This window comes from Anomaloglossus baeobatrachus, chromosome 1 (genome assembly GCF_048569485.1).
Source record: "Anomaloglossus baeobatrachus isolate aAnoBae1 chromosome 1, aAnoBae1.hap1, whole genome shotgun sequence".
NCBI classification, from domain to species: Eukaryota; Metazoa; Chordata; class Amphibia; order Anura; family Aromobatidae; genus Anomaloglossus; species Anomaloglossus baeobatrachus.
The window spans coordinates 493,894,757-493,966,845 of NC_134353.1; positions in this window are offsets into that span (position 1 = coordinate 493,894,757).

Genomic DNA, 72,089 nt, shown 5'->3' on the forward strand with positions numbered 1-72,089 from the left:
ATCGCTCTCACATGTGGCACTTGCCTTAGTGTCAGTTGCAGGCGCTCATATATATTTTTTTTTTTCTACTGACGTCTGTATTTTTTATTTTGCCAAACTAATATTTCTTTGCATGGGGGGGGGGGTCTAGTTTCCAACATGGGGTCACATGTGGGGGAGCTCCACTGTTTGGGCACATCAGGGGAATCTCCAAACGCAACATGGTGCGGCTAACGATTCCAGCTAATTTTCCATTTAAAAAGTCAAATGACGCTCCTTCCCTCTGGAGCTCTGCCGTGCGCCCAAACAGTGGTTTTATGCCACATATGAGGTATCAGCGTACTCAGAACAAATTGCCCAACAAATTTTGTGGTCCATTTTATCCTGTTACCCCTGTACAAATTAAAAAATTGAGCCTAAAATAACATTTTTGTGGAAAAAAAAAAAGTACTTTTTTGTTTTTATGCCTCAATGTATGAAGCACGTGAGGGTTCAAAGTGCTCATTACCCATGTAGATTTATGCCATGGGGGTCTAGTTTCCAAAATGAGGTCACTTGTGGGGGAGCTCCATTGTTTAGGCACCTCAGGGGTCTCCAAACGCAACATGGTGTACGCTAATAATTCCAACCAATTTTGCTGTGAAATGGCGTTCCTTCTCTTCTGAGCCCCGCCGTGTGCCCAGACAATTACTTTCCACCACATATGAGGTATCTGTGTACTCAGGAGAAATTGCACACTACATTTTATGGTGCATTTTTTCCTGATACCCTTGTGGGAAAAAAAGCTACCTGGTTGAAATAACAATTTCATGGTAAAAAATATATATATTTTCACGGCTGAACATTCTAAACTTTTTTGAAGCCTCCAGGGGTTCAAAGTGTTCAGTAAACATCTAGATAAATTCAATGAGGGGTCTAGTTTCCAAAATGGGGTCACTTGTGGGGGAGCTCCATTGTTTAGGCACCTCAGGGGGTCTCCAAACACAACATGGCATCCACTAACGATTCCAGACAATTTTGCGTTTGAAAATTCAAATGTCGCTCCTTGCCTTCCGAGCCTTGCTGTGTGCCCAAACATTTGATTTCCACCACATATGAGGTATCTGTGTACTCAGGAGAAAATGCACAATACATTTTATTTTGCAATTTTTCCTGATACCCTTGTGGAAAAAAAAAGCTACCTGGTTGAAGTAACAATTTCGTGGTCTTTTTTTTTTTTTTATTTTCACGGCTCAAAGTTATTAACTTTTGTGAAGCCCCCAGAGGTTCAAAGTGCTCAATAAACATCTAGATAAATTCCATGAGGGGTATAGTTTCCAAAATGGGGTCACTTGTGGGGGAGCTCCATTGTTTAGGCACCTCAGGGGGTCTCCAAACGCAACATCGCATCTGCTAATTATTCCAGACAATTTTGCTTTCAAAAATTCAAATGATGCTCCTTCTCTTCCGAGCCTTGCCGTGCGCCCAAACAATTGATTTCCCCCACATAGGAGATATCGGTGTACTCAGGAGAAATTGCACAATTAATTTTATGGTGCATTTTTCCTGATACCCTTGTGAAAATGCTAATTTTTATGGCTAAAGTAACATTTTTGTGTAAAAAAAGTAAAATTTTCATTTTTTCCTTCCACATTGCTTTGGTTGCTGTAAAGCTCCTAAAGGGTTAATAAACTTTTTGGATGTAGTTTTGAGCAGTGTGAGGGGTGCAGATTTTAGAATGGGGTCACTTTTGGGTATTTTCTGCCACCTAGGCCTCTCAAAGTCACTTCAAATGTGATGTGGTACCTAAAAAATTTTTTTTGTAAATTTTGTTGGAAAAATGAAAAATTGCTGATGAACTTTGAACCCTTCTAACTTCCTAACGGAAAAAAAAAATTGTTTCGAAAATTGCGCTGGTGTGAAGTAGACAAGTGGGAAATGTTATATAGTTACTATTTTGTGTGACATATCTCTCAGATTTATGGGCATAAAATTTCAAATTTTGAAAATTGCGAAATTTTCAAAATTTTCGCCAAATTTCCAAAATTTTCACACATAAACGCAAAAAATATCGGCCTAAATTTACCATTGACATGAAGTACAATATGTCACGAAAAAACAATCTCAGAATCGCCAGGATCCGTTGAAGCGTTCCAGAGTTATAACCTGTCAAAGTGACACTGGTCAGAAATGTAAAAAATGGCTGGGTCTTTAAGGTGAAAACAGGCTGGGGGCTGAAGGGGTTAAACACATCCAATTTTGGAAATTGTTATTATTCCAAGAGCTATTGATTAAAATCAACGTTAAAATTTAACTTTGTTCGTGGGAAACCCCTTTAACATTAGCAAATGAGCGAGAACTGTCGTTGCTTAGAGGGTTCTTTGTGACCTTCCTCTTGCAGTGATCTTTGGTCGACCACTCCTGGAGAGCGTAATAATAGTCTTGAATTTCTTCCATTTGTACACAATCTGATTGTAGATTGATAATCCAAACACTTTTTTGCAACCTTTTCTAAGGTGATGAGTATCATCAAGTCTTTTTCTGTGGTCCTCAAAAATATCGTTTATTTATGCCATGCTAAACGTATTGTGAAGATCAGACTTTGATAGATCCCTGTTCTTTACATAAAACAGGTCACTAACTCAGACTTGATTGTTACCCCATTTGATTGAATAAACCATACCATAATTTAATCTTCAAATTATCTTCTAATTCTAAAGGTACGCATACTTTTACACTTATAGTAATGTGATAGTGGATCATTTTCCCCATTTAAAAAAAAATGACTGTCTAATCTTTTTACTCATTTGTTTGATTTGGTTCTCTTCATCTACGTTTAAGACTTGTGTTAAAATCGTATGTGGTTTTAGGTCAAATTTATGCAGAAATATGGAAAGTTCTAAATGGTTCACAAACTTTCAAGCACTGTATGCTCTTCAGATTACTTCTAGTAATGTGTTTCTGATTCCTTAACAATAATTACATCACCTATGCAATACTAAGGCTATCCTGACATGACCTGCTGGGCGTACTTGATGACTGGAGTTGAAAAATATGTCACAAGGATGCCATGATCGAGAGTGGTCCCTATTTTTGGTATCAGGAGATTGCTGCACAGGGCTACATACACACTTGCTCAGGTTACTACTCCTGGCCGTGCAGATTCTCCTTTTATCCGGTGCTGCTAGGGTTAAGTAGTTCCTCTGGTTTCTATGATCTGAATGAAAGCTGGTAGCAGTGCTGTGTTTGTAATTACCTCTGCTGTAAAGACTGCCCTCCCAGCCCACGTAAATGCTGGTGATTACTTCTGCTTATCTTGCCTCTAGAGGGAACCTGCGAGCTGTGGACAGGAAGTCATTCGGAGACCATGTGCAGTGTCAAGCTGTGTCATGTTTTTCCCTTCCTTATTCCTCTGGTTTTGCACCTCTGGTCCGTTCCTCATTACTTCCTCCTGTTGTTTTGAGTGCTTTGTATGTTTGCTGTTTATTTTACCCCTGTATGTGTCTTCAACCTAGAGCGAGACTAGCGTTCCCCCTGCACTGCTCACTAGACAGGGCTGAGTCCAGGGAAAGATGGATATAGGCACGTGATTGGTGACTGAGTGAAATAACCTGTATAGGGACATTAGGGTGTGCAGGGATCAGCCTCAGGGGAATTTAGGAGGTGACCCTGCTCCCCTTTCTCTAGCATCGGGGCCCACCATTTTATCATGTGCCCTGTATCTTGTGGTGCTCGCGGGGGTTCCCTTGTACTTGGCGGAACCCTGGTAGTCACTGCGTGACAAAATACTGTACTTATATGCCCTAAGAAGACTTCTGAACATTTTTTCAAGGAAAACAAAGCTTATCTAGCAATATCAGTGCGCAAGCAGAAGGAAAATAAGACACAGGCCTGAGCATTGAGGATACGTGCACACAATCAGTGTTAGCAGTGATATATTTTTGCTGCATTCAAAATACTGCATTGTACAGTACAAGCATAGTGAATGGGATTTATAGACATCTCATGCTCACTGTGCTTCTTTTTATCTCTGTGAAAACTGAACAGCGGCGCTGGTTTCTAAGCCACAGCTTGTCAACTTATTCTTTTGGAGAGGTTAGTGTTCTGAGAGGGAGAACATTGCAAAAATACTCTTCGTAATCCTGTGCACATACTGTGGGTTCTCCCTCACAAGACCCTATCCTCTCCCCAAATGATTTTATGCTGTGTCCAGGAAGTGAGGAATCCTGATTGTGGGCACTCACCCTGAGAGAATGGAGGGGGGACCACGCATTCTTCACTGAAAATCCCAACCAAGATACATATTTCAAAACAACATGTCAGAGAAGTATTCTATAAGTGTCAAAAGTGATCTGGCGGTTGCAGGTTAGTGATACACTATGTTGTAGCTTTTAATTTATTTAGTATGCTTGCTTATATCATATTCCACAGTGCTTTACGGACGTCATCATCACTGTCCCCATTGGGACTCACAATCTAAAGTCTCTATCAGTATGTCTTTGGAATGTGAGAGGATACCCGAGAATCTGGAGGAAACCCACGCAAACATGAGGAGAGCTTACAAACTCCTTGTAGCTATTGTCCTTGGTGGGTTGTGCTGAGTGCAAAACTAACATGACTCGCTCAGGTAATTTAGACAGCTGCAGTTGGTGGCTTCTCCCTGAAAATAGCATCAGCACATCTAGCGGTTTTTGATATGGCCCAATACCTTGAAGCTGCTGTTGAACCAGTGTCTTTCCAGGAGGACAGTTGTTGTCAAGCAATGGCGGGTGTACAGACACACAGTTAATATAATATAAAACCTTTTATCAATGTATACATTCCCTATGTGTTTCAGGGCTGGACCAGCTCCTTCATCAGGTACCCACAAGACTGTGTGCACACGGTGCATTTTTTTAATGTGTTTTCTGGTGCAGTTTTGTAACAAAAACATTTCTATCCTTATGTCAGCAATGTCAATGAGAATTCTGAAGTGCTGTGCGCATGTTACTTATTTACTTGCATATGGGGTACAGAAAATAATCTGCAGCATGTCATTTGTTGGTGCGTCTTTTCCTGCATTGTTTTTTTAGTTCATCCACCCATTGACTTCATTCAAAAACTCATGGCACAAAAAACGCATGTGATTTTTGGTTTGTTTTTCTACCAGAAGGTGTAGATTGTATGCAGAAAATTTCTGCAGAATGCACACATAGCCTAAAAATATTATTAGGCCACGTTCACTTGTTGAGTATTTGGTGAATTTTTTACCTCAGTATCTCGTAAGCAAAAATCAGGAATGGAAGAATCAGAGGAAAAGTATAATAGAAACACGGCACCACTTCTGTATTTATTACCCACTCCTGTCAGGGCCCCCCATTAGCTGTATAGCTTGGGGACACATGGTCGCACAGACGCCCTCATTTAATTTTAATTTTACTTAATTTCTTTTTTTTTTTAAACCAGAACTTTTTATTAGTAATTAATGTCAGATACTACATCATACATAATATTGTCATCACGTTATCAACAAAAATCACAATAATATGGGTATTAAACAAGGGAGAGGGGGGAGGGGGAGAAGGGGATGGTGATTAGAGTTGAGCGCGGTTCGTGGTTCGTGGTTCTCCAGTTCGCGGCTCGAGTGATTTTGGGGCATGTTCTAGATCGAACTAGAACTCGAGCTTTTTGCAAAAGCTCGGTAGTTCTAGAAACGTTCGAGAACGGTTCTAGCAGCCAAAAAACAGCTAAATCATAGCTTGGTTTCTGCTGTAATAGTGTAAGTCACTCTGTGAATCAAACTATTATCACATTTCAGTGTATAGTGTGCGTGAACAGCGCCTTCAGATCACTGCTGTTTCTATAATGGCGATCGCCATTTTTTTTTTTTTTTTTTCTTGTCTTCCTTCCCTAAGTGCGCGCGTCTTGTGGGGCGGGCCAGCATGTCAGCCAATCCCAGACACACACACAGCTAAGTGGACTTTGAGCCAGAGAAGCAACGGCATGTGTGATAGGATCTGCATGTCACATGTCCCTGCATTATAAAACCGGACATTTTCTTCACGGACGCCATTATCTGCCTTCTGCGTCTTTGGTGTCAGACATCACTGTCGCAGCTCCGTCTTCCTGAGTCCTATAGCCGATACAGCTGTATGCGCTGCATACACAGCGTTAGACAGCTTAGGGAGAGCACTTTATAGCAGTCCTTTTAAGGGCTCCAACCGGCAGGGTCAGAGAGCCATAGGTGACAGGTCCTGCAAACAGCAACAGCGTCTGTGTAGCCCAGGTCAGGGATTTCCTACCTGCATTTCACCATTAGGAGGGAATAGAAAGGCAGGCTTCCATTCCTCTACCCAGAGCACCACAATCCTGCCACTGTACCCTCTTGTCCTCTGCACACTCCAACTGATAACTAAGCCATTATACTAGCAAACACTCAGTGTACCTAGTGGCATCCTATACGTGGCTATTGGACTTTGCTATAGTCCCACTAGTGCAAAGACATTTGCAGAGCGCGTCTGCCTGCATTGCACACTACAACTCATTCTAAACAAGCCATTATACTAGCAAACACTCAGTGTACCTAGTGGCATCCTATACGTGGCTATTGGACTTTGCTATAGTCCCACTAGTGCAAAGACATTAGCAGAGCACATCTGCCTGCATTGCACACTACAACTCATTCTAACCAAGCCATTATACTAGCAAACACTCAGTGTACCTAGTGGCATCCTATACGTGGCTATTGGACTTTGCTATAGTCCCACTAGTGCAAAGACATTTGCAGAGCGCGTCTGCCTGCATTGCACACTACAACTCATTCTAAACAAGCCATTATACTAGCAAACACTCAGTGTACCTAGTGGCATCCTATACGTGGCTATTGGACTTTGCTATAGTCCCACTAGTGCAAAGACATTAGCAGAGCACATCTGCCTGCATTGCACACTACAACTCATTCTAACCAAGCCATTATACTAGCAAACACTCAGTGTACCTAGTGGCATCCTATACGTGGCTATTGGACTTTGCTATAGTCCCACTAGTGCAAAGACATTAGCAGAGCACATCTGCCTGCATTGCACACTACAACTCATTCTAACCAAGCCATTATACTAGCAAACACTCAGTGTACCTAGTGGCATCCTATACGTGGCTATTGGACTTTGCTATAGTCCCACTAGTGCAAAGACATTTGCAGAGCGCGTCTGCCTGCGTTGCACACTACAACTCATTCTAACCAAGCCATTATACTAGCAAACACTCAGTGTACCTAGTGGCATCCTATACGTGGCTATTGGACTTTGCTATAGTCCCACTAGTGCAAAGACATTTGCAGAGCGCGTCTGCCTGCGTTGCACACTACAACTCATTCTAACCAAGCCATTATACTAGCAAACACTCAGTGTACCTAGTGGCATCCTATACGTGGCTATTGGACTTTGCTATAGTCCCACTAGTGCAAAGACATTTGCAGAGCGCGTCTGCCTGCGTTGCACACTACAACTCATTCTAACCAAGCCATTATACTAGCAAACACTCAGTGTACCTAGTGGCATCCTATACGTGGCTATTGGACTTTGCTATAGTCCCACTAGTGCAAAGACATTTGCAGAGCGCGTCTGCCTGCGTTGCACACTACAACTCATTCTAACCAAGCCATTATACTAGCAAACACTCAGTGTACCTAGTGGCATCCTATACGTGGCTATTGGACTTTGCTATAGTCCCACTAGTGCAAAGACATTTGCAGAGCGCGTCTGCCTGCGTTGCACACTACAACTCATTCTAACCAAGCCATTATACTAGCAAACACTCAGTGTACCTAGTGGCATCCTATACGTGGCTATTGGACTTTGCTATAGTCCCACTAGTGCAAAGACATTTGCAGAGCGCGTCTGCCTGCGTTGCACACTACAACTCATTCTAAACAAGCCATTATACTAGCAAACACTCAGTGTACCTAGTGGCATCCTATACGTGGCTATTGGACTTTGCTATAGTCCCACTAGTGCAAAGACATTAGCAGAGCACATCTGCCTGCATTGCACACTACAACTCATTCTAACCAAGCCATTATACTAGCAAACACTCAGTGTACCTAGTGGCATCCTATACGTGGCTATTGGACTTTGCTATAGTCCCACTAGTGCAAAGACATTAGCAGAGCACATCTGCCTGCATTGCACACTACAACTCATTCTAACCAAGCCATTATACTAGCAAACACTCAGTGTACCTAGTGGCATCCTATACGTGGCTATTGGACTTTGCTATAGTCCCACTAGTGCAAAGACATTTGCAGAGCGCGTCTGCCTGCGTTGCACACTACAACTCATTCTAACCAAGCCATTATACTAGCAAACACTCAGTGTACCTAGTGGCATCCTATACGTGGCTATTGGACTTTGCTATAGTCCCACTAGTGCAAAGACATTTGCAGAGTGCGTCTGCCTGCGTTGCACACTACAACTCATTCTAACCAAGCCATTATACTAGCAAACACTCAGTGTACCTAGTGGCATCCTATACGTGGCTATTGGACTTTGCTATAGTCCCACTAGTGCAAAGACATTTGCAGAGCGCGTCTGCCTGCGTTGCACACTACAACTCATTCTAACCAAGCCATTATACTAGCAAACACTCAGTGTACCTAGTGGCATCCTATACGTGGCTATTGGACTTTGCTATAGTCCCACTAGTGCAAAGACATTTGCAGAGCGCGTCTGCCTGCGTTGCACACTACAACTCATTCTAACCAAGCCATTATACTAGCAAACACTCAGTGTACCTAGTGGCATCCTATACGTGGCTATTGGACTTTGCTATAGTCCCACTAGTGCAAAGACATTTGCAGAGCGCGTCTGCCTGCGTTGCACACTACAACTCATTCTAACCAAGCCATTATACTAGCAAACACTCAGTGTACCTAGTGGCATCCTATACGTGGCTATTGGACTTTGCTATAGTCCCACTAGTGCAAAGACATTTGCAGAGCGCGTCTGCCTGCGTTGCACACTACAACTCATTGTAACCAAGCCATTATACTAGCAAACACTCAGTGTACCTAGTGGCATCCTATACGTGGCTATTGGACTTTGCTATAGTCCCACTAGTGCAAAGACATTTGCAGAGCGCGTCTGCCTGCGTTGCACACTACAACTCATTCTAACCAAGCCATTATACTAGCAAACACTCAGTGTACCTAGTGGCATCCTATACGTGGCTATTGGACTTTGCTATAGTCCCACTAGTGCAAAGACATTTGCAGAGCGCGTCTGCCTGCGTTGCACACTACAACTCATTCTAACCAAGCCATTATACTAGCAAACACTCAGTGTACCTAGTGGCATCCTATACGTGGCTATTGGACTTTGCTATAGTCCCACTAGTGCAAAGACATTTGCAGAGCGCGTCTGCCTGCGTTGCACACTACAACTCATTCTAACCAAGCCATTATACTAGCAAACACTCAGTGTACCTAGTGGCATCCTATACGTGGCTATTGGACTTTGCTATAGTCCCACTAGTGCAAAGACATTTGCAGAGCGCGTCTGCCTGCGTTGCACACTACAACTCATTCTAACCAAGCCATTATACTAGCAAACACTCAGTGTACCTAGTGGCATCCTATACGTGGCTATTGGACTTTGCTATAGTCCCACTAGTGCAAAGACATTTGCAGAGCGCGTCTGCCTGCGTTGCACACTACAACTCATTCTAACCAAGCCATTATACTAGCAAACACTCAGTGTACCTAGTGGCATCCTATACGTGGCTATTGGACTTTGCTATAGTCCCACTAGTGCAAAGACATTTGCAGAGCGCGTCTGCCTGCGTTGCACACTACAACTCATTCTAACCAAGCCATTATACTAGCAAACACTCAGTGTACCTAGTGGCATCCTATACGTGGCTATTGGACTTTGCTATAGTCCCACTAGTGCAAAGACATTTGCAGAGCGCGTCTGCCTGCGTTGCACACTACAACTCATTCTAACCAAGCCATTATACTAGCAAACACTCAGTGTACCTAGTGGCATCCTATACGTGGCTATTGGACTTTGCTATAGTCCCACTAGTGCAAAGACATTTGCAGAGCGCGTCTGCCTGCGTTGCACACTACAACTCATTCTAACCAAGCCATTATACTAGCAAACACTCAGTGTACCTAGTGGCATCCTATACGTGGCTATTGGACTTTGCTATAGTCCCACTAGTGCAAAGACATTTGCAGAGCGCGTCTGCCTGCGTTGCACACTACAACTCATTCTAACCAAGCCATTATACTAGCAAACACTCAGTGTACCTAGTGGCATCCTATACGTGGCTATTGGACTTTGCTATAGTCCCACTAGTGCAAAGACATTTGCAGAGCGCGTCTGCCTGCGTTGCACACTACAACTCATTCTAACCAAGCCATTATACTAGCAAACACTCAGTGTACCTAGTGGCATCCTATACGTGGCTATTGGACTTTGCTATAGTCCCACTAGTGCAAAGACATTTGCAGAGCGCGTCTGCCTGCGTTGCACACTACAACTCATTCTAACCAAGCCATTATACTAGCAAACACTCAGTGTACCTAGTGGCATCCTATACGTGGCTATTGGACTTTGCTATAGTCCCACTAGTGCAAAGACATTTGCAGAGCGCGTCTGCCTGCGTTGCACACTACAACTCATTCTAACCAAGCCATTATACTAGCAAACACTCAGTGTACCTAGTGGCATCCTATACGTGGCTATTGGACTTTGCTATAGTCCCACTAGTGCAAAGACATTTGCAGAGCGCGTCTGCCTGCGTTGCACACTACAACTCATTCTAACCAAGCCATTATACTAGCAAACACTCAGTGTACCTAGTGGCATCCTATACGTGGCTATTGGACTTTGCTATAGTCCCACTAGTGCAAAGACATTTGCAGCACGTCTGCCTGCGTTGCACACTCCAACTAATTATAACTAAGTTGCATTGTCAGGGATATTTATTCTTTATTATTCTGCTGTTAATAAAGCTAGACCACCACTGCAATCTTCACCACCTCTCAATTTTTACTACCACATTTTCAGTCCACAATCTTGTCGCAATCAACATGAGTGGCAAAATGACAGATGCTGGTGGAAAGGGGAAGAGGCGTGGTGTAAAAGGCAAAAAAGGTTTTGTCCGTGGGGAAGGTGGCAAAGCTCCATTATCATCTGCTGAAGATAGACCATCTACCAGCAAAAGTAAGATGTCTACTACTTACCGTGGACAATCCGATGTGCTCCCTTTGTTACGGACACGAACAACAGGAACAAAGGTAGATGATGGGCAAAAAAGGAAAATGCTTGAATGGATCTCAAGTGGTCCAACAAGTGCCCTCTCTGCCACTTCAAGTACCGCATCCAAAAAACACCAGTCCTCTGAGTTGTCATCCCAATCAAACTTGCTTTCTCCCAGCTCTGAAGTCTCCATCAGCCCTGCACAGTATGGTGGAACTGAGATGGCTGAGTCTGCAGAGCTGTTCAGTCACACTATAGCCTGGGAATCAGAGGTCTGCTCCCAAGCTACAGTGAGTACAGAACAGGAAATGGTCTGCAGTGATGCCCAGAACCTTTGTGACTCAGATTCAGGCCGTGAGGACCAAGTTTCTGAGCATAATGTTGACCCTTTGTCACAAACTGTAACACCTGTGGTTATAGACAATGAGGAACATACTGATGAAGATGAGACGCAGATACCCGATTGGGATGACAACTTAAATATTCGTTCAGGGCAAGAAGAGGCTCGGTCTGAGGGGGAGGGGAGTGCAAACACAACAATTGATGATGACGTTCTAGATCCCACCTACTGTCAACCCCCAGTCAGGCACTCGAGGAGGTCAACAGAGGCGGTGGAGGAGGATGCAACCGACGACGAAGTTACCTTGCGCCTTCCTGGACAGAGTCGGAGAACTGGTAGCACGTCTACAACTGCATCCTCAGCCACCACTCTGCCTATGAGCATTATTCGTGGTGGATCAACAGGTCGCATGGCCTCTAAGCCTTGCCTAGCCTGGTCCTTTTTTCACATCGAAAAAGATCGCCCAACTCATGTGATATGTAACATTTGTCATGATTCTGTTAGTAGAGGTCAAAACCTCAGCAGTTTGACAACTTCTTCCATGAATCGTCACATGACTAAATATCATAAGTCCCGGTGGGAAGCTCACCGTGCTGCAATGCGGCCTAGTGGAGCGAACCATCCACCGCCCGCCCCTTCCACTGCATCCGCGCGCTCTTCATCTTCTAGGACTGTGGGGACAGCTGCCACACCTGTTTTTCCACGCAAAACTTCCACCACTGTAACCGCAACAGGCAGTTTGCTTGTAAGGTCGTCAGTTGGTTTGGAAGGGGAAACAAGTGAGTGTGTACAGCTCTCTCAGACATCGATAGCACCAACGTTGGATGAAGGCAACATCATGTCTCCGCCTGCACTTTCCTCACAAACCTGCATTTTTCCAGGGACACCCTACTCAACACCGTCTACACACAGCAGCCAGATCTCTGTCCCTCAGATGTGGTCAAATAAAAGGCCACTTCCTCCGACCCATGACAAAGCTAAGAGGTTGACTCTATCCCTCTGTAAGCTGTTGGCTACCGAAATGCTGCCTTTCCGCCTAGTGGACACACAGGATTTTAGAGACCTTATGTCTGTCGCTGTGCCCCAGTACCAGATGCCTAGTCGCCACTACTTCTCTAAGAAAGGTGTGCCCGCGCTACACCAGCATGTCGCACACAACATCACCGCTTCCTTGAGAAACTCTGTGTGTGAACGGGTGCATTTCACCACCGATACTTGGACCAGTAAGCATGGACAGGGACGTTACATGTCGCTGACTGGGCACTGGGTAACTATGGTGATAGATGGTGAAGGGTCTGCTGCACAAGTCTTGCCGTCCCCACGACTTGTGTGTCAATCCTCTGTCTGTCCAAGTTCCGCCACTGCTTCTGCATCCTCCACCTCATCTGGGTCCTCCACCTCCGCCCCAAGCCTGCCTGGTCAGGCCACCAGCGTTCTCACTGCGCAGAAGGAATCACGCACCCCTCATTACTATGCTGGCAGCAGAGCGCAACGGCATCAGGCGGTCTTTAGCTTGACATGTCTTGGTAATAAGAGTCACACAGCTGAGGAGTTGTGGTCAGCTTTGCGGTCCGAGTTTAATAAATGGTTGTCTCCACTCAAACTGCAGCCTGGTAAGGCCGTGTGCGACAATGCTGCAAACCTGGGTGCGGCACTTCGCCTGGGCAAGGTGACACACGTACCTTGTATGGCTCACGTGTTGAACCTTGTCGTGCAGCAATTTTTAACACACTATCCCGGCCTAGATGGCCTTCTGAACAGGGCACGAAAACTGTCAGCTCACTTCCGCCGTTCAAGCGCCGCAGCAGAGCGACTTGCATCGCTCCAGAAGTCTTTCGGCCTGCCGGTTCATCGCCTGAAATGCGATGTGGCGACACGCTGGAATTCAACTCTCCACATGTTACAGCGACTGTGGCAGCACCGCAGAGCCCTGGTGCAATACGTCATGACGTATAGCCTGGGCCAACGAGATGCAGAGGTGGGGCAGATCACCCTGATGGAGTGGTCTCAGATCAAGGACCTATGCACCCTTCTGCACAGTTTCGACATGGCGACGAATATGTTTAGCTCTGACAATGCCATTATCAGCATGACGATTCCAGTCATTTACATGCTGGAGCACACGCTAAACACTATTCGGAGTCAGGGGGTGGGACAACATGAAGGGGAGGAACTACAGGAGGATTCATATGCGCAAGGGACAACAACATCACGAAGGTCCAGACGTTCATCATCACCAACGCAGCAGGCATGGGACCATGGGGGACAGGGATCGACAAGGGCGCATAGTAGCAGGCGAAATGTTGAGCAAGGTGCAGGAGAACATGAAGAAATGGAGGACGAACTGTCCATGGACATGGAAGACTCAGCGGATGAGGGAGACCTTGGTCAAATTTCAGTTGAAAGAGGTTGGGGTCAGATGTCAGAGGAAGAAAGAACGGGTAGCACCTCTATGCCACAAACACAGCATGGACTTGGTCCGCATGGCTGCGCAAGACACATGAGTGCCTTTTTGTTGCACTACCTCCAACATGACAGTCGTATTGTCAAAATTAGAAGTGATGATGACTACTGGATTGCCACACTATTAGATCCCCGGTACAAGTCCAAATTTTGTGACATAATTCCAGCCATAGAAAGGGACGCACGTATGCAGGGATATCAGCAGAAGCTGTTACTAGATCTTAGCTCGGCTTTTCCACCAAACAACCGTGCAGGTGCAGGGAGTGAATCTCCCAGTTGTAACTTGACAAACATGGGACGGTCTCGTCATCTTCAACAGTCTACCCGTACCAGTAGGACCTTTTCTGGTGCCGGTAACAGCAATTTTATGGAATCTTTTCATAATTTTTTTAGACCCTCTTTTGCAAGGCCACCAGAGACAACAAGTCTGACACATACTCAACGGCTGGAGAGGATGATACAGGAGTATCTCCAAATGAACATCGATGCCATGACTGTGCAACTGGAGCCTTGCTCCTTTTGGGCTTCAAACATAGAAAAATGGCCAGAGCTCTCCAGTTACGCCTTGGAGATTTTGTCGTGTCCAGCTGCCAGCGTTGTCTCTGAACGTGTATTCAGTGCTGCTGGGTGTGTGCTGACAGATAAGCGCACGCGTCTGTCCAGTGACAATGTGGACAGACTGACGTTCATCAAAATGAACAAGTCATGGATCCAGAAGGAATTTACTACCCCTGTGTCATCCTGGGGAGAGTAAATGCTTGTGGATTTGGAATGTGCTTGATGCAAATCAAAACATCCTGTTTGCAACTAGGGCCCAAGTGCTGCCACTGAATGGGTGGGTGTCTGTGTGGCCCAATTTTTGGAAAAAAGGGAGACTCCGCTTGGAGTAACCCTTGCTTGCTGTGTTTTTAAAAGAAGCCAAGATGAACAGAGCTGGGATCAGGAAAGACTTTGCTACCTACCCCGGTGTCATCCTGGGGACGGATAAGAATGGCGTATTTTTGAATGTGCTTGATGCAAATCTAGCTGTGAAGTGTACAACTGGGGCACAACTGCTGCCACTGAATGGGTGGGTGTGTGTGGGGCCCAATTTTTGGAAAAAAGGGGAGACTCCGCTTGGAGTAACCCTTGCTTACATTGTTTTTAAAAGAAGCCAAGATGAACAAGTCATGGGTCAGCAAAGACTTTGCTACCTACCCCAGTGTCATCCTGGGGACGGCTAAGAATAGCGTATTTTTGAATGTGCTTGATGCAAATCAAAACATCCTGTTTGCAACTAGGGCCGAAGTGCTGCCACTGATGGGGTGGGTGTCTGTGTGGCCCAATTTTTGGAAAAAAGGGAGACTCCGCTTGGAGTAACCCTTGCTTGCTGTGTTTTTAAAAGAAGCCAAGATGAACAGAGCTGGGATCAGGAAAGACTTTGCTACCTACCCCGGTGTCATCCTGGGGACGGATAAGAATGGCGTATTTTTGAATGTGCTTGATGCAAATCTAGCTGTGAAGTGTACAACTGGGGCACAACTGCTGCCACTGAATGGGTGGGTGTCTGTGTGGCCCAATTTTTGGAAAAAAGGGAGACTCCGCTTGGAGTAACCCTTGCTTGCTGTGTTTTTAAAAGAAGCCAAGATGAACAGAGCTGGGATCAGGAAAGACTTTGCTACCTACCCCGGTGTCATCCTGGGGACGGATAAGAATAGCGTATTTTTGAATGTGCTTGATGCAAATCAAAACATCCTGTTTGCAACTAGGGCCCAAGTGCTGCCACTGAATGGGTGGGTGTGTGTGGGGCCCAATTTTTGGAAAAAAGGGGAGACTCCGCTTGGAGTAACCCTTGCTTACATTGTTTTTAAAAGAAGCCAAGATGAACAAGTCATGGGTCAGCAAAGACTTTGCTACCTACCCCAGTGTCATCCTGGGGACGGCTAAGAATAGCGTATTTTTGAATGTGCTTGATGCAAATCAAAACATCCTGTTTGCAACTAGGGCCCAAGTGCTGCCACTGATGGGGTGGGTGTCTGTGTGGCCCAATTTTTGGAAAAAAGGGAGACTCCGCTTGGAGTAACCCTTGCTTGCTGTGTTTTTAAAAGAAGCCAAGATGAACAGAGCTGGGATCAGGAAAGACTTTGCTACCTACCCCGGTGTCATCCTGGGGACGGCTAAGAATAGCGTATTTTTGAATGTGCTTGATGCAAATCAAAACATCCTGTTTGCAACTAGGGCCGAAGTGCTGCCACTGATGGGGTGGGTGTCTGTGTGGCCCAATTTTTGGAAAAAAGGGAGACTCCGCTTGGAGTAACCCTTGCTTGCTGTGTTTTTAAAAGAAGCCAAGATGAACAGAGCTGGGATCAGGAAAGACTTTGCTACCTACCCCGGTGTCATCCTGGGGACGGATAAGAATGGCGTATTTTTGAATGTGCTTGATGCAAATCTAGCTGTGAAGTGTACAACTGGGGCACAACTGCTGCCACTGAATGGGTGGGTGTCTGTGTGGCCCAATTTTTGGAAAAAAGGGAGACTCCGCTTGGAGTAACCCTTGCTTGCTGTGTTTTTAAAAGAAGCCAAGATGAACAGAGCTGGGATCAGGAAAGACTTTGCTACCTACCCCGGTGTCATCCTGGGGACGGCTAAGAATAGCGTATTTTTGAATGTGCTTGATGCAAATCAAAACATCCTGTTTGCAACTAGGGCCGAAGTGCTGCCACTGATGGGGTGGGTGTCTGTGTGGCCCAATTTTTGGAAAAAAGGGAGACTCCGCTTGGAGTAACCCTTGCTTGCTGTGTTTTTAAAAGAAGCCAAGATGAACAGAGCTGGGATCAGGAAAGACTTTGCTACCTACCCCGGTGTCATCCTGGGGACGGCTAAGAAGAGCGTATTTTTGAATGTGCTTGATGCAAATCAAAACATCCTGTTTGCAACTAGGGCCCAAGTGCTGCCACTGATGGGGTGGGTGTCTGTGTGGCCCAATTTTTGGAAAAAAGGGAGACTCCGCTTGGAGTAACCCTTGCTTGCTGTGTTTTTAAAAGAAGCCAAGATGAACAGAGCTGGGATCAGGAAAGACTTTGCTACCTACCCCGGTGTCATCCTGGGGACGGCTAAGAAGAGCGTATTTTTGAATGTGCTTGATGCAAATCAAAACATCCTGTTTGCAACTAGGGCCCAAGTGCTGCCACTGATGGGGTGGGTGTCTGTGTGGCCCAATTTTTGGAAAAAAGGGAGACTCCGCTTGGAGTAACCCTTGCTTGCTGTGTTTTTAAAAGAAGCCAAGATGAACAGAGCTGGGATCAGGAAAGACTTTGCTACCTACCCCGGTGTCATCCTGGGGACGGCTAAGAATAGCGTATTTTTGAATGTGCTTGATGCAAATCTAGCTGTGAAGTGTACAACTGGGGCACAACTGCTGCCACTGAATGGGTGGGTGTCTGTGTGGCCCAATTTTTGGAAAAAAGGGAGACTCCGCTTGGAGTAACCCTTGCTTGCTGTGTTTTTAAAAGAAGCCAAGATGAACAGAGCTGGGATCAGGAAAGACTTTGCTACCTACCCCGGTGTCATCCTGGGGACGGATAAGAATGGCGTATTTTTGAATGTGCTTGATGCAAATCTAGCTGTGAAGTGTACAACTGGGGCACAACTGCTGCCACTGAAGGGGTGGGTGTGTGGGGCCCAATTTTTGGAAAAAAGGGAGACTCCGCTTGGAGTCACCTTGCGGTGTTTTACATGACTTTAGAAGGGCGTGCCATGCCTATATCTGTGTGTCCTCCTCTTTTTCCTTGTCCAGCTGTTTTGTTTTCGCATGAGTACATGTCCTTGTCACTTTCCCATGTGTTTGTGTTGTGTTGTGAGTTGTTTGTCACCTTTTGGACACCTTTGAGGGTGTTTTCTAGGTGTTTTACTGTGTTTGTGATTGCCTGCCATTGTTTCCTATGGGCTCGAGTTCGGTTCGTCGAACGTTCGACGAGCCGAACTCGAGCCAGACCCCCCGTTCGGCGAACCGCCTCGAGCCGAACCGGGACCGGTTCGCTCATCTCTAATGGTGATATCACATCAATTTCCGGGTCACATTCTCCATATATACTCTCTGTAGATTCATTTGATAACAGTATTTAATCAGAAGGATAACCAGTAGTTCCATTTCTTATAGAATAGCGCTATGTTATTGTTGGATGAAGCGAGTATCTTCTCGCATAGGCAGTTCTCATTGATCAGGGAGATGACTTCGGTTAGTGCGGGGCATTGGGGGGTTTTCCAGTAACTTGCGATTTTGAGTCTTGTGGCCACAATGATATGTACAATCACTGTGCGGATCTCGTAGGGGAGTGAGTCCAGATCGATGGCGAGCAGCGCCTGCTGTGCGGATAGCGTTATTCCTACACCACAAATCTGAAATATTAAATGATTTATTGCTTCCCACAGACGTCTGACATTACTACATTTCCACCATATGTGTAACATGTCTGCGCTGGGGTCTCCACATCTCCAGCACGTGTCCGGGGAATTGTGGAACATCTTAGATAGTCTATAGGGGGTGAGATACCACCTATATAATAGTTTCCTTGCATTTTCTATGTGGTTAGTGCATTTAGATTGGCTTCCAATAATTAGGAAGGATGCTCGCCATTGATTCGGTGTGAAGGTACAATGTAAGTCTCTTTCCCATTTTTGTAGGTATGTGGTTAGCGAGGGCAGGGTATTCTCTAGCATACAATCATAGCTTATAGACAATGCTTTAATCTGTGCGGTGGGGGTCAGTAGCATAGAGTACAGCTTAGATGGCGGTGCAGTCATCTGCTCCTTCCTTCCATAGAGGAAGTGTCGGATCTGCAGATATTTGTAGAAGTCCCTTTGTGGTATATTGTATCTCTCTCGCAATGATGAGAAGGGGATTAGTTCCTCCCCATCATACAGATTCCCAATACATGGGATTTGGCATAGTTTCCAGTTTTTAAGCTTTAGGTCAGGGATACAATGCTCCAGTGTCTCTATGGGGGCCTTAAGGAGTGTGATTTGTATAAGGCCTAATTTATTAGTTAACATCTTCCATAGCTCCAGGGTCGCGTCTATGGTTGGGGATATGTTACAATTCCTACCAGGGATTAAAGTGTGGTGTGCATGGAAGAAGGCGGAGACACTGCTGGCTCCAATCAGATATTTCTCAATGGCTATCCAGTGCCGGTCATCCTCATCGTTCCACATGAACCGTAGCTGCTCGAATAGTGCGGCTCTGTAGTAGCGGACCACTGAGGGGTATCCCAGGCCCCCCTTACTTATAGGGGTGTAGAGTGTGTCTGCCTGGACTCGGGGCTGTTTTCCCTGCCATATATGTTTGGAGGGGATGGCTTGTATCTCTTTTAGTATTTTCATTGGGAATATGATGGGGAGATTGCGGAACAGATACAATATCTGTGGGAGAATGAACATCTTCACTGATGCGATCCTGCCCATCCACGATAGCTCGTGTTTCTTCATTCTTAATATGTCAGCTTGGATTTTCTTCCTCAGGGACTCATAATTCAGAGATAACATTTTATCTGCCGAGAGTGTTAGCTGGATGCCTAGATACTCAATACTATCGTTATTCCAATTGAAGGGGTACTTGTTCTGGAATTTTTTGGGGTACGTTGTGGATGGGGTTAGGTTTAATACCTGACATTTAGACGTGTTTAGTTTATAATATGAGATTTTAGAGATCAGATCAATGATTTGCATTGCTGCCGGTAATGACTCTGTGGGGTTTGATATCGCTAGAATGATGTCGTCCGCAAACAGACCTATTTTGTGTTCTGTCCTGTCCACCTGGATTCCTGATATTACTGGGTGAGATCGGATTTTTTCCGCTAAAGGTTCAATCGCCAAGGCGAATATGAGGGGCGATAGCGGACACCCTTGTCTCGTCCCATTTGTGACAGGGAACTTGTCCGACATCATTCCAGAGACAAAAACTGACGCTGATGGATGAGAGTATAATAAAGTAATTGCATTAGAAATGCTGCCAGTAAATCTGAATCTGGATAAAACCTCAAATAGATAGCCCCAATGCACCCGATCGAAGGCCTTCTCCGCGTCCAGTGCTAGGAGCAGAGCAGGCGTCCGGCCTTTCCCCGCCACACTGATGAGGTCAATCATCCGTCTGGTGCCATCCAGCGTCTGTCTGGATTTAATAAACCCAACCTGGTCTCTGTGCACCAGGGAGGGGATTACACCGGAGATCCGACCTGCCAGGATTTTGGAGTATAGCTTGGTATTCAGTAGGGATATCGGCCTGAAGCTATTGGTTTGGTCGGGGGTTTTACCTGGTTTGGGGAGGGGGACTATGGTCGCCTGGAGCATCTCATCTCGTATTTGGCCTGTTTCATATATATTCTGGAAGACTAGTAATAGGTGTGGGGACAATATTTGATGAAATGTCTTGAAGTATTCGTTCGTTATCCCGTCCAGTCCTGGGGATTTGTTATTCTTAGATGTTTGGATGGCTTGTTGGATTTCTATTTGGCTTATGGGTTGGTTTATTGCTGTCAGTTTGTTTAGGAATTTATTAATGAGTTCAGCGCTGGGTTGTGGGGTGAGATTGTCATCTTTGAGGTTGTAGAGTGAGGAGTAGTATTTGGCGAAGGTGTTGGCGATGTCTTTAGGGTTTTATATTTTGTTCTTTTGGGCGTCTTGTATATGAGCTATCCTTTGCTTTGTTAGTCTGGCTTTGATTTTATTGGCTAGTATTTTGCTCGCCTTGTTTCCCTGCCAGTAATATTTGGCTTTGCTTCGCCTCATGTTGTGCTCGTGTTTATATTGGAGTAGTTGGTATAGATCATATCTTGCCTTTTGTAGGTCTTTGTATATAGCGGGTGAGGAGCTGTTTTTATGGGCATCCTCTAATGATGATATACTTTTGTGAAGTTCCTCTATCTGTCGCATTCTTAGCTTTTTGTGTTGTGCTGCTATCTGTATTAGCCGCCCTCTTATGTACGCCTTGTGGGCGCACCACACTGTGGTCGGGGACATGTCTGGGGTGCTATTAATATCAAAATATTCCTGTAACAGGTCTTTGATTTGGGATTTGATACTATCTGAGGATATTAAGTGGTTATTAATTCTCCATGGGGAATATGTTGGGTTATTATATGTCTCTCTTATTTGGCATGACATAGGGGCATGGTCCGACCAAGTTATGTTCCCTATTTGGGCCGATTGTATATTTTGCAGGAGCCACTTATCCACCACTATTAGGTCAATTCTGGAGTATATTTTATGTGGATGTGAGTAAAATGTGTAGTCCCGTTCGGAGGCGTGAAGGACCCTCCATGTGTCGTACAATTCTTCTGACAGGAGGCATTGGGACAGCGCATGGGACTGGGATGTTTTCTTGGAGCACCAGGATTTGTCTATATTGGGGATCGGGACGATATTGAAGTCTCCGCAGATTAGTAGCAATCCTTGTTTTATTTTGGATAATTTGGTCATAAGTTCTCTACTAAAGGTGATTTGTCCTGAATTAGGTGCGTATATAGATGCGATTGTGTATGTCTTATTATTGATATTGCATATAAGTATCACATATCTGCCCTCGTCATCTAGGATTTTATCAATGAGCTGGAACGCTATAGTGTTCTTTATCGCAATCGTTACGCCTCTTTTCTTTTTCACTGCGTGTGAGGCATAGATGTGGGGGTAATGCTGGTGTTTTAGTCTATGTGCGTCCTCGCTGTTTAGATGAGTCTCTTGGACACATATGTCCGCTTTAAGCGTCTGGGCCTCTTTCCACAATAATGATCTCTTAAAGGGGCTGTTCAAACCTTTCACATTAATAGTTGAAATTTTAAATACCATCAGATATAGTAATAAAAGAAGAAAAAACAGAAATCAATATGTCACCAAGTACAAGGTAATGGTAAGGGAAGCAAAGGGTTAGGGTGCAAACAGTACTTACAACAGGTTACAATTCAGAGTCCGGTTCTACGTGAACCAACTGGATATTCGTCCCTATCCAGTATCAATGGGGGGTGAGAATGAAACGAGAAAAAAACTAAACGTTATTCTCGTGGCCCTCCAACCTGCCAATCAAAACAAAGAGTGGCATCAAAAAGGAAAGTGGCATCAAAATAGAGAATGGGATGAAGGTGTCCCTGTTCAGGACCATTCCTTGTTCAGCCTCGGGGGTCTCTTCTTTAGCGGGGAGCTGGTATCTTCGTCAACAGATGTTAGGGACCAGTCTTGGAGCAGGGTCATAGCCTCTCTGGGGGACACAAGGACGTGTGTGACTCCATTTTTCATCACGATGAGCTTTACCGGGTATCCCCATTTGTAGGTGATGTTATTGTCACGCAGGATCTTGGTTGCGGATGAGAATTCCCTCCTTCTATTCAGAGTGTCCGCAGACAGGTCGGTGAACACCAGGATGTTCTGGAATCTTTCTGGACGTTCTTGCTTGTTTGCTGCCGCCGCCTTGGTTACTGCCTCTTTAAAATGATAGAAGTGCAGTCTGGCGATCACATCCCGTGGTGTGGAGCTGGTAACGGATTTGGGTTTGGGGATCCGGTGCGCCCTATCAATCAGTAGATCCCTCTGCTCTGCTGACGGCACTAGTGCTGTAAAAAAGTCCGTTAAGAACTCTGTCAGTGCGTCCGCAGGCACGTTCTCAGGAATCCCTCTGAAACGTAAGTTATTTCGTCTGGATCGGTCTTCGAGATCCGCGATTTTCAGTTTTAGGGCTATAATCTCATCGTCCGCCTCATTATGCGCATCTACTAGCTGGTTGTGCGCAGTGGTGTACTCCTTCAGTTTCCCCTCTATATGTGAGGTTCTGTCACCAATCTGCGTGATTTCCTTATTAAGCATGGTAACTACTGAGGTTATATCTGCGTGGATGGCTTGCTTCAGCTCTGTCATCACAGACCTCAGTATATCCTCAGTGACAGGGGCTGAGTTGTAGCTTTTGTTAGGGGAGCATGAAGGGTTAACCAGGGCTGTGCTTGGTGCCTGTGAATCTGTAGGCCCGAGGCTGCTAACACCTCCAGCAGGAGAGAAGGTCAGAGACTGCAGGGCTGACTGATAACACTGTGTGTTTAATGATAAAGGGGCTCCATTAAGAGTGTGAGAATCACTCTGTGACCTGCTCCTCAGTCCTGGACTCTGATGGGCACTATCACTATTATCAGTGCTGCTATCTCCTCCATGTGTCAAACAACGGGGGCCATCTTGGATTGTATTACCAGCAACTTCAAAGACAGAAACTTTGCCTGGCTTCTGCCCCTTCTTCCTCCCCCGCACCATGTCTATACTGATCTGTTCCCCTGCACTTCAGCTGCACTTATCTGTGATTTACAGCCTCCTCTGGTCTGATTGCCTTGCTTTGAGCCGCTTTAAAGGTTGGTGGTCAGGGAGCACAAGTCTCAGACGTCTGTTCAGTTCAGCATCCGGTCACGCCCCCCTACTTAATTTCATTTTGATATAGGTTAATGTATTACAATGGTGGACAGTGGTTAATTAAGGGTTCATGAATTTTTTAGTCAGCTGTAGTAATTCTGCCACGAGCAGGTTTTGGAACCAGTTTTGGACAGTTTGTATTTGAGCGGGCTTTTTGGGACATTTCATTGGCTGTCAGTAAAAAGTGCGGGAAAGAAGATACTATTTAAAAACCTGGATTGCTGCGTAAGCTGTTAGTCGCCGCAAGATCAAGAAGAAAGAAGCACCCACCCTCCCGCCCTTTGGATGGAACTGCTAGGTTTTGTTTATTAGTGAGATAATCGTCCAGCTAGTTGCTGGGTGAATTTGGTCATCATTTATGGTTATGGTCATTGTATTTATATGGAATTATTTATTGTATTTATATTTATTGCAATTTGTAGTAATCCCTTAATAAACATCACGGCCTATTTCTTCCAAATTTAGTTTGTCTGTATTTATTACCCACTCCTGGTTTTGTTAGTTTTTAACCTCAGTATTTGTAAGCCAAAACCAGGAGTGGGTAATAAATACTGAAGTGGTGCCCGTGTTTCTATTATACATTTCCTCTGATTGTTTCACTGCTAATTTTAGCTTACAAATTCTGAGGTAAAAACCTCACCAAATAGTCCACGTGTGCATGTGAGCTTACACTTAGGTTTTAATAGTTACTATACTATTTCTATGCATGTGAGCTTACACTTAGGTTTTAATAGTTACTATACTATTTCTATGGGTGCATTCATGAATTACAAGTGAGTGGGAAAGAATGTGGATGTGATAACACTAGAACTACTGGACTCGTGACACCTATATAGAAATACATGGTGCAAAGTAGTCAAAATTACTACCTCACTTGTTCTAGTGTTAAAGGGTTGGTCCAAAGGTCAACATAAATTTTATTTAAATCCCTTGAATCTGACAAAAGTGATAATAAATACAAAAATCTATGAAAATGAAAAAATGAAAGTCAGACATTGCTTTTCAACCATGCTTCCACAGAAATGTTTAATAAATAAAACTCATGAAACAGGCCTGGACAGATATGATGGTACCCCTGATAATAATGTGACAAAAGGGACATGTTAAATCAAGGTGTGCCCACTAATAAGCATCACAGGTGTCTACAATCTTGTAATCATCAGTAGGCCTCTATATAGGGCTACAGATACTCACTGTGCTGTTTGGTGACATGGTGTGTACTGCACTCAACATGGACCAGAGGAAGCGAAGGAAAGAGTTGTCTCAGGAGATTCAAAAGAAAATTATAGACAAGCATGTTACAGGTAAAGGTTATATGACCCTCTCCAAGCAGCTTGATGTTCCTGTCACTATAGTTGCATATATTATTCAGAAATTTAAGATCCATGGGACTGTAGCCAACCTCCCTGGACGTGACTGCAGGAGGAAAATGGGTAACAAATCAAAGAGACGGATAATACGAATGGTAACAAAAGAGCCCAGAAAAAACTCTAAAGAGATTAAAGGTGAACTTCAAGCTCAAGGAACATCAGTGTCAGATCGCATCACCCATTGTTTGAGCCAAAGTGGCTTCATGTGAGATGACCAAGGAGGACACCATTGTTGAAAAAAAATCCTAAAGCCTGACTGGATTTTGCCAAACTACATATTGACAAGCCACAAAGCTTCTTGGAGAATTTCCTATGGACAGATGAGACACAAATGCAGCTTTTTGGCAAGGCACATTAGCTCACGATGCTGAAGTTGGTTTCTTATTCGTCCAGTTTCTTATTCGGGGCTGAAGTTGGTTTCTTATTCGTCAGTTTCTTATTCGGCAATTTAGTTTTTTCAGTTTTTTATGCATTTAACAACAAAAATAACACATCACAATAATAAAATACAATGCACTGATGAGCCCTAATATAAATACACTCAAAACCAGCTGCGAAAATTATAAAACTGGCAAAAAAATGGGCATCAAAATGGGCACCGAAGTATGTTAGTGAAAGGATTAAATGGCTTTGGGCCACTGATCTAACACCACAATTGCATATCTAGTGATGCCTCTAATCAAACTCAAGTGTCTCCAGCCTGGCCCAAAGGGGTTCTGGGCATCAGAACTGGCATCAAAGTGGGCACACAGCCAATTTTCACAGATTTGAATAAATAACTGGTGTTTTTAAGGGGTTAAATGGCTTTGGGCCACTGATCTCACACCATATTTACATACCTAGTGGTGCCACATAACAAATTCAGATCACTCCAGCCTGGCCCAAACAGGTTCTGGGCATCAGAACTGGCATCAAAGTGGGCAAAACCCCAGTTTTCACAGATTTGAATAAGTAACTGGTGTTTTTGAGGGGTTAAATGGCTTTGGGCCACTGATCTCACACCACATTTACATACCTAGTGATGTCGCACATCAAACTCAGATCACTCCAGCCTGGCCCAAACAGGTTCTGGGCATCAGAACTGGCATCGAAGTTGGCAAAATCGCAGTTTTCACAGATTTGAATAAGTAACTGGTGTTTTTGAGGGGTTAAATGGCTTTCGGCCACTGATCTCACACCATATTTACATACCTAGTGATGCCACACATGAAATTCAGATCACTCCAGCCTGGCCCAAACAGGTTCTGGGCATCAGAACTGGCATCAAAGTGGGCACACAGCCAATTTTCACAGATTTGAATAAGTAACTGGTGTTTTTGAGGGGTTAAATGGCTTTGGGACACTGATCTCACACCACATTTACATACCTAGTGATGCCACACATCAAATTCAGATCACTCCAGCGTGGCCCAAACAGGTTCTGGGCATCAGAACTGGCATCAAAGTGGGCAAAAACCCAGTTTTCACAGATTTGAATAAGTAACTAGTGTTTTTGAGGGGTTAATTGGCTTTGGGCCACTGATCTCACACCACATTTACATACCTAGTGATGCCACACATCAAATTCAGATCACTCCAGCCTGGCCCAAACAGGTTCTGGGCATCAGAACTGGCATCAAAGTGGGCAAAACCCCAGTTTTCATAGATTTGAATAAGTAACTGGTGTTTTTGAGGGGTTAAATGGCTTTGGGCCACTGATTTCACACCATATTTACATACCTAGTGATGCCACACATCAAATTCAGATCACTCCAGCCTGGCCCAAACAGGTTCTGGGCATCAAAACTGGCATCAAAGTGGGCAAAACCCCAGTTTTCACAGATTTGAATAAGTAACTGGTGTTTTTGAGGGGTTAAATGGCTTTGGGCCACTGATCTCACACCACATTTACATACCTAGTGATGTCGCACATCAAATTCAGATCACTCCAGCCTGGCCCAAACAGGTTCTCGGCATCAGAACTGGCATCAAAGTGGTCAAAACCCCAGTTTTCACAGATTTGAATAAGTAACTGGTGTTTTTGAGGGGTTAAATGGCTTTGGGCCACTGATTTCACACCATATTTACATACCTAGTGATGCCACACATCAAATTCAGATCACTCCAGCCTGGCCCAAACAGGTTCTGGGCATCAAAACTGGCATCAAAGTGGGCACACAGCCAATTTTCACAGATTTGAATAAGTAACTGGTGTTTTTGAGGGGTTAAATTGCTTTGGGCCACTGATCTAACACCACATTTACATACCTAGTGTTGCCACACATCAAATTCAGATCACTCCAGCCTGGCCCAAACAGGTTCTGGGCATCAGAACTGGCATCAAAGTTGGCAAAATCTCAGATTTCACAGATTTGAATAAGTAACTGGTGTTTTTGAGGGGTTAAATGGCTTTGGGCCACTGATCTCACACCACATTTACATACCTAGTGATGCCACACATCAAATTCAGATCACTCTAGCCTGGCCCAAACAGGTTCTGGACATCAGAACTGGCATCAAAGTGGGCAAAACCCCAGTTTTCATAGATTTGAATAAGTAACTGGTGTTTTTGAGGGGTTAAATGGCTTTGGGCCACTGATCTCACACCACATTTACATACCTAGTGATGCCGCACATCAAATTCAGATCACTCCAGCCTGGCCCAAACAGGTTCTGGGCATCAAAACTGGCATCAAAGTGGGCAAAACCCCAGTTTTCACAGATTTGAATAAGTAACTGGTGTTTGAGGGGTTAAATGGCTTTGGGCCACTGATCTCACACCACATTTACATACCTAGTGATGCCGCACATCAAATTCAGATCACTCCAGCCTGGCCCAAACAGGTTCTGGGCATCAAAACTGGCATCAAAGTTGGCAAAATCGCAGTTTTCACAGATTTGAATAAGTAACTGGTGTTTTTGAGGGGTTAATTGGCTTTGGGCAACTGATCTCACACCACATTTACATACCTAGTGATGCCACACACATCAAATTCAGATCACTCCAGCCTGGCCCAAACAGGTTCTGGGCATCAGAACTGGCATCAAAGTGGGCAAAATCGCAGTTTTCACAGGTTTGAATAAGTAACTGGTGTTTTTGAGCGGTTAAATGGCTTTGGGCCACTGATCTCACACCACATTTACATACCTAGTGATGCCACACATCAAATTCAGATCACTCCAGCCTGGCCCAAACAGGTTCTCGGCATCAGAACTGGCATCAAAGTGGGCACACAGCCAATTTTCACAGATTTGAATAAGTAACTGGTGTTTTTGAGCGGTTAAATGGCTTTGGGCCACTGATCTCACACCACATTTACATACCTAGTGATGCCACACATGAAATTCAGATCACTCCAGCCTGGCCCAAACAGGTTCTGGGCATCAGAACTGGCATCAAAGTTGGCAAAATCTCAGTTTTCACAGATTTGAATAAATAACTGGTGTTTTTGAGGGGTTAAATGGCTTTGGGCCACTGATCTCACACCACATTTACATACCTAGTGTTGCCACACATCAAATCCAGATCACTCCAGCCTGGCCCAAACAGGTTCTGAATTTTATGTGTGGCAACACTAGGTATGTAAATATGGTGTGAAATCAGTGGCCCAAAGCCATTTAACCCCTCAAAAACAACAGTTACTTATTCAAATCTGTGAAAACTGCGATTTTGCCAACTTTGATGCCAGTTCTGATGCCCAGAACCTGTTTGGGCCAGGCTGGAGTGATCTGAATTTGTTGTGTGGCATCACTAGGTATGTAAATGTAGTGTGAGATCAGTGGCCCAAAGCCATTTAACCCCTCAAAAACACCAGTTACTTATTCAAATCTGTGAAAACTGGGGTTTTGCCCACTTTGATGCCAGTTCTGATGCCCAGAACCTGTTTGGGCCAGGCTGGAGTGATCTGAATTTCATGTGTGGCAACACTAGGTATGTAAATGTGGTGTGAGATCAGTGGCCCAAAGCCATTTAACCCCTCAAAAACACCAGTTACTTATTCAAATCTGTGAAAATTGGCTGTGTGCCCACTTTGATGCCAGTTCTGATGCCCAGAACCTGTTTGGGCCAGGCTGGAGTGATCTTAATTTCATGTGAGGCATCACTAGGTATGTAAATGTGGTGTGAGATCAGTGGCCCAAAGCCATTTAACCCCTCAAAAACACTGGTTACTTATTCAAATCTGTGAAAACTGGGGTTTTGCCCACTTTGATGCCAGTTCTGATGCCCAGAACCTGTTTGGGCCAGGCTGGAGTGATCTGAATTTGATGTGTGGCATCACTAGGTATGTAAATGTGGTATGAGATCAGTGGCCCAAAGCCATTTAACCCCTCAAAAACACTAGTTACTTATTCAAATCTGTGAAAACTGGGTTTTTGCCCACTTTGATGCCAGTTCTGATGCCCAGAACCTGTTTGGGCCAGGCTGGAGTGATCTGAATTTGATGTGTGGCATCACTAGGTATGTAAATGTGGTGTGAGATCAGTGGCCCAAAGCCATTTAATCCCTCAAAAACACTGGTTACTTATTCAAATCTGTGAAAATTGCCTGTGTGCCCACTTTGCTGCCAGTTCTGATGCCCAGAACCCCTTTGGGCCAGGCTGGAGACACTTGAGTTTGATTAGAGGCATCACTAGATAGGTAATTGTGGTGTGAGATCAGTGGCCCAAAGCCATTTAACCCTTTCACTAACATACTTCGGTGCCCATTTTGATGCCCATTTTTTTGCCAGTTTTATAATTTTCGCAGCTGGTTTTGAGTGTATTTATATTAGGGCTCATCAGTGCATTGTATTTTATTATTGTGATGTGTTATTTTTGTTGATAAATGCATAAAAAACTGAAAAAACTAAATTGCCGAATAAGAAACTGACGAATAAGAAACCAACTTCAGCCCCGAATAAGAAACTGGACGAATAAGAAACCAACTTCAGAATCGTCATTAGCTCTATGTTCACAGATGGAAAAATGAAGCATATCAAGAAAAGAACACTGTCCCTACTGTGAAACATGGAGGAGGCTCTGTTATGTTCTGTCGCTGCTTTATTGCATCTGGCATAGGATGTCTTGAATCTGTGCAGGTTACAATGAAATCTCAAGACTATCAAGGGATTCTAGAGAGAAATGTGCTGCCCAGTGTCAGAAAGCTTGGTCTCAGTCGCAGCTCATGGGTCTTTCAACAGGATAATGACCCACAAGACACAGCTAAAAACACCCAAGAATGGCTAAGAGGAAAACATTGGACTATTCTGAAGTGGCTTTCTATGAGACCTGACCTAAATCCTATTGAGCATCTTTGGAAAGAGCTGAAACATGCCATCTGGAAAAGGCAACCTTCAAACACGAGACAACTGAAGCAGTTTGCTCTTGAGGAGTGGCCAAAATACCTGTCGAGAGGTGCAGAAGTTTCATTGACAGTTACAGGAGTCGTTTGATTGCAGTGATTGCCTCAAAAGGTTGTGCAACACAATATTAAGTTAAGGGACCATCATTTTTATCCAGGTCTGTTTCATCAGTTTTATTTTTTGAAAAATTCCGTGGAAGCAGAAAAGCAGCAATGTCTGACTTTCATTTGTTCATTTTCATAGATTTTTTTTATTTATTATTACTTTTGTCAGATTCAAGTTATTTCTGTGACCATTGTGGGTTTTTCTTTCATTAAAATATTCTTTTAATCTAAGTTAATTTCAAATATATATATAAAAGAATTCAATAACTACACTACTATTCTATTTTTTTCTATTTCCTGTTTGATGACGATGACGAATCGTTTGAGTATCCCAGTATGCACTGAGATTCTCAAATGAAGTGTCATTAGTAGAGATGAGCGAACCGGTCCCGGTTCGGCTCGAGGTCGGCTCGCCGAACGGGGGTTCCGTTCGAGTTCGGTTCGTCGAACGTTCGACGAACCGAACTCGAACGTATAGGCTAGAATGGGAGGCAATCACAAACACATAAAAATGCATGATAAATGTACACAAACAGTTAATAAACATTGCCATAACACTTACCGGTCCTCGCGATCCCTTCTGCACTCTGTCTCCTGCCGCTATTCCATCCGATGATCGCTGAATCCTCCCGGTGACCGGCACTGCCAGCAAAGATGCAGGACCTATCGTGACGTCAAAATAGCCATGTGACCAGTCACGTGGCTATTATCTCATTGGCTACAGACTGGTCACATGACTATGACACGTCATGTAGGACCTGCGAGTGCATCTCTCCGGTACACGGTGCACATATGTGTATCGCCGTGTACCGGCGACATGCTCTAGCACACGGTCGACTCCCCGTTCCGTTAGGGACCGGCTGTCACAGCCGGTCATTAACGGAGATCACCGTTGCCATAGCAACGCAGTTAGCGGTGATGTCACCGCTAACCGCGGCTCCGAGAGCACCGTTGCTATGGTAACGCGTCTGTCAGCGTTACCGCTGTTACCGCTGACAGCCAGCACTGATCACTCACGGAGTGAAGGCTGCATGATTGTAGTGAGCATTGTAGTGAGGATGGAGGTTCCCCAGCCCCAAGTGATGAGCTGGTGAATCTCATCCTCACTACAATCGTCACTACTACTACACTAGTGAGGATTGTAGTGAGCATTGTAGTGAGGATGGAGGTTCCCCAGCCCCAAGTGATCAGCTGGTGAATCTCATCCTCACTACAATCGTCACTACTACTACACTAGAAAGAAAGAAGACAGAAGAGCAGGATCGTGGAGGGCTGACAGGGGGTAATAAAGATGGAGTCTCTAATGTGTCTGTGTATTTATTTCTATTAAAGTATTTTTTCTCTGTGTGGTGTTTTTTTTAACCCTTTATTGGAGATTCTTAATGGCCGGGTCAAACGTGCCTGACATTAAGAATCTCTGGCTTAATACTGGCTAGTAAAACAAAGCCAGTATTAACTCATGATTACCCAACAAGCCACCCGGCTCCAGGGCTGTTGGAAGAGTTGGATACAGCGCCAGATGATGGCGCTTCTATGAGAGCGCCATTTTCTGGGGCGGCTGCGGACTGAAATCCGCAGTAGAGGGGCCCAGAAACCTCGGGCTAACCTGTGCTGCGGATTCCAATCCCCAGCTGCCTAGTTGTACCCGGCTGGACACAAAAATGGGGCGAAGCCCACGTCATTTGTTTTTTAATTATTTCATGAAATAAGTGAAATAATTAAAAAAAAACGGGCTTCCCTATATTTTTGGTTCCCAGCCGGGTACAAATAGGCAACTGGGGGTTGGAGGCAGCCCGTGGCTGCCTGCTGTACCTGGCTAGCATACAAAAATATGGCGAAGCTCACGTCCTTTTTTTTGTAGTTTTTTTGGCAAAAAAAATAAAAAATGCTTCCCTGGATTTTCCATTGCCAGTGAAGGTAACACCAAGCAGTGGGGGTTAGCCGCCAGTAGCTGCTTGGATTACCCTTAGCTAGCAATACAAAAAATGCAGCGGGAGCCCATATATATTTTTTTTAATTATTTATTTAAATAACTAAAAATAAAATGGGCTTCCCTGTATTTTGATTGCTAGACATCACAGTGCTGTAAAAATAAATCTTTAAAAAAATGACGTAGCGCTCCGCGGTATTTTTGATTCTCAGCGCAGATAAAGCAGACAGCTATGGGTTGCCACCCCCATCTGCCTGCCGTTACCTTGGTTGGCAATCAAAATACAGGGAAGCCCATTAATTTTTTCTATTTAAAAAATGGTTAAAAAAAAAAATGACGTTGGGTCCCCCCATTTTTGATAGCCAGCTAGGGTAAAGCAGACGGCTGTAGCCTGAAAACCACAGCTGGCAGCTTTACCGTGGTTGGGGATCCAATGTGGAGGTCCCCTCAGGCTCTTTTTTATAATTATTTTATAAATATTAATAATTACACAATAAAAGTAGGGTCCCCCCCAAATTGGATCACCAGCCAAGGTAAAGCGGACAGCTGTGGTCTGGTATTCTCAGGGTGGGAAGGTCCATAGTTATTGGGCCTTCACAGCCTAAAAATAGCAGGCCGCAGGCACCCCAGACGTGGCGCATCCACTAGATGCGCCAATCCTGGCGCTTCACCCCAGCTCATCCCGTGCCCTGGTGCAGTGGCAAACGGGGTAATAAATCGGGTTGATACTAGCTGTAAAGTCACCTGAGATCAAGCCCAGCAGTTTGTGATGTCATGGCATCTATTAGATACCCAACATCATAAACTGTCAGTACTAACAAAAAAAAAAAAATCGACAAAAGAAATTTATTTGAAAAAACAGTCCCCAAAACATTTCCTCTTTCACCAATTTATTGTAAGAAAAAAAATAAAGGAGTCCCACGACGACTCTGGACCGTCTAGAATATGGGGGGGAGACACTCAGGGAACGTATCCCCCATTTTCTAGGAGTGCGGACCCTTCATGTGAGGAGTGTGGGTGCAATGAATCTGCACTCACTCTCCCCGGGTCCACAGCAGTAGAGTCCATGTCGTAATGGTTGCTACCAAAGCTGCAATGCCCTGCTCATGAGGTAAGGGCATGCCTAATCAGGAGAACTACTGTAGAGGAAGCTCTGCTCACTGGTATATAGGTGCTCAGAGGTAATAATAGATAAAATTAGTGCGTAACCTCGGCACTCTAAATCTCCCAGACTAAGTCAGTAAGTCACAACGGATAGTAATGCAAAATCGCTCTTTATTGGTCCGTATTAAGAAAAATTTTTTTTTCATAAGCATATATGTTTTTGTCCAAAACAAGTTACAAATGACGTTTCAGCCTGAGCCTTCGTCAGATTGGACTTATCTGCATGTAATCATGAAAAATGACAATAATCAGTATCACATAAGAGTTAGAGAACAATAACATAAACTCGAACAATGTAGAGGTACAATTGGGATGCAGCAAAAAAATTGCAACACAGCAAGAAATGAAACACATGATACAAATGTCATAATACAGTACAAGGACAATATAGTAATGACAAATATGGGGTCAGAGTGGACTTAGACAGCTCTGGTACGAAAGAGATGTTAATCATAAAGTAACATGTGCAGTAGGTGTAGAGCTACAGTATGCATGGCAGAGCTAATGGGTAGACCGACCATAGAAAAAGAGCGGAGAAAAAGTGGAGAAAAAGTGGAGAAAAAAATGGAGAAAAAGTGGAGAAAAAAATGGAGAAAAAGTGGAGAAAAAGTGGAGAATAAGTGGAGAAAAAGTGGAGAAAAAGTGGAGAAAAAGTGGAGAAAAAGTGGAGAAAAAGTGGAGAAAAAATGGAGAAAAAGTGGAGAAAAAGTGGAGAAAAAGTGGAGAAAAAGTGGAGAAAAAGTGGAGAAAAAAATGGAGAAAAAGTGGAGAAAAAGTGGAGAAAAAGTGGAGAAAAAGTGGAGAAAAAAATGGAGAAAAAGTGGAGAAAAAGTGGAGGAAAAAGTGGAGAAAAAAAATGGAGAAAAAGTGGAGAAAAAAATGGAGAAAAAGTGGAGAAAAAGTGGAGAAAAAGTGGAGAAAAAGTGGAGAAAAAGTGGAGAAAAAGTGGAGAAAAAGTGGAGGAAAAAGTGGAGGAAAAAGTGGAGAAAAAAATGGAGAAAAAGTGGAGAAAAAGTGGAGAAAAAGTGGAGAAAAAGTGGAGAAAAAAATGGAGAAAAAGTGGAGAAAAAGTGGAGAATAAGTGGAGAATAAGTGGAGAAAAAGTGGAGAATAAGTGGAGAAAAAGTGGAGAAAAAGTGGAGAAAAAGTGGAGAAAAAGTGGAGAAAAAGTGGAGAAAAAGTGGAGAAAAAAATGGAGAAAAAGTGGAGAAAAAGTGGAGAAAAAGTGGAGAAAAAGTGGAGAAAAAGTGGAGGAAAAAGTGGAGAAAAAGTGGAGAAAAAGTGGAGAAAAAGTGGAGAAAAAGTGGAGAAAAAGTGGAGAAAAAAGTGGAGAAAAAGTGGAGAAAAAGTGGAGAAAAAGTGGAGAAAAAGTGGAGAAAAAGTGGAGAAAAAAATGGAGAAAAAGTGGAGAAAAAGTGGAGAAAAAGTGGAGAAAAAGTGGAGAAAAAAATGGAGAAAAAGTGGAGAAAAAGTGGAGGAAAAAGTGGAGAAAAAAAATGGAGAAAAAGTGGAGAAAAAAGTGGAGAAAAAGTGGAGAAAAAGTGGAGAAAAAGTGGAGAAAAAAATGGAGAAAAAGTGGAGAAAAAGTGGAGGAAAAAGTGGAGGAAAAAGTGGAGAAAAAAATGGAGAAAAAGTGGAGAAAAAGTGGAGAAAAAGTGGAGAAAAAGTGGAGAAAAAAATGGAGAAAAAGTGGAGAAAAAGTGGAGAAAAAGTGGAGGAAAAAGTGGAGAAAAAGTGGAGAAAAAGTGGAGAAAAAGTGGAGAAAAAGTGGAGAAAAAGTGGAGAAAAAAGTGGAGAAAAAGTGGAGAAAAAGTGGAGAAAAAGTGGAGAAAAAGTGGAGAAAAAAATGGAGAAAAAGTGGAGAAAAAGTGGAGAAAAAGTGGAGAAAAAGTGGAGAAAAAGTTGAGAAAAAGTGGAGAAAAAAATGGAGAAAAAGTGGAGAAAAAGTGGAGAAAAAGTGGAGGAAAAAGTGGAGAAAAAAATGGAGAAAAAGTGGAGAAAAAGTGGAGAAAAAGTGGAGAAAAAGTGGAGAAAAAGTGGAGTAAAAATGGAGAAAAAGTGGAGAAAAAGTGGAGAAAAAAATGTAGAAAAAGTGGAGAAAAAGTGGAGAAAAAAATGGGGAAAAAGTGGAGAAAAAGTGGAGAAAAAATGGAGAAAAAGTGGAGAAAAAGTGTAGAAAAAGTGGAGACAAAGTGGAGAAAAAATGGAGAAAAAGTGGAGAAAAAGTGGAGAAAAAGTAGAGAAAAAGTAGAGAAAAAAATGGAGAAAAAGTGGAGAAAAAGTGGAGTAAAAATGGAGAAAAAGTGGAGAAAAAATGGAGAAAAAAATGTAGAAAAAGTGGAGAAAAAAATGGAGAAAAAGTGGAGAAAAAGTGGGGAATAAGTGGAGAAAAAGTGGAGAAAAAAATGGAGAAAAAGTGGAGAAAAAGTGGAGAAAAAGTGGAGAAAAAAATGGAGAAAAAGTGGAGAAAAAGTGGAGAAAAAGTGGAGAAAAAGTGGAGAAAAAAATGGAGAAAAAGTGGAGAAAAAGTGGAGAAAAAGTGGATAAAAAGTGGAGAAAATGTGGAGAAAATGTGGAGAAAAAGTGGAGAAAAAATGGAGAAAAAGTGGAGAAAAAGTGGAGAAAAAAATGGAGAAAAAGTGGAGAAAAAGTGGAGAAAAAGTGAAGAAAAAGTGGAGAAAAAATGGAGAAAAAGTGGAGAAAAAGTGGAGAAAAAGTGGAGAAAAAAATGGAGAAAAAGTGGAGAAAAAGTGGAGAAAAAATGGAGAAAAAATGGAGAAAAAAAATGTAGAAAAAGTGGAGAAAAAAATGGAGAAAAAGTGGAGCACCCTTTGGTGCCTTTCATGTGGCACTAAGGGGTGCTTAGCTTTGTATTTAGCCAAAAAAATGAAAAAAAAAATGACGTAGGGTTCCCCCTAGTTTTGTAGCCAGCTAGGGTAAAGCAGACGGCTGCAGCCTGCAGACCACAGCTGGCAACCTCACCTTGGCTGGTAATCCAAAACTGAGGGCACCCCACGCTGTTATTTTAAATTAAATAAATAATTAAAAAAAAAAACACGTAGGGGTCCCCCAAAATTGGATCACCAGCCAAGGTAAAGCAGGCAGCTGGGGCCTGATATTCTCAGACTAGGGAGGTCCATGGTTATTGGACTCTCCCCAGCCTAAAAATAGCAGGCCGCAGCCGCCCCAGAAGTGGCGCATCCATTAGATGCGCCAATCCTGGTGCTTCGCCCCAGCTCATCCCGCGCCCTGGTGCGGTGGCAAACGGGGTAATATATGGGGTTAATACCAGGTGTGTAATGTCACCTGGCATCAAGCCCTGGGGTTGGTGAGGTCAGGCGTCTATCAGATACCCGACATCACCAACCCAGTCAGTAATAAAAAAAATAGACGACAAACACATTTTTATTTGAAAAAACACTCCCCAAAACATTCCCTCTTTAACCAATTTATTAGAATGAAAAACAAATCCAGGTCTGGTGTAATCCAAGGGGTTGCCATGACGATCCACACTGTCCCAGTCAATGAAGAGCAGGATGTTCCCCATTGGCTGGGAGAGCAATGCAGTGACCTGAGCTAACATCAATGGGTCAGCCCAGGTCACTGCAGGGCATGACAAGTGCTGCTGTCAGCGAGGTACATTACCTGCGCTGATCTCCAGCACTGCCGACAGCCCCTGTCACTAAGTTCAATGACCGCCGCCTTCACAGCCAAGAATCGCGAGAGGCCCGTGACGTCACCGCTAGTCAGTCTCGGGTCGGAAGCGAGAGAAGGTGATGTGACAAGCTGCGACCATGGAGGACAGTGACAGCGCCGAGGTCGGGATGGCGGGACTTCATCACCGCAGGCAGGGCCGGCTCCAGGTTTTTGTGGGCCCCGGGCGGAAGAGTCTCAGTGGGTCCCATACACACGCAGACACACACACATACACAGATACATATACGTACATATACATATTTAAATACAAACTCACAAAAATACATATAAACAGACAAATCTATACAGTCATATACACTGACATACATAGATACACATCATACATGCATACATACAGAGACACACACTGCTATGCTGCATACATACATACATACAGACACACACATACTGCTCTGCATGCATACATACATATAGACAGACACACACACACTGCTCTGCTACATACATACATATAGACAGACACACACATACTGCTCTGCTGCATACATACATACAGACACACACACACACACTGCTCTGCTGCATACATACATACAGACAGACACGCATACTGCTCTGCTGCATACATACATGCATAGATACATACAGACAGACACGCATACTGCTCTTCTGCATACATACATACATACAGACAGACACGCATACTGCTCTGCATGCATATATACAGACACGCATACTGCTCTGCTGCATACATACATGCATACATACAGACACGCATACTGCTCTGCTGCATACATACATGCATACATACAGACACACACACACACTGCTCTGCTGCATACATACATACAGACACGCATACTGCTCTGCTGCATACATACATGCATACATACAGACAGACACGCATATTGCTCTGCTGCATATATACATACATACATACAGACACGCATACTGCTCTGCTGCATATATACATACATACATACAGACACGCATACTGCTCTGCTGCATATATACATACATACATACAGACACGCATACTGCTCTGCTGCATACATACATACATATAGACACGCATACTGCTCTGCTGCATATATACATACATACATACAGACACGCATACTGCTCTGCTGCATATATACATACATACATACAGACACGTATACTGCTCTGCTGCATACATACATGCATACATACAGACAGACACGCATATTGCTCTGCTGCATATATATATACAGACAGACACGCATACTACTCTGCTACATATATACATACATACAGACACGTATACTGCTCTGCTGCATACATACATGCATACATACATACAGACACGCATATTGCTCTGCTGCATATATATATACATACATACAGACATGCATACTACTTTGCTACATATATACATACATACATAGACACGCATACTGCTCTGCTGCATATATACATACATACAGACACGCATACTGCTCTGCTGCATATATACATACATACAGACACACATACTGCTCTGCTGCATATATACATACATACAGACACGCATACTGCTCTGCTGCATATATACATACATACAGACACGCATACTGCTCTGCTGCATATATACATACAGACACGCATACTGCTCTGCTGCATATATACATACATACATACAGACATGCATACTGCTCTGCTGCATATATACATACATACAGACACGTATACTGCTCTGCTGCATATATACATACATACAGACACGCATACTGCTCTGCTGCATACATACATACATATAGACACGCATACTGCTCTGCTGCATATATACATACATACATACAGACACGCATACTGCTCTGCTGCATACATACATACATATAGACACGCATACTGCTCTGCTGCATGCATACATACAAACGCACACCTTGCTCTGCGGGGCCCACACACGCGGCTCCAGGGGTCACACACATGGCTCTGCGGGGCCCACACACGCACGGGGGGACAGGGAGGGGCTGGGAGGGAGTGATGTCCCACATACTGATCAGGTCACGGTGCAGATGGGGCCCACACAGCGCCGGAGGGAAGCGATGTGCTGGGGGTCGCTGGCTGGCACTGTGACTCCTTCATCTGTGCGACCGAGCAGGACGCCGGGCGGTAGCTCCGCCCACAGATGATGCTCAATGCAGGAGAACACAGTGGCCTTAAAGGGCCGGCAGGCACAGTTTCCAGTGCCAAGGACTGCTGCCCCCGGGCCGACCGCAGGTAAGCCGAGCGGGACCGTCTGTGTGTGTGTGTGTGTGTGTGTGTGTGTGTATGTATGTGTACATGCCGCGGGCAGGAGGGGGCGGAGCGAGCTGAGCGGGAAAGTGTGGGCTTCCTGCACGTAACTAAGATAAACATCGGGTTACTAACCAAAGCGTTTTGCTTGGATACCCGATGTTTATCTTGGTTACCAGCTTCTGGCAGGCTGCCAGCGATGGCTCCTGCACACTCTAGCTGTAAAAAGCCCTGCTTTTTGCTGCTAGAACCGTTCTCGAACGTATCTAGAACTATCGAGCTTTTGCAAAAAGCTCGAGTTCTAGTTCGATCTCGAACAGCCCCCAAAATCACTCGAGCCCCGAACTGGAGAACCTCGAACCACGAACCGCGCTCAACTCTAGTCATTAGGTTGCAGAACCTGTGGCAGTGACCGTAGACTTTGCCCCCTCCCTGAAACAAAGCATCCTCATTGATGCTTGTTTTAGTGGCAATCTGCACATTGACAGCTATGGCCGGCCACCAGACATCAGCGAGTGTGCAGAAAGGAGAGATTAACTCATTCTACTATTCTGCCCAAGCTTCGGCTGTCTGCAGAGTGCGACTTCCCCCTCCCCTCATACTCTGTTTATGTCCCGAGGGCGTCTGTACTGCATCGGCTAAAGCTGCTACCAAACATCCACCTACTGCTCTCCTGGAGCCACAGAGAACAAACTTTTTACAGATAGTTGAGTATAATGTTCTGTGTATAGCGTATAGGATATTGCACCCTGTACACGACACACAAAATATATGTATAGATAGATTAATATAATATATTACACGTTATACATAATATTTTTTCACGTTTCGATTAGCTGAGCTACAGCAGATTCAGTGGACTACGTCGGACCTGCATGGGATTGTTAAAAAAAATAAAAATAAAGTGGTGAATGAGGGAAAATGTCGGGGAGTAATTATTTCGTTAAAGTATTTTTCTTTGTGTATTTTTCCATTTTATTACTGGGCTAGTAATGGAGGAGTCTGATAGACTTCTCTTCTTTACCAGCATCATAACTTGATGCCAGCTGTGTTTTTGGACACTTCACAGCTGACATTAACCGCATGCACCATTACCCGGATTGCTACCCTTCCCCGGACAATCGGGAAGAGCAGAGGTAAAGTGACAGAATTGGTGCATCTAATGTGATGCGCCACTTCTGGGGTAGCTGCAGGCTGGTATTTTTAGGATGTTAAGGGCCCAATAACCATGGACCTTTTTGGAGTGTGATAGTATCAGCCTGCAGCTGTCTGCCTTACTTTTGCTGGTTATCAAAAATGAGGGGGGCCCCATGTGCTTTTTTTTCTCATTTTAATTACCGTATTTTTCGCTTTATAAGACGCACTTTTGTTCCCCCAAATTTTGGGGGAAAGTAGGGGGTGCGTCTTATAATCCGAATATACGGGAAGGGGGGTGTATATATATATATATATATATATATATATATACAGAGTCCAGTGGAGGTGCAGGCAGCTCTGGAGCGGTGCTGGGGACTGCTTGGGGCTGGGAGCGGCAGCGTTTGATCTCCTGCTCCCGCTCATATAATATGCACAGCCGCTGTCCATCAGAAGCGTGGTGCTGAAACTGCATCATGCTGAGGGGCTGAGGGAGCTGTGCATATTATCTGCCTGTGCTTACCTTTGATTGCACAGGATCCCCCCTCCCCCTGTGTTAGATATGGCCTCCCGTGCTGCTGCCCATAGTAAAATAATAAACTCTTTACTCACCTCCTCCAGCCCGGTCTCCCTCCTGCTGGCTGTGATTAGGCATGCAGAGATATCTCTCTCTGCTGTCCCGATCACATGACCTCCACTAGAACTAGGAAGTAGGAAGTGCAGGAGACAGGAGGAGTTCAACCCCGAGGAGGGACACACGATACAGGACAGTGCTGCAGAAGGTAAGGAAAGAGTTTATTATACTAAAAGCAGCAACATGGGGGCGATATGTAACAGAGGGTGATGTGTGCCTGCCACAGTGGCCCTGTCGGCCTGCCACAGTGGCCCTGTCTGCCTGCCACAGTGGCCCTGTCTGCCTGCCACAGTGGCCCTGTCTGCCTGCCACAGTGGGCCTGTCTGCCTGCCACAGTGGCCCTGTCTGCCTGCCACAGTGGCCCTGTCTGCCTGCCACAGTGGGCCTGTCTGCCTGCCACAGTGGGCCTGTCTGCCTGCCACAGTGGCCCTGTCTGCCTGCCACAGTGGCCCTGTCTGCCTGCCACAGTGGCCCTGTCTGCCTACCACAGTGGACCTGTCTGCCTGCTACAGTGGACCTGTCTGCCTGCTACAGTGGGCCTGTCTGCCTGCCAAAGTGGGCCTGTCTGCCTGCCACAGTGGTTCTGTCTGCCTGCCATAGAGGATGTGTGCCAGCCATAGGGGAAATGTGGCATCACTGGGGGACGTGTTCAATATAAGGTGGCCATATCCAGATTAAGGGGGTTAATTTTAGGATGAGGGGGCTATGAGGGACATATACCCTATATTATTTGTTAGATGGACACTGGCATAAGACGGACCCCATTTATTAAAAAATTCTCTATTCCTTCACCAAATTTGGGGGTGCGTCTTATAATCAGGTGCGTCTTATAAAGCGAAAAATACGGTATTTATTTATTTGATTAATAAAAAGCAGTACTATCTATCATCTATCTGCCATCTATTTTAGATATATAATTATCTATATTTCATTTTTTATTTGTCATATATCAAATTCACCACTCTCAGAGCCACTTTCTTAGAAGAGGATGGAGCGTGGCAACGCATGTCTAATCCCAACGTGTGTGACACACTCCGCTATGCCCTGTATCTAATCCCAGTGTGTGATACACTCTGCTGAGCCCTGTATCTAATCTCATATGTGATACACTACACTGAGCCCTGTATCTACCCAGCATGCACTGGGATTCTCAAATAAATTCTCATCAGACTGGAAGTAGAAAAATATTTAATAGTATTTAGATAATGTAGGTAGGGAGCACAAGGGAATAGTGATGGGCAAACCCATGGTTCAGGCCCGGAATTAATCCCGTATATCTGCTCAGATGCTGAATTCCCATAATTCTATGGGGACTCGAATCATGTGTTTTAAAATGGTGGTAGAAAGGGCTAGGGGGATTAAAGGAGGCGCATTATACTTACCAGTCTCCGCGTGGCTGTAACACTACTTCAGGGGTACTCATTACCCTAATGCACTGCTCCACCCGCCTACCGGCAGTCCCGGCTGTTGTGAATGTCAGTTATGCTTTGGCTGCTGTGAGGCTCCGTCTTGTGGCCAGGAATGGTTTGGTCAGAGACCAGGTGTGTTGAGCAATGGGCGTTTCCATTGCTAACTCTCTGCCTATTTAAACCCTGATCTGATAGCAGGCTGTTCCGGATGTCAGTTGTTCACCAGCCTGCTTCATCCTGCTCCCGACCACATCTACCTCAGATAAGTGCTTTGCTCTTTATTTGTTGTTTGGTCTTTTGGCTTTTATCTGAGTTTGTCATTTGCTGTGGTTGTTGTCAGTTTATTTGCATGCAGGGATCTTCCCTCTCAGTTGCTTAGCTGGGAAGCTCCCTACAGCTATGTTTGGAGTATTGCTCCTATAAGTCCATATGTTTGTTTCTTCTTGAATTTGTAATGATTCCTGCTTTCTATTCATTGGTATGACAAGAGCGCCTGGTATAGGATGGAGTTCAGATCTAGTGATCTGAGGGCCTTTTTGTACTATCAGGTATTTGGATTTTTGGAGGATTTTTCTCTGGCCACCATCAGTCCCTTTCCTGCCCTGTCCTATTTAGTCAGTAGGGCCTCACCTTTTGCTAGTCCTGTCATCTATCTGTGTATTGTGTTTTCTTATATCACCGCAGTCTTTGAATGTGGGGGGCTTGCTATTCTTTATCTATTTTCTGAGGCAGAGAGTTATTCATCTTTCCTTCCTTTAGGATAGCTAGCTTCTCCAGCTGGGTTTGCGGTGCACAGGATGTTAATTCATCCCTCGGCTACTTCTAGTGTTGATGGTTAGTAAGGGGATGGCGGCCAGATTAGTTGCCAATGCTCTTGTCACCTTTTACCAATGATTTATGGTGGTCTTCCATGGTTCCGGATCATAACACCTGGCGTCTGTGATTGGTTTCAGTCAGATCGCACCCCTACCCTGAGTGACAGTGTGTCTGACTGCTTGGAATCACTGACGCTATGTGCATCTCTATCTTGGTGAAAAAAAAATTAAAAAAAATATAGGTGTTGGGTCCTCCCATACCTAGCACAGATAAAGCATGCGGCTAGAGGCTGCAGCCTCCAGCTATGTGCTTATCTTGGCTGTGTATAAAAATAGGAGGACCCACATACAGCGTTTATTTAAATAGATAATTTAAAAAATGATGTGCGGTCTCCCTTAATTTTGATACGCAGCCTTGCTAAAGCTGATAACTGGGGACTGATATTCTCAGGCTGGGGAGACCCATGGTTATTGGGCTTCCCTGCTGAAAAATAACAGCTTGCAGCCATCCAGAATTGTTGCATCCATTAGATGTGACAGTCCCGGCACTTTACCGGACTTATCTAGATTGACTTGGAGCGGTGGCAATTGGGGTAATATCAGGGGTTAATGACAGCTCACAGCTGCCAGTAAGCCCTATTTTAAATCTGGTGCAGACATTTAACACCAAATTTGCATCTCTTGGCAGAAAGCCACACAAACGACATCAAAACTGTTTTTGTGCATTTTTTTGCCAAGAGATACAGTTTGGTAGTGACATTTTTACACCAAAGTCCTGCACCAAATCTGGATGTCGTGCAAAAAAATCACATCAAAACTGCATGTGTTATGATGTGGTGTTGGGGTGATATGTTTGCCAGGAAATGCAGATTGGGTGTAGAAATATGGTGTATAAATTTAAGTACTGAATTTGCATCTCTTGGCAAAAAAAACACCTTGAGATGAGGTCACTGAGTTTAATGAGGTTTAATTAGGTTTGTGAAAAGTTTCAAACAAATTGAGTGAATACATAAAACAAATAATTTGGTAATATAAAGAGATTGCTGAATCAATGTATAAATCTTTTAGGTTCATAAAAATTATAGCTAATGATAATAATACTAACGAGTGATGAAAAAAGGAAGAGGCCAGTGGCTCAGTGGTTAGTCCTGGGTTCAAATCCAACAAGGACAACATATGCTTGGAGTTTCTATATTCTGCCTTTATTTACGTGGGTTTCCTCCTACACTCCAAAAACATACTCATAGGGAATGTAGATTGTGAGCCCCAATGGGGACAGTGATAATTATATCTGTAAAATGCTGTGGAATTAATAGCACTATGTAAGCGAGTTCAATAAATGAATAAATTGTGATGTATGTTTATAATGAATATGTGACCAATTGTGGTGTGTTTGTTTCCTTTTCTTTGGTTTAAAAAATTTAGAAAACATGATAGACTGGGGATTATTTAATTCTAAAGTATACTGAAATGGTCAGATTCTGATCGCAATGAAGGGGGGATCAAGTGAGCAAGTCATAGTGTCGCGGGCGGAGGAGACGCGCTCACCACACTCGGGTCCGGGGCTTCTGCTGCTACTCGGTGGCTCGAGCGGTGGGCCGGACCCGGGGACTCGAGCAGCGCTCCTCGTCCACGAGTGAAAGGGGGTGGTTTGTTTTGGGAGATAGTTCATGACGCCACCCACGGGTCATGGTGATTATGGGCACCACCGCTGCTGGTGACGGCGATCCCAGGAGAGATGGTAGGAAGCAGCTAGGATGTTGTCCCCTCCTTGGGTAGGGGTTGGTGATCCCGGGGCCCGGATGGTGATACGGGGATGCTGGATGGCTGGGGTGGAGGGTTGCAGGGGCAGCGCGGCGCGGTGCCGGATGGCACTGGTGTACTCACTCAGGCAGTCAATAACAGAGTCTCTGGTAAACCAAACGGCTGGATGCACGGGTCCCACAGCCGGCTGCAGTGCTTTTGTGCTCTCCCCGGAAAGTGTGATGGCGGCTGTCTTTCCCTGCACCTTGTTAGAATGTTCTGACTCCTGTGGTTGCCCACCGGTAGTCCGCTCTCCGGTGTAAAGGTGCCAGAGGAGCCCGCTTTGCCCGCAGGCGCTGGCCCTTGGATCTCTAGCCTGTGGCGGTGGCTGTATATCCTCACGGTGTGGACTGTTGCCTTCTGTCGGGTCTTGGTTGTTGGGAAAACCCCTGGGGCTCCTGTCACACTCGGATTTGACCGTTGTCGGCGGCTCCAAGCCTGGTCGGGGTCCGATGGCCCTGCCTGTGTGCTTAGCTTCACTCCACTCCCCGGTTCGGTACCGGCGGGCCACCGCCCGACCCCAGTCCTCCGGTTTTGCAGAGATCCACTAACTCCTTCAGACGGCCACCACCGTCTGCCAACCTTGCTGTCAGTGCCTGGGCTCCAACCCGGACACTTGCAGTTTCTACTCCTCACACTTTCACCTCTCAAACTGAACTGACACTTTTCCCGCCTCCAGACCTGTGAACTCATCGGTGGGTGGGGCCAACCGCCTGGTTCCGCCCCACCTGGTGTGGACATCAGACCCTGGAGGGAAGCAACAAGGGTTTTTGTCTGACTGGTGTGACTATCCAGGGGAGGGGGTGTGTGTGGTGTTATGTCTGTGACTACCTGGCTAGTCCAGGGCATCATATATTCCCTGCTTCCCCTGCCCACCGTCTGACGTGCCGTCCCGTCCTGCTCCCTCCCCGCCTGCCTTCACATGTATTACCGCACTTGTGAATAAACTTACACCTACCTGCACAGCAACTACCGGTGAGTGCTCTTCATCATTTTTTCTACAATTTCACATAATATAGTAAAAGCAGTTAGCCATTCACCGATTCAAATCCACTATGCAGACTAAAAAATAAAGTAAAATAAAAATATTTATACATTTGAATCATCCTCTTTTTCCCTACCATTAAAAGTAAGGAAATTAAAAAAAATAATATAAAAACAAACCCGTTGATACTGTGTCAGTAAAAGTCTTATCTATCAAAATATGAAATTATTAACCTGACCAATAAAAGCTGTAAACAGAAAAAAATCGAAATGCCAGAATTATGATTGGTCGATATTGTTGTCTTTTTGATGTGAAAAGAACCACCACATAAACCAAGATCTCACTCAGCCCAATTTATACAGGAAATTGAGACAGAAGCGAAACATTTTTTTATTCAAATTTCAGATTTTTTTGGACTATAAATTAAATTAAAGAATATGATCCCAATGATCTCTATCTAGGGGAAAGAACATGGAAAAAGTTACCACAATCTAAAATACTTTTATATAATTTTGATAAAAAATTCATATTGTCAGTGACCATTCACACATTGATCATGCAAAAATATGTCAATCTCTAATGGGGATAGTGTACTGAAAAATGTGGCTAAACATACTAAATGTGAAGTGAGATAAGTATAATGCACAAAATATATTCGTGTATATACTGTATATATATATATATATATATATATATATATATATATATATATATAATTGCCTTATTCTGTCTGTCTGTCTGTCTGTCTTGCTCCAAAATTGTGTCCTTACAGTGACAACCAGCGGATTGGCCGCTGGGCTCGGCATGGCCCCGCCCCCCCAGCACGGATTGGCCACTCGGCTCGCCCTGGCCCCCCCCCATGGATTGGCCGCTCGCCCCGGCACCCTGCACGCATTGGACGCTTGGCCAGGCCCCGCCCCCTCACGCATTGGATGCTCGCCCTGGCCCCGTCCCCCGCACGCATTCCCCGAACCCACACGGAGACGCCCGACACCCAGGTGACTGCTGCAGCACCCGAAGCCCACACCGCAAGACAAAGTGGAGAAAAGCCACTAGCACACGTGTGCCGGAGCCGGCGTAGGCTGGTATCCATAGTACACATCGGGTAACTATAGAAACCGCTTTACTTAGTTACCGATGTGTAAGATGGTTACTAGCTTACCCCGGCTCCCGGCACACGTCAGCACTGTCGCTTACCTTTTCTCCACTTTGTCGCATCTGGCGCGCTCCCGTGCACTGTGTACACTACAGTTGCCGCGCGACAACCTCCGATCACGTGTTTTCATGTGACCAGGAAGTTGCGGCGCAGCCACTGTCCTGTACAGTGTACGGTTACACACACACACACACACACACATAGCAGACACACATGGATACACCGACGCATACACACATAGCACACATGCATGTATACACACACACTGAGCACATATACACACATAGCAGACACACATGGATACACTGGGCACATACACACAGCGCACATGCATGTATATACACACACACTGAGCACATATACACACATAGCAGACACACATGGATACACTGGGCGCATACACACAGCGCACATGCATGTATACACACACACAGCAGACACACATGGATACACCGAGCGCATACACACAGCGCACATGCATGTATACACACACACACACACACACTGAGCACATATACACACATAGCAGACACACATGGATACACTGGGCGCATACACACAGCGCACATGCATGTATACACACACATAGCAGACACACATGGATACACCGACGCATACACACATAGCACACATGCATGTATACACACACACTGAGCACATATACACACATAGCAGACACACATGGATACACTGGGGGCATACACACAGCGCACATGCATGTATATACACACACACTGAGCACATATACACACTTAGCAGACACACATGGATACACTGGGCGCATACACACAGCGCACATGCATGTATACACACACACAGCAGACACACATGGATACACCGAGCGCATACACACAGCGCACATGCATGTATACACACACACACACACACACTGAGCACATATACACACATAGCAGACACACATAGATACACCGAGCGCATACACACATAGCGCACATGCATGTATACACACACACACACACACAGCAGACACATGGATACACCGTGCGCATACACACATAGCGCACATGCATGTACACACACACACACACACACACACACATATACTCTGCTGTACACTCACCCAGCGATGCGGTCCCCAGCACTGAAGTCCCCAGTGCTGTTCCTGCTTCCAGCTCCTCAGGGCACTGGATATTTAGTGAGTATAATGAGCGGCGATAAGGAGCGGGAGGCAGCAGAGCCGGAGACAACATCGCTGGAGAGAAGTAAATATAGAGAATATTTTTATTAAAAAGACCCATATTTTCTCTGGGGCGCGCAGCATCCGACAAAGTCAAGAAAAGCCGGATGTGTGAAACCACTAGCTTACCCCGGCTCCCGGCACACGTGTGCTGGAGCCGGCGTACGCTGGTAACCATGGTACACATCGGGTAACTATAGAAACCGCTTTGCTTAGTTACCCAATGTGTAACATGGTTTCTAGCTTACACCGACTCTCGGCACACGTGTGCCGGAGCCGGCGAACGCTGTTAACCAGTGTACACATTGGGTAACTATGGAAACCACTTTGCATAGTTACCTGATGTGTACCATGGTTACTAGCTTACCCCGGCTCTCTGCCCATTCAGATCATTGGTCTCCCACTGTCAAACACGCCGATGCGTGCTGCACAGCAGGAGACCAACAAGCAAAAAATAAACCAGCACTGTCGCTTTGCATAGTTACCCAATGTGTATCATGATTATCAGCTTACGAACGTACGCTGGTAACAAATGGTACACAATCCTGTAACTATGGAAAGCGCTTTCGTTAGTTACCCAATGTGTACCATGGTTACCAGTGTACGCCGGCTCCCTGCCCATTCAGATCGTTGGTCTCTCACTGTCAAATACGCCGATGCGTGCTGCACAGCGGGAGACTAACGAGCAAGAAATGAACCATCATTATTCAAGACTTGCTGATTATATTATTATTCAATCTGCTACCCTACATACACATTCTAGACTACCCGATACGTTAGAATCGGGCAACCTTCTAGTATATATATATATATATATATATATATATATATATATATATATATATATATATATATATATATATATAATAATAAATGAATAACATATTTAAAGGGGAAGGTGCCTAAAAATGTGACCATAACCTAAAATGCTCTTAAATAACTTTGACAAGTGACCGCTCACACTTGATCATACAAAAAATATATATCTCTAATGGGGCTGGTGTGCTGATCTGAGTAATCATGCCAGTTTGAATTACGGTAATGTGCATATAATGTGTGCATGTGTGCCACGGATATGTGATTAGTCAAATATACAGCTCCACTAGATAGAAAATAATCACTTATAACCACACTACGGGATACTCAAAAGTTAGTGGATGAAGTTAAAGTCCATACTATTTCTTGTAACTTATTTTTTGTTTTCTATTTCAGGTATTCTGAAGCCGACTGCAACTACTTTCTCAGGACCGCAAACGACATTCTTCAACCTCAAAAAACTTCACCACCGGTAAGTACAAGTATAATAAATATGTCCAACACAATTTATTAGATGTATAAAATACAGACATACAAATAAGTGTATACCACTCCCGTGGCACAGTCCATGTGTCACAATAATTATAGAGATAATCACAAGGAGCCAATTTCAACCCCGTCAAGGTGGGGAGCAGGACTGTGATGTAAATGATACAGTGCCAGTGGTAATCAGAGTGGGGCAAAAAAGATGTATCAACCAGTGTCTAGATATTATATCCAACCCCACTCAAACTCCACAAAATCCCGCTCAATCAGCACTGGGGAACCGCAGCCATGTAGGAAAAAAATCACATTATCATAATGACATGTGTTGCGGATGGGGGCCACACCACTGCAAGGGGGTGCTCGGATCCGGGTTCGTTACTGTGGCTCGAGTGGCAGCCGGACCCGGGCTCGTGCAGCCGTCCGTCCTCACAACAATAGAAAGGGTGTATTTACAGGGGAAAAGTTTGTCAGTGACGCCACCCGTGGGTTGCGGTGAGCGTTGCTAGCACCGCCGCTGCCTGGATATGGGACACCCGGGGCTGATGGAGTGGGACAGCAGGATGGCATCCCCTCCACGGGTGGGGGAGGTGTTGTCCCGGGGCCCAAGTGTACGGGGAAATATGCTGCGGAAAGTGTCATGCAAGGCTGGACCGGGCAAAAATGGTGTACTCACAGTTCCAAGGAAATTCACACAGAGTCCAGTAGTAAACCAAATTGCCAGTGACCGATAACCTCCGGGGGTTGTATTCGGGTCCCACACCCTGGTACAGCAAACAGGGGTCCCTTCCTCCTGCACTCACTGTTTGTGTCTTCAACAGGACAACTCTGCTTGAAACGGTGGAGGTCCACTCCCGGTAACTTTGTGTGTTGGGAGCTGTGGCCCGCGAAATCTGACCTGTGGGATCTCTGTAGGTTCTGACGGACACCCTATCCCCCGCGTTGGGCTTCCGTTTCGCTCTTTGGGCTTGCTGGTGGGACAAGATGTGGAATCTTGTCCCCAGCTGGCTAATTGACAAGGGGCTTGAAACCTTTCTCACCCTAGGGTCCAGGCACCCCGACTGTGCAGGGCCTCTGGACCGGATTCCTGCTGTCGGCACCGGTGGGCTACAATCCTGCCCCGGTCCACTTAAGGTCTTCTGCGACCGGATCTCCGTCGCCTGTGGTCCTGTTTGCCGTCTGCCAGCTAATCAGTAGTCCGGTAGTCCTGGGACCCCAACCTCTGACTCCGCTGTCACTCCACACTCCTCTCACTTCAACTGTCCGACTTCAACTCCACTAACTGACTGACTTGTCGCCTCCCCTGACACCTCAGGACCCCTAGGTGGGTGCTCCCATCCGCCTGGTCCCGCCCACTGGTGTGTCCCAATTGTCATAGGGGGTGACTAGGCTTTACTGGCTGGTGTTATGTACCTGGGTGTGGGTTTGCGTTGGCATGCCAAGGAGGATGGAGTCCTGCACCTGGAAGATCTGTGCAGCCTCTGTGACAACCTGGTTTTGCCAGGGCGTCACACATGCATCACGCAGTTATAGGGGGAAATTAGTCACCCTGAGCATAGTGCACGACCAAGGTTAGTACATACCCCAAATGCTGGTTAGCAGAATAATGCAGTCTACGGTCCAAGCTCGACGCGTGTGTTCCTTTTTCAAGGGCCACCACACGTGTGATGTGCCTGTGACTGTGACACGGGAATGGTATATACTTATTTGTATGTCTGTATATTTTATACATCTAATAAATTGTGTTGGACATTTTGTACTTCACTGTGTGCTTTTTAACACATTTTTGGTATCAAATGTAGGAGTAAGTACAGTTATGGGGAATCCGATTATTATGGGGGAATTTATTTGCAATTGCTGAGATATTGGATCAATATGTTGTCACCTTATTTTTCTATGAATTTTTTGTTTATATTAAATGTGTGTTATGGTCACCAAGGAGGGTGAGTGTCCGGGAGTGGACCCACTGGGCCGTACACTGGACGCCCCTGGAGGAACTAACCTTGAGCTAACCCCATACAGGGATTGTCAAGCGCAGCCCCAGAGAGCCTACATGCATGACAGCCAGGACCAGTGGATTCGGCTCAGATGAACAGGAGAGTCTCTGAAGTCCAATATAGATTTGTTCAACTGTGGCACGGAGGTGAAAACTCAGACACAGCAGCATGGAGGAAATTACTCAGACGTGGCGGCGCGGAGATGGTGGTAGCAAACAGGCTCTAAGAAGAGACACAGGTTAGTGAGTACAAGTAACTCGTTCTAAGACACAAAACGCAGAACTAGACACAGTAGTGAGTACAGGACCTGAGAACTAGCAATGCACTACGGATAGGCAATGTAGCTCAGGCATCTTTTCTAAGGAGAGAATGCCTTAAATACCCACAGGATGATTACTGACCTCAGGGGGTCACTTCCGGGTAATAGGGTGCTAGCGCTTTCAGAAAGGGGGCGTGGCCACACACACACCCTTTGGACACTCACAGAAGGCCTGTGTGTGGCCTGAAAGCAGGAGGAGGCTGCGGCAGGCCCGGGGCAGGAACAGGACATCTGGGACCACCGGACAGTTAAGGATAATGACACCCTTGCCGAGGTAAGGGAGCGGGAGCGTGCGGGGATGCAGCGCCGGGACCGGGCGCTACAATATGTAACTGATAAACAGAGCAAAACTAAAAACAATTAAAAACTGACAAAAACTTAAATCAGTAAATACTTTTAAAAATATCCGTATAGTATCACAAAAACACACTAAAACCAAAATTTTCATTGAGACCTACAGGTGTGACAGTGCTCAGCAGATAAATCTATTTAATCTCTACCTGTGGCAATCTACCGCCCTGAGAGGGGCCTGGCCTGCTTCTCCACTTGCTCGGGCCGAGCCGCTCGAGGTCCGGGCTCGGGTTGTCGGTGGCACGAGCGCCTCCAGGCCGGGGGCCACGTCGCTCTGTTAAGAGAGGCAGTGGGGTGGTGGTGGTGGTGACGGGACGAGGCGCGCAGCTGCGCTGTCGTAGAACGGGTCGTGGCGCCACCCACAGGTCGTGGTGACGGGATGCACCACCGCTGCGGCTGGATTGAAGGCGGGCTCGTCCGGGATCGGTGTTGCGGCCGCAGCCTAGATGTTAGCCCCTCCGTGGGTAGGGGCGGTGTGTCCCGGGGCCCAGTGGGGGACTGGAGCACTGATGTTGTTGTCGGGGTGCAGGGTGCCGTGCCACGGTGTAGTGTAGTGCCCGGATGGCACTGGTGTACTCACGATTGATTCACACTCAGATTCACTGGTAAACCAAAGTTCGGATATGGTCGGTTCCCGCGGCCGGCTGCTGATGTCCCCTGTGGGGTTGATGGTGGCCCCTTTTCCCGTGCACCTCTGGTTGTGTTTCGGCTCCCCTGCCTGAGCAGTGGTAGCCCGCTCCCCGGTGTTGAGCTGCCGGAGGAGCCCTCGGTTGCCCGCAGGCGCTGGCCCGTCGGGTGTTTGGCCCTTGGTGGTGGCGCTCACCCGGTCTCGGTGGGCTTTTGCCTTCTTTCGGGACTTTATGGTATGGATGAACCCGTGAGGTCTAGCCAGCAATCAGTCAATTTGCCTATACTCAGTGGCTTCTAAGCTAGGACGGGGTCTGAGTACCCGGTTTCTGGTGCTCCGGTACACGGTTGACTCCCCGGTTCAGGACCGGCGGGCTCCAACCCAGGCCCGGTCCGTACGGTTCCGCCGGTTTCTGTACCAGTACTCCTGCAGACGGCTACCACCGTCTGCCTGCCTGACGTTTCCAAGGGGCCCAGGCTCCTACCCGGGTCCCTGACAGCTGCTCCACTACCACTCACTGTCAACTCAAAAACTTAACTTCAACTGTTTGAACTTCCTGCCTCAGGACAGTAGTCTCCTCGGTGGGCGTGTCTTTCCACCTGACTCCGCCCACCTGGTGTGCTCTACTGGCCCTGAGGGAGGCATCAGGTCTCCCTTTCGGGTGACGTGTGTGTGACCTCACAGGGGGTCGGGGTGTGTGTGTATGTGGTAGATGTAATTACCTGTGACCCCTGGGGTCCAGGGCATCACACCAATATTCTATATAGATTACCTCCCCTCTCCCCCCTTGTTATCATATCTATAACGTTTACTCGGAGGAGTTTAAAGTCACAGGTACATCATGGGTTAAGAAGGCATCAATTTGCATGACGTACAGAGTATGTCAAGGGTCTGGAAGGGGATAAAGTCAGAGCCTTGTTCAGCTGCTCTTTTTCTTATTCTATTTCGTGTTTATGGTCTCAGTCTGGTTCTTGTCTATGTGTGAGGTCTTAAGATTCTCGACTTTGTGCCCAAAGCTTCATCTCGGATTTTATGTCCAAAAGTTCAGCCATCACAGGACACGGTGCCCGCAGGAGGGTCTATGGAGAAAAAGTATCTGATGCTTTACATAATATGAGCCTTTATACATTCCCAGATTTACATTCATTATAAACCAATTCCACCGTCCAATTAAAGCCGTTATCTGAAAGGACAGATTATATGTAAACTCAAAATAATTATACGTAGCTCTTTATCAATTGTAAAATGCATTATCACCACATGGACATAACTATAGCCACAGAAGTGGGAATGGCAATTATATCATTCCATAATTTCACAAGATCAGATCCCGATCTGTAAAGCCTGCTTTACACGTTGCAATTTCGCATACTATATCGTATGCGATTTGCAACGCCCCCATCGTATGTGCAGCACGTTCAATTTGTTGAATGTGCTGCACAAACGATTAACCCCCGTCACACGTACTTACCTTCCATATGACCTTGATGTGGGCGGCGAACGTCCACTTCCTGGAGTAGGAGGGACGTTTGGCGTCACATCGACGTCACACGGCAGCCGGCCAATAGAAGCGGAGGGGCGGAGCTGAGCGGGACGTAAACATCCCGCCCACCTCCTTCCTTCCGCATTGTGGGCCGGGAGCTGCAGAACGCAGGTAAGATCTGTTCATCGTTCCCGGGGTGTCACACACTGCGATGTGCGCTACCCCGGGAACGTTGAACAACCTGACGTTCAATTCTAGAGAAATGAACGATGTGCATGCGATGAACGTTTTAACGTTCAATCGCAATCGCACGTACCTGTCACACACTGCAATGTAACTTACAATGCCGGATGTGCGTCACTTACGATGTGACCCCGCCGACACATTGTAAGATATATTGCAGCGTGTAAAGCGGGCTTAAGATTAAGAGTTTCCATGGAAAGAAGTTCCCAATTTTAGAGGACAGGACTAGAGTTGAGCGCGGTTCGTGGTTCTCCAGTTCGCGGTTCAAGTTATTTTGGGGGGTGTTTTAGATAGAACTAGAACTCGAGCTTTTTGCTAAAAGCTCAAATAGTTCTAGTTACGTTCGAGAACGGTTCTAGCAGCAAAAAGCCAAGCTAATTAGTAGCTGGCTTTTCGCTGTAATAGTGTAAGTCACTCTGTGACTCACACTGTTATGAAATTTCAGCGTATAGTGTACGGGGACTTCGCGTTCAGATCACTGCTGCTGGGATAATGGCGATCGCCATTTTTTTTTTTTTCTTGTCTTCCTTCCCTAAGCGCGCGTGTAGTGGGGCGGGCCAGCATGTCAGCCAATCCCAGACACACACACAGCTAAGTGGACTTTTTGCCAGAGAAGCAACGGCATGTGTGATAGGATGTCCATGTCACATGTCCCTGCATTATAAATACAGGCATCTGCCCGGCTAGACGCCATTATATGCCTTCTGCGTCTGGGTGTTAGTCACCGCTGGCACAGCTCCTGTCTCCGATACTACTGTGTACGCTCTACAAACAGCGCTATACAAAATAGGGATACAAGTTTCTTTCAGCCCTTGTAAGGGCTAATTACAGCAGGCTCAGAGCCATAGGTGACAGTCAGGTCCGTGGAAACAGATTTTAACAGCTAGAGATAACAACGTCTGTGTAGCTAAGCTCAGGGACTTCCTTGCTGCATTTCACCATTAGGAGGGATAGAAAGTGAGGCTTCCTTTCCTCTACCCGGACCCACAACCCTGCCACTGTACCCTCCTGCCCTTTGCACACTCAAACTCATTGTTACTAAGCTATTATACTAGCAAACACTGAGGAAACTTAGTGGCATCCTAAAAGTGGCTGTTGGACTTCATTAGTGTCCCACTGGTGCAAAGATATTTGCAGCACCTCTGCATTGCACACTCAAGCTCATTGTTACAAAGCCATTATAATAGCAAACACTGAGTAAACTTAGTGGCATCCTAAAAGTGGCTGTTGGACTTCATTAGTGTCCCACTGGTGCAAAGCTATTTGCAGCACCTCTGCATTGCACACTCAAACTCATTGTTACAAAGCCATTATAATAGCAAACACTGAGGAAACTTAGTGGCATCCTTAAAGTGGCTGTTGGACTTTATTAGTGTCCCACTGGTGCAAAGATATTTGCAGCACCTCTGCATTGCACACTCAAGCTCATTGTTACAAAGCCATTATAATAGCAAACACTGAGGAAAGTTAGTGGCATCCTAAAAGTGGCTGTTGGACTTCATTAGTGTCCCACTGGTGCAAAGCTATTTGCAGCACCTCTGCATTGCACACTCAAACTCATTGTTACAAAGCCATTATAATAGCAAACACTGAGGAAACTTAGTGGCATCCTTAAAGTGGCTGTTGGACTTTATTAGTGTCCCACTGGTGCAAAGATATTTGCAGCACCTCTGCATTGCACACTCAAACTCATTTTTACTAAGCTATTAGAATAGCAAACTGTGCTGCCAGTTTAAGGGCCATAGTTGCATTGTCCGGGATAGTTATTGTTGTTTATTCTGCTGTCAATAAAGGTAGACCAATGCTGCAATCTACATCACCTCTCTATTTTTACTAACACATTTTAAATGCACAATCTTGTCGCAATATAAATGAGTGGCAAAATGACAGATGCTGGTGGAAAGTTGAACAGGCCTGTTGGAAAAAAAAAAAAAGTTTGTGTCCGTGGGGAAGGTGGCAAAGCTACATTAACATCTGCTGAAAATAGGCCATCTTCCAGCAAAAGTAAGATGTCTACTACTTTCCGTGGACAATCAGATGTGCTCCCTTTTTTACGAACACGAACAACTGGAACAAAGGTAGATGATGGCCAAAAAAAGAAAATGCTTGAATGGATCTCAAGTGGTCCAACAAGTGCCCTCTCCGCCACCTCAACTACCGCATCCATAAAACACCAGTCCTCTGAGTTGTCATCCCAATCACACTTGCTTTCTCCCAGCTCTCAAGTCTCCATCCGCCCTGCACAGTATGGTGGAACAGAGATGGCTGAGTCTGCAGAGCTGTTCAGTCACACTACAGCCTGGGAATCAGAGGTCTGCTCCCAAGCTACAGTGAGTACAGAACAGGAAATGGTCTGCAGTGATGCCCAGAACCTTTGTGACTCAGATTCAGGCCGTGATGACCAAGTTTCTGAGCATAATGTTGACCCTTATTCACAAACTGAAACACCTGTTGTAATAGACAATGAGGAACATACTGATGATGATGAGACGCAGATTCCAGATTGGGATGACAACTTAAATATTCGTTCAGGGCAGGAAGAGGCTCGGTCTGAGGGGGAGGGGAGTGCATACACAACGCTTGATGAGGAACTTCTAGATCCCACCTACTGTCAACCCACAGTCAGGCACTCGAGGAGGTCAACAGAGACGGTGGAGGAGGATGCTACTGACGACGAAGTTACCTTGCGCCTTCCTGGACAGAGTCTGAGTACTGGTAGCACGTCTACAACTGCATCCTCAGCCACCACTCTGCCTCTGATCACTAGTCGGGGTGGCTCAGCAGGTCGCATGCCCTCTAAGCCTTGCCTAGCCTGGTCCTTTTTTGACCTTGCAAAGGATCGCCCAAATCATGTGATCTGTAAAAATTTGTGGGAAATCTGTTAGTAGAGGCAAAAACCTCAGCAGTTTGACAACTTCTTCCATGAATCGTCACATGAATAAATATCATATGTCCCAGTGGGAAGCTCACCGTGCTGCAATGCGGCCTAGTGGAGCGGATCATTCACCACCTGCCCCTTCCAGTGCATCCACGCGCTCTTCATCTTCTAGGACTGTGGGGACAGCTTTCACACCTGGTTTTCCATGCACAACTTCCACCACTGTAACCGCAACAGGCAGTTTGCTTGGTAGGTCGTCAGTTGGTTTGTAAGGGGAGACAAGTGTGTGTGTACAGCTCTCTCAGACATCGATAGCATCAACGTTGGATGAAGGCAACATCATGTCTACGCCTGCACTTTCCTCACAAACCTGCATTTTTTCAGGGACACCCTACTTCCTACCGTCTACACACAGCAGCCAGATCTCTGTCCCTCAGATGTGGACAAATAAAAGGCCATTTCCTGCGACCCATGACAAAGCTAAGAGGTTGACTTTTTCCCTCTGTAAGCTCTTGGCTACCGAAATGCTGCCTTTCCGCCTGGTGGACACACAGGATTTTAGAGACCTTATGTCTGTCGCTGTGCCCCAGTACCAGATGCCCAGTCGCCACTACTTCTCTAAGAAAGGTGTGCCTGCACTACACCAGCATGTCGCACACAACATCACCGCTTCCTTGAGAAACTCTGTGTGTGAACGGGTGCATTTCACCACCGATACTTGGACCAGTAAGCATGGACAGGGACGTTACATGCCGCTGACTGGGCACTGGGTAACTATGGTGATTTATGGTGAAGGGTCTGCTGCACAAGTCTTGCCATCCCCACGACTTGGGCGTCAATCCTCTGTCTGTCTAAGTTCCTCCACAGCTTCTGCCTCCTCAACCTCGTCTGGGTCCTCCACCTCCGCCCCAAGCCTGCCTGGTCAGGCCACCAGCGTTGGAACTGCGCAGAAGGAATCACGCACCCCTCATTACTATGCTGGCAGCAGAGTGCAACGGCATCAGGCGGTCTTTGTCTTGAAATGTCTTGGAACTAAAAGTCTCACAGTGGCTGAGTTGTGGGCAGCTCTGGAGACTGAGTTTGGTAAATGGTTGTCTCCACTCAACCTGCAGCCTAGTAAGGCTGTGTGCGACAATGCTGCAAACCTGGGTGCGGCCTTTCGCCTGGGCAAGGTGACACACGTGCCTTGTATGGCTCACGTGTTAAACCTTGTTGTCCAGCAATTTTTAACACACTATCCCGGCTTAGATGGCCTTCTGAACAGGGCATGAAAACTGTCTGCTCACTTCCGCCGTTCAAGCGCCGCAGCTGAGCGACTTGCATTGCTACAGAAGTCTTTCGGCCTGCCGGTTAATCGCCTGAAATGCGATGTGCCGACACGCTGGAATCCGACTCTCCACATGTTACAGCGACTGTGGCAGCACCACCGAGCCCTGGTGCAATACGTCATGACGTATAGCCTGGGTCAACGAGATGCAGAGGTAGGGCAGATCACCCTGATGGAGTGGTCTCAGATCAAGGACCTATGCACCCTTCTGCACAGTTTCGACATGGCGACGAATATGTTTAGCTCTGACAATGCCATTATAAGCATGACAATTCCAGTCATTTACATGCTGGAGCAAATGCTAAAAACTATTCGTAGTCAGGGGGTGGGACAACAGGAAGGGGAGGAACTAAAGGAGCATTCATATGCGCAAGGGACAACAACATCACCAAGGTCCAGACGTTCATCATCACCAAGGCTGCAGGCTTGGCACCATGGGGGACAGGGATCAACAAGGGCGCATGGTAGCAGGCGAAATGTATAGGAAGGTGCAGGAGAACATGAAGAAATGGAGAACGAACTGTCCATGGACATGGAAGACTCAGCGGATGAGGGAGACCTTAGTCAAATTTCAGTTGAAAGAGGTTGGGGGGAGATGTCAGAGGAAGAAAGAACGGATAGCACCTCTATGCCACAAACACAGCGTGGACTTGGTCCGCATGGCTGCGCAAGACACGAGTGCCTTCTTGCTGCACTACCTCCAACATGACCCTCGTATTGTCAAAATTAGAAGTGATGATGACTACTGGCTTGCCACACTATTAGATCCCCGGTACAAGTCCAAATTTTGTGACATAATTCCAGCCATAAAAAAGGGACGCACGTATGCAGGAGTATCAGCAAAAGCTGTTACTCGATCTTAGCTCGGCTTTTCCACCAAATAACCGTGGTACACGGAGTGAATCTCCCAGTTTTAACTTGACAAACATGGGATGGTCTCGTCATCTTCAACAGACTACCCGTACCAGCAGCACCGTATCTGGTGCTGGTAACAGCAATTTTATTGAATCTTTTCATAATTTTTTTAGACCATCCTTTGCAAGGCCACCAGAGACAACAAGTCTGACACATAGTCAACGGCTGGAGAGGATGATACAGGAGTATCTCCAAATGAACATCGATGCCATGACTTTGCAAATGGAGCCTTGCTCATTTTGGGCTTCAAATCTTGAAAAATGGCCAGAGCTCTCCACTTACGCCTTGGAGATCTTGTCGTGTCCAGCTGCCAGCGTTGTCTCTGAACGTGTCTTCAGTGCTGCTGGGTGTGTGCTGACAGATAAGCGCACGCGTCTGTCCAGTGACAATGTGGACAGACTAACGTTCATCAAAATGAACAAGTCATGGATCCACAAGGAATTTACTACCCCTGTGTCATCCTGGGGAGAGTAAATGCTTGTGGATTTGGAATGTGCTTGATGCAAATCTACCTGTGAAGTGTACAACTGGGGCACAAGTGCTGCCACTGAAGGGGTGGGTGTCTGTGTGGCCCAATTTTTGGAAAAAAGGGAGACTCTGCTTGGAGTATCCCTTGCTTGCAGTATTTCTAAAAATGATCCAAGATGAACAGATCTTTGATCAGCAAAGACTTAGCTTCCTACCCCGGTGTCATCCTGGGGACGGTTAAGGATGGCGTATTTTTGAATGTGCTTGATGCAAATCTACCTGTGAAGTGTACAACTGGGGCACAAGTGCTGCCACTGAAGGGGTGGGTGTCTGTGTGGCCCAATTTTTGGAAAAAAGGGAGACTCCACTTGGAGTCACCTTGCGGTGTTTTACATCATTTTAGAAGGGCATGCCATGCCTATATCTGTGTATCCTCTTTTTCCTTGTCCAGCTCTTTTGTTTTCGCATGAGTATATGTCCTTGTCACTTTCCCATGTGTTTGTGTTGTGAGTTGTTTGTCACCTTTTGGACACCTTTGAGGGTGTTTTCTAGGTGTTTTTATGTGTTTGCCTCCCATTGTTTCCTATGTGGTTCGAGCGGTTCGCCGAACCGAACGCGAACCAGACCTCGGTTTGGCGAACCGAGCTCGAGCTGAACCGTGACCGGTTCGCTCATCTCTAGACAGGACGTGCTCTTTACTTTATATTTATGACTCCTGTATGCGGCCATGATACGCTCATAATAACGAATAACGTTTGGAACACCATTCTAAGTCTGAACTGAGTGCAAAAACCTAAAAAAACATCACTATGGGGAGATAAGGTATGCACACCAGTGACTATGTAAGGGGAATACATGTAATAGCAGAAACTGCTGTGTGAATACTGACTTGAAAAATCCAATAGCTATATGTAAGAGTGAAAATGTGAAAAATGGAATCTGCATTACTGCCATGAACATATGAATCAAGAGAAATTTAGCTACTGAATTGATCAATGCAATAGAGCCCCAACACTACGCCAAAGTATTTCTCTACGTTGGGGTCCCTAGCTTGTGTGTGTCCTCTCATGCAGTTAAAAAACTTACCGTGTATGGGAAGCTGAGACCCAGGCTATTTATGCGTATGATATGGATTGGCAATAGGTGTGGTTGGGGAGGGTTCACAAACGAAAATCTACTAACAATAACGAATAACGTTTGGAACACCATTCTAAGTCTGAACTGGGTGCAAAAACCTAAAAAAACAAAACAGGTTTTTGCACCCAGTTCAGACTTAGAATGGTGTTCCAAACGTTATTCGTTATTGTTAGTAGTTTTTCGTTTGTGAACCCTCCCCAACCACACCTATTGCCAATCCATATCATACGCATAAATAGCCTGGGTCTCAGCTTCCCATACACGGTAAGTTTTTTTAACTGCATGAGAGGACACACACAAGCTAGGGACCCCAACGTAGAGAAATACTTTGGCGTAGTGTTGGGGCTCTATTGCATTGATCAATTCAGTAGCTAAATTTCTCTTGATTCATATGTTCATGGCAGTAATGCAGATTCCATTTTTCACAATTTCACTCTTACATATAGCTATTGGATTTTTTAAGTCAGTATTCACACAGCAGTTTCTGCTATTTCATGATACGCTCATGTGAGATGAGCCTCAGTGATTAGAGTTATACTTCTTATACTTCTGTTTTCGTCCAGTTTACTATCACGATGGGAAGTGGGGCTCATTCCTCACTTTGCTTTAGGACCCTATGAATGTGAGTTATTCCCAGCATTATCTGTAGGCACAGCTGACCGCCGGTCATATACACTGCTGTGTCATTCTGTGCTCACAAGTATGAGATGACAAATGATAAGACAATTCCCTCTGCCTGATGTATGTATTGTTACTGAGGCCAGGGTGGACCTGACAATGCTCATTTTTTTCCCTTCTTCTAGTCATCAGACACAAAGCAAAGAGTAATGGGCCATTATTGGAAGAGAGGAGAACATCTCTACATACTACCATCCTACACACAATACAGAGAGAAGATGGAGTAACCGAGCCGATACCAGACCATGTGTACAGAGAGTCACTAACCCAGATGGTTTCCATTACTAATATTGTGCCATGTTAATGTGATGTTACAATATTGGGACATGTTCAGTGACATCTGCAGTATAATGGGATGTTGCCCATGTCCAAACCACGTGGATCTTTATTCTGGATTCCTATATACGTGATTGCTGGATGAGTAATGTGAGTCCACTCTTCATGTATCAGGGCTCTAGGGCCCAATCACACAGGAAAGGGCTTCAATTGACCTGACTGAGAGGTTGGAGGGCAGAATGGAGATTATTTTTTAGGAAGTGCCAAATCTACGTCTCACAAACCTTGCCATATGATTTCGGTGATTCCATGATATTTCTCTGTTCTAAGCTGTTTCTAACCATTTTAAATTAGTATATAGTGTAATAATACAAAGTACTAGACTCTTTAATTTTAGGGGAAATTACTTGACTTTCACTACCAGATCAGCAAAAATAGGAACAAACTAGAACCTTCGCAGCAAGATTTAATTCCTCTTTTTGTGGTTTAACAAACTAGAACCTGCAGCCTTTCAGGTGCCGAGAACTTTTTGGTTACTTATGGGGGTTGGTGCGGCATAGTATTTGTTTATTCTGGACACTGTCATTTCAGTATTTTTGACATTTGACAGTGTAGCACCCAGGGATATGGGGTACTCTGTTCCGGGCAGAGTCTCTATTGGGAATGTCACGGTGGTGGCCGTTACCCGGTTCCGTGCCCGGGGCCCTTTTTGTAATGGGGATATTTACAGGGGAGAATAAAATAATGTTCACTTGTGACACCACTTGCGATGTTGCAGCTAAGTGTAGGGAGCTCCCGCTGCAGAATGTCTTTACTGGGGCTGATGATATTGGAAGCTAGAATGGTAGACCCTCCACAAGTAGGGTTTTGCCTCAGAGGGTGTATGGTGCAGTGGGCGTCGGAAGAAGGGAGTCCACACAGATGTTCAGTACAACTGGTTATTTCACTGCTGGTAGATGTTGTCTGGTTGCCCGAGGCCGGCTGGTTTCGCCTCCAGGTCCCTTTCGTCCCAGTGCCAGTCTGGTTCTCTGGTACATTCCTCCCCTGCACCTGTCTCTGTAAGTGGGTCCCCATGGTATAAAACAATTGAGGGTCGCTGTTCTGTGGTTTGTCCACTTCTGTCCACCTGACGGTAGGGTGAACCCTGTGGGGTTGGAGTCTCTGGTCCTGTCCCCGATTTTCCCTTTGCTACTGAGTCTTCAGATTCTTTAGGGTCAGCAAGGTCCTTGATGGTCCCCTTGCTTTGCAGGTGTTACCAAGTCGGCTTGAAGCTCTTTCCTATCCAAGGGTCCTGTACCCCGTCGGTGTGTAGTACTCCACCGGCAACCACTTCTCCTGGGTACCAGGTCACTGTTAACCCTAGTCAGGATGTCACTTTTCTTCCACCTTCACACTCCTACAGTCACTTCAGTTCTCCGTATTGACTTCCTGTGTTCTCTCTGTCCACAGTTTGCCCCTCCCACCTGGTCAAGTAGTGAACTGGATTGGTTCCACCCTAGCTGGGTACCATTTTATGGGGGGATGTCGGGGAAAACTGGGATTATCTGGCTTTTTAGTGTTGCCAGCACTGGGGTTCTGGGTCCCTAAGGGGGTAAGCCCTGCATCCTTATGGGGATGCAGAACCTTGTAGCACCCTGATGGTCTCAGGGGCACTACAACAGCTCAGGACGCCCCTGATTTTTTAGAGCTGTCACTCACAATACTGACAGCTCAGCACGCCCCTGACTATAGAGCTGTTATTCACAATACTGACAGCTCAGCATGCCCCTGACTATAGAGCTGTCACTCAGAATACTGACAGTTCAGCACACCCCTGACTCTGTAGAGCTGTCACTCACAATACTGACAGCTCAGCATGCCCCTGACTCTATAGAGCTGTCACTCACAATACTGACGGTTCAGCACGCCCCTGACTATAGAGCTGTTACTCACAATACTGACAGCTTAGCACGCCCCTGACTCTATAGAGTTGTCACTCACAATACTGACAGCTCAGCACGCCCCTGACTATAGAGCTGTTACTCACAATATTGACAGCTCAGCACGCCCCTGACTCTATAGAGTTGTCACTCACAATACTTACAGCTCAGCACGCCCCTGACTATAGAGCTGTTACTCACAATATTGACAGCTCAGCACGCCCCTGACTATAGAGCTGTTACTCACAATATTGACAGCTCAGCACGCCCCTGACTATAGAGCTGTTACTCACAATACTGACAGCTTAGCACACCCCTGACTCTATAGAGTTGTCACTCACAATACTGACAGCTCAGCACGCCCCTGACTATAGAGCTGTTACTCACAATATTGACAGCTCAGCACGCCCATGACTATAGAGCTGTCACTCACAATACTGACAGTTCAGCACGCCCCTGACTATAGAGCTGTTACTCACAATATTGACAGCTCAGCACACCCCTGACTATAGAGCTGTCACTCACAATACTGACAGCTCAGCACGCCCCTGACTCTGTAGAGTTGTCACTCACAATACTGACTGCTCAGCACACCCCTGACTATAGAGCTGTTACTCACAATACTGACAGCTCAGCACGCCCCTGACTCTGTAGAGTTGTCACTCACAATACTGACAGCTCAGCACACCCCTGACTATAGAGCTGTTACTCACAATATTGACAGCTCAGCACGCCCCTGACTATAGAGCTGTCACTCACAATATTGACAGCTCAGCACGCCCCTGACTATAGAACTGTCACTCACAATATTAACAGCTCAGCACGCCCCTGATTATAGAGCTGTCACTCACAATACTGACAGCTCAGCACGCCCCTGACTATAGAGCTGTCACTCACAATACTGACAGCTCAGCACACCCCTGACTATAGAGCTGTTACTCACAATATTGACAGCTCAGCACGCCCCTGACTATAGAGCTGTCACTCACAATATTGACAGCTCAGCATGCCCCTGACTCTATAGAGTTGTCACTCACAATACTGACAGCTCAGCACACCCCTGACTATAGAGCTGTTACTCACAATATTGACAGCTCAGCACGCCCCTGACTATAGAGCTGTCACTCACAATACTGACAGCTCTGCACGCCCCTGACTATAGAGCTGTCACTCACATTACTGACAGCTCAGCACGCCCCTGACTATAGAGCTGTCACTCACAATATTGACAGCTCAGCACGCCCCTGACTCTCTAGAGTTGTCACTCACAATACTGACAGCTCAGCACGCCCCTGACTATAGAGCTGTTACTCACAATATTGACAGCTCAGCACGCCCCTGACTATAGAGCTGTTACTCACAATATTGACAGCTCAGCACGCCCCTGACTATAGAGCTGTTACTCACAATATTGACAGCTCAGCACGCCCCTGACTCTATAGAGTTGTCACTCACAATACTGACAGCTCAGCATGCCCCTGACTATAGAGCTGTTACTCACAATATTGACAGCTCAGCACGCCCCTGACTATAGAGCTGTTACTCACAATATTGACAGCTCAGCACGCCCCTGACTATAGAGCTGTTACTCACAATACTGACAGCTTAGCACACCCCTGACTCTATAGAGTTGTCACTCACAATACTGACAGCTCAGCACGCCCCTGACTATAGAGCTGTTACTCACAATATTGACAGCTCAGCACGCCCATGACTATAGAGCTGTCACTCACAATACTGACAGTTCAGCACGCCCCTGACTATAGAGCTGTCACTCACAATACTGACAGCTCAGCACGCCCCTGACTCTGTAGAGTTGTCACTCACAATACTGACTGCTCAGCACACCCCTGACTATAGAGCTGTTACTCACAATACTGACAGCTCAGCACGCCCCTGACTCTGTAGAGTTGTCACTCACAATACTGACTGCTCAGCACACCCCTGACTATAGAGCTGTTACTCACAATATTGACAGCTCAGCACGCCCCTGACTCTATAGAGTTGTCACTCACAATATTGACAGCTCAGCACGCCCCTGACTATAGAACTGTCACTCACAATATTAACAGCTCAGCACGCCCCTGATTATAGAGCTGTCACTCACAATACTGACAGCTCAGCACGCCCCTGACTATAGAGCTGTCACTCACAATACTGACAGCTCAGCACGCCCCTGACTATAGAGCTGTCACTCACAATACTGACAGCTCTGCACGCCCCTGACTATAGAGCTGTCACTCACATTACTGACAGCTCAGCACGCCCCTGACTATAGAGCTGTCACTCACAATATTGACAGCTCAGCACGCCCCTGACTCTCTAGAGTTGTCACTCACAATACTGACAGCTCAGCACACCCCTGACTATAGAGCTGTTACTCACAATATTGACAGCTCAGCACGCCCCTGACTATAGAGCTGTTACTCACAATATTGACAGCTCAGCACGCCCCTGACTCTATAGAGTTGTCACTCACAATACTGACAGCTCAGCATGCCCCTGACTATAGAACTGTCACTCACAATACTGACAGCTCAGCATGCCCCTGACTATAGAGCTGTTACTCACAATATTGACAGCTCAGCACACCCCTACTCTATAGAGTTGTCACTCACAATACTGACAGCTCAGCACGCCCCTGACTATAGAGCTGATCTTTTTTTTTTTTTTGACAACAAAAATATATTGAACAGATATTATTTTTGCATCCTTTTGGTATCCGTGGCTTACAGAACACATTTTTATTTGCATATCCATTCCATATACAAAGCATATTGATATATACTGTATTCTCCAATGAAATGTATGCTGTATAGCATTATATAGCTTTATACTAGATGTACATATGACACATACTATGAGAAACATTAACTTCTACATCTGCTTCATGCGGACATGTGAGCAGCCCATAGACTATAACAGGTACATTATCTAACCATGAAAAACCCAGATAGAAGACGTATGTGACTCACAGATGTCTGAACAACGTCTAAGGGGTACTTTGCACACTACGACATCGCAGCTGCGATGTCGGTGGGGTTAAATCGAAAGTGATGCACATCCGGCGTCGTTGTTGACATCGGAGTATGTGAATCGTTTTTAATACGATTAATGAGCGCAAAAGCGTCGTAATCGTATGATCGGTGTAGTGTCGAGCATTTCCATAATGCCGCTGCAGCGACAGGTACGATGTTGTTCCTCATTCCTGTGGCAGCACACATCGCTGTGTATGAAACCGCAAGAGCGAGGAACATCTCCTTACCTGCGTCCCCCTGGCAATGAGAAGGAAGGAAGTGGGCGGGATGTTTACGTCCCGCTCATCTCCACCCCTCTGCTTCTATTGGCCACCTGCCGTGTGACGTCGCTGTGATGCCGCACGACCCACCCCCTTAGGAAGGAGGCGGGTTGCCGGCTAGAGCGACGTCGCAGGGCAGGTAAGTCCGTGTGAAGCTGCCGTAGCGATAATGTTCGCTACGGCAGCTATAACACAATATCGTATGTGCGATGGGGCGGGGACTATCGCGCTCAGCATCGCAAGCATCGGCTTGCGATGTCGTAGTGTGCAAAGTACCCCTAAGACTACTTGTGGTAAAGAGGTTTAAAGAGGTGAGGAGGTCCTAGGACCGAGGAGACCTCAGACTGTTACACACCTCATATTAAAACAATTGAAGTCTTTGCAGTATTACGATTTGTGGCAAATCAATTCAATGAGAATCTAAGTTTTTAGAAAAATGTTTTTAACTTGGCAAATTTGAATGTCAAACATTTATATCATCTTTACTTGTTTCCATTAATTTGATTGCATTCCATATTGTTTTTATTTCCCTTGTTTCAAGTTATTTAATCCCTTCACAACCAAGGACACATTGGTACATCCTTGGTCATCTCCCTGAATTGGATGCAAGCTTACGTGTTGAGCCCACATCCTTCCCTGCACATTTCTGCTGAACTGATCATCTGACAAGTGCAGCTAACAGGCGCAGGTGAATCTCTGATCCACCCACACCTGTTACCTAGTTAGATTGCACTGACAAATTCTGGCAGCGCAATGTAACAAGCGCTGGCTGAGATTGCAACATTCCCCACTTCTATCGACCACAAGGGGCCACCTCCCTGACGTGTGTTTTGGTGTGCGTGACTTCTTCTAGGCTTCTACACTAGTCATGTTTTAAGAAGACATGCATGCTGAAATGCGTGTCGGGGAGGAGGCACCACTGCACAAGCCCAGAGATAATGTACAGTGGGTACGGAAAATATTCAGACCCCTTTACATTTTTCACCCTTTGTTTCATTGCAGCCATTTAGTAAATTCAAAAAAGTTCATTTTTTTCTCATTAATGTAATTTCTCTGCACCCAATCTTGACAGAAAAAAACAGAAATATAGAAATTTTTGCAAATTTATTAAACAAGAAAAACTGAAATATCACATGGTCATAAGTATTTAGACCCTATGCTCAGACACTCATATTTAAATCACATTCTGTCCATTTCCTTGTGACCCTCCTTGAGATGGTTCTACTGCTTCATTGGGGTCCAGCTGTGTTTAATTAAACTGATAGGAATTGATTTGGAAAGGCACACACCTGTCTATATAAGACCACACAGCTCACAGTGCATGTGAGACCAAATGAGAATCATGAGGTCAAAAAAACTGCCCAAGGAGCTCAGAGACAGAATTGTGGCAAGGCACAGATCTGGCCAAGATTACAAAAGAATTTCTGCAGTACTCAAGGTTCCTAAGAGCACAGTGGCCTCCATTGTCCTTAACTAGAAGAAGTTTGGGTCCACCAGAACTCTTCCTACACCTGGCCGTCCAGCCAAACTGAGCAATCATGGGAGAAGATCCTTGGTGAGAGAAGTAAAGAAGAACCCCAAGATCACTGTGGCTGAGCTCCAGAGATGCAGTAGGGAGATGAGAGAAAGTTCCACAAAGTCAACTATCACTACAGTCTTTCATCAGTTGGCCTTTATGGCCTTACAGAAGCCTCACCTCAGTGCAAAACATATGAAAGCCCGCATATAGTTTGCAAAAAAACACTTGAAGACTCCGAGACTATGAGAAATAAGATTCTGTATTCTGATGAGAAGAAGATAGAACTTTTTGGTGATAATTCCAAGCAGTATGTGTGAAGAAAACCAGGCACTGCCCATCACCTGCCCAATACAATCCCTACAATGACACATGGTGGTGGCAGCATCATACTGTGGGGGCAGGGACAAGACGACTGGTTGCAATTGAAGGAATGTGGCCAAGTACAGAGATAATCAAATAGTTACCCTATTAACAAAGTCTAAATAGCAGACAATATTCCTATAAAAAAATTAGACTCTACACATTTATATCTTTCAAAATATTTTCGTCTCTTTATTTTTGCAAAAAAAGAAAATTATTAGAACACAATACATGAATAGAAAAGGAAAGGGCAAATCCTTAGTAACACATGGGACTAATTATTGTGAACATTAGATATACACAAGGGGGTCAATTAAAATAATAACCCTATAAAAAGCACAGGTAAAAAAAACAGTTTTTCTAAGTTAGGTAAAAAAAATGCCTTGTGCAACAAGATTTAGATTATTCACATTGGAGCATGCTGTTATCTCAAATGGACACTAGATGGCACAAGTGCCTATACATTCATTAACCCGGTTAAAGTGCCAATGCAGTTTGGTATATTTAATTATGGTAACGCATATATCACTCTAAAGTTCATATACCAATAGAGAAGATGATAAGATACCCCCTTTGAGGAAGCAGCTTGTGAAACGCGCGTTATGGTGGCATTCTTCATACTGGTGAGAAATTATTTTGAAAGATATAAATGTGTAAAGTCTAATTGTGCTCTGGACCACAGAGTGGCTTCAGAACAACTCTGTGACTATTCCTGACTGGCCCAGCCAGAGCCCTAACCTAAACCCAATAGAGCATCTCTGGAGACACCTGAAAATGGCTGTCCACAAATGTTCACCATCCAACCTTACGGAACTGGAAAGGATCTGCAAGGAAGAATGGCAGAGGATCCCCAAATCCAGGTGTGAAAAACTTGTTGCATCATTCCCAAGACGACTCATGGCTGTACTAGCTCAAAAGGAGGATGCTTCTAGTCAATACTGAGCAAAGCATCTGAATACTTATGACCATGTGATATTTCAGTTTTTCTTGTTTAAAAAATTTCCTAACATTTCTACATTTCGTTTTTTTTGTGTCAAGATGAGGTGCAGAGTGTACATTAAAGGGGTTATCCGGCTTATTTTGACTTTTTTTTATTATTACCCTATTGGGCTACATTGGGGCAGGTAAGTAGATAATGACCACTTACCTGCCCTGCTGTCAGCCCCTCTCCCCCGACTCAGAGCGGTCATGGGCAGGACCATGTTGACATGCAAAACTGGGAATAGCTTGTCCCCGCCCTCTTCCCTGCACCCTCCCACACATTCCCCCACACTCCATACTCTCCCCCGTACTCTTTTTTTTTTTTTTAATTATTTATTTATTTTTTGGCTAAATACAAGGCTAAGCACCCTTTAGTGCCACATGAAAGTCACTAAAGGGTGCCAGCTTAGACTATGCAGGGGGGGTGGAACATTATATAGGCCTTTCTCATCTATCTATCTATCTATCTATCTATCTATCTATCTATCTATCTATCTATCTATCTATCTATCCCTCTGTTCATTCATTCATCCATTCATTCATTCATCCCTCTAGCTCTCTGTCTCTATATCTATCTCTCCATCTCTAGATCTACTCATCTATTTATCTTTCTTGCTGCTTCCGTTTTTTGCGGTCCGCAAAAAAAACGGAAGGCACACGGATGACAGGGGGCAGGAGGCGGGGCTGAACACTGAGGCCGGGCGGTGCCAGCTCTGACTGTGAGGTTTAGCACAGGAAGTTATCAGGTTTGCTGGAGCTGAATGTAAACAAAGAGCTGCAGAGAATAAAGGGTGAATTCAAGAGGAACAAAAGTTAGAAAACAAAAAATAACAATGTAGGGGTGTTTTATATGACAATACAGCACAGATAAACTCAAAAGTTTTTGGTAAGCTAATGTCGAACAACTCCTTTAATGAGAAAAAAAATGAACTTTTTTGAATTCACCAATTGGCTGCAATGAAAAAAAGAGTGACAAATTTAAAGGGGTCTGAATACCTTCCGTACAAACTGTATATTTTACCCTGTTATTTAAGCTTTTTATGCAAGTTCACTTTGTGCTTGTGTCTTTGCTGATTGATCATGATATCGTTACCAATACTACTACTTCTTGTACCTGAATTATTGCAATACACCTAGATGGGAGTAATCCTATTGCTGCATATACATTCAATGGAAAAATAATAGGGATTACAGAACAGGAGCAGGACTAGGCTATTCTGGTTACTCGTAAGCTGATCAGCAGCACTCAATGTCAGGCAGCAGCTGCAAAAGCAAACAAAATTTTAGAGTGCATAGAGTGCATCACCCCTCTAAAAAAATCCTATGTAAGGCCACATCTAGAATATGGGATACAGTTTTGAGTGACACACTTTAAAAAGGATATTAGGAAACTAGGGTCCACTCAAAGACAGCAACTAGATTATTACATGGGATGATGTGAGAGTGGAAACGTTGGGCTTGTTTAGCTTAGAAAAGATGTATCAGAGATGATGTGATTTATATGTATGGTCAATATATAGGATTGACACATGACTCATTCTTAAATAGGAATGGGTTCTTTACGGTTAGAGCAGTCAGACTATGGAATGCCCAAACGCAAGTTATAGTAATGTCAGATATTATATTAGTATTTAAAAAGGGACGGATGCTTTTATTACAACAAAAGGCATTGTAAGT